The sequence below is a fragment of the Anthonomus grandis genome, chromosome 7 (genome assembly GCF_022605725.1).
Source record: "Anthonomus grandis grandis chromosome 7, icAntGran1.3, whole genome shotgun sequence".
NCBI classification, from domain to species: Eukaryota; Metazoa; Arthropoda; class Insecta; order Coleoptera; family Curculionidae; genus Anthonomus; species Anthonomus grandis.
This window is the reverse complement of record NC_065552.1, coordinates 23,396,609-23,457,556: the sequence shown is the minus strand read 5'-3', so window position 1 is coordinate 23,457,556 and position 60,948 is coordinate 23,396,609. Positions and strand designations below refer to the sequence as shown.

General features: G+C 33.1%; 1 protein-coding gene across 1 annotated transcript; it reads right to left on the bottom strand.

Annotated features, from left to right (window-relative positions):
* Nucleotides 1-506: 506 nt before the first annotated feature.
* LOC126738383 (protein gooseberry-like) lies at nt 507-44,865 on the bottom strand. Its single transcript, XM_050443689.1, has 7 exons — nt 44,605-44,865; nt 41,129-41,301; nt 23,692-23,914; nt 10,026-10,231; nt 9,462-9,624; nt 3,739-4,179; nt 507-1,114 (listed from the first exon to the last, which is right to left on the bottom strand). Exons 1-7 carry the CDS (start codon nt 44,666-44,668, stop codon nt 852-854), a joined length of 1,533 nt encoding a protein of 510 aa, XP_050299646.1. The 5' UTR covers nt 44,669-44,865; the 3' UTR covers nt 507-851.
* Between the last annotated feature and the right edge of the window lie 16,083 nt (nt 44,866-60,948).

Here is a 60,948-nt window from a genome sequence, read left to right as displayed (position 1 = left end):
ATCCTCTGATCCTTGGTTAATTTACATTTGCACAGATGATCACTGTTTCTTATGTGTTGGTGATCACTTGTATATAGTTCACTTATAGATCTATAGTTCACTATAGATCATTTGTATAAGTTCAGTAGAGAAGTTACCTACCGTGACATCTTAGTTTTGTAAGAAAGAAAAGGGCAAGGGTGGACTTCTGTCTTATTCAACATAATGGACCTGGATTATTTTTTAATTTATTTTCAAATTCACATTCATCACTTACCTTCCCCCTGAAAACGTCGTTATTATATCTTTTATAATACACAAGATGTATCTGTGTATCCGTTGCTGTTACTATTCCGAATTCAAAGTAGATAAAAGAGTTTTATAGGCATTTGATTGCGCAAGTTCTTCTCTATGTGGTGCACCCTATATCTTAAACGGCCTACAATATCCCCATATACATCATTTTAAACTGACGGTGTTTAGTTCTCTATTTAGTATTCTTCTTGTGGCATAATTAAACTCTTAACTTCAACTCAGATAATACAGTTTATTTTGACAAAAATATTATAAATTTTACAAATTTTTTACAAAAAATATTTACTTAATACTATCAACAATCGACTGTTACACATAAATATTGGCCAGTTTTTTACAGTTTGGTCAGTCAATGTCTACAAAATATTTTTAGCAAAAAAAAACGTGAAAAAAAGTATAGGAAAATAAAGTGGTGACTCTTATACCTAACATCTACATTAATCACTGGTATACTTCCCTTAACAGAAAAAATGTACACTATACACCTTATAAAGTACCATTTTATACACTATAAACAATCATAATTATATACTTAAAATACAAAGAAAAATTCCCTATTAATACCAACCGTAAAACGACTGGTATGCTTTAGGAGCAGAATTCGAATAACCGGGATGCATATTCTGGGCAAACCCTAACGACGGTTGTCCAAATGTCTGCGCGAGACCGGCCGTCAGCGTCGATTGGTGATTGTTCACAGGACTCAGATTTCTCAGTTGGTGATTGGGTGACATTTGCCATGTGGACAACTGATGCTGTATACTGTTCACTGAATGGTCTTGGTGCTGGTTTGGTGTTTCTGTGCTGTTTGAACTATTACCTAAAAAAAATGTCATTAAGTTTAAGACTCAAAATGTAGTGAGAAAGAGAGAAAGTTTTAAATTATATATAGGGACTTCTTCAAGTACCATAGAGAAACGCCCCAATCAAAAAAAATGCACCAGAATGTGTCAACTGTTCTGCTTGTGATTCTATTACTGTTGTCTGATCTGGTATCCATAATTGACAAAATGTTCTCAAACTTAGAAGACTGTTGAAGTACAAGGAGCGTTTTTAAATGAAGCTATTGGGAAATTGCGGTAGAAATTGGTAAATAATGAAAAATGACCTGTAAGGGTTCTTGACGAGCCTAGAATGCGAAACTCTGATACGATAGTAAAGACATAGAACAAGTAAAAGTTTAAATATCTGGGGAATTTCGTATGTGAGACTGGTCTTCAAACGTAGAAATCAAATGCGCTAGGAGTTCATTCATAACATTCAAAAATGTCTTCACGACTTTGAATTCCAGCTCAGGATAAGATTTACATAATGTTACGTACATTGAAGGTTAGCACAATTAATAGGCTGGAAGCATTCGAAATGTGGACCTATCGAAGAATCTTGAAGTCCCATGCGCAGCGAGAAGAACCAACGAGGAAATTTTAAGGACGATAGGAAGAAAATGCGAATTTGTATCATGCTGGGCATGATAAAACATAGGAGAACAGGGTACCTAGAAGCAAAAATTGACGGGTTTAGGCAGAAAGAACGAAAGAGGATGTTCTGAAATATCAAACATTGCATAGAAATAGGAACAACAGGAGAATTAATTCACACCTCCAGAAATAGAAAATAGAAAAATAGATAGAAGTGACTTAATCGTAATACCATATATTAGTTCAGAACATACAAACGTTGGTATAATATTCCGTGAATAAATCTACGTGTGCAGTGCCTGATGTTTCCAGCTATAAGTTTCTTCAGTAACCTACTTAATCTTTTTATCCTTCTCTTATTGAACTCAATAAAAAAAATAAAATAGCGAGAAGAAGGAAGAAAGAAGTAAAATCTAATTTTTGAACTTTGTTGTCTTTATTTTAAATTGAGCTCAAGGTTTTGGTTGGGAAGTATCTCCAACCATTATCATGTGGAAATTATTCGAAAGAAAACACACCAACAGTAAAGAAAACAACTTATAGGCCTCTTAAAAAGAATACCGCAATGAATCTTTTTGATATTGCTGAAATTCCAATAGTTTCATACCGATCGAAAAACTACGTTGCAGTTTAGGAGCCAAATTTCGATCACAACTCTATTACGGATGCCAGGAGCATATCATCTAGATCAGGCCCTTAACCGTTATTTATATTTGTATATTTGCCTATAATAGATTAGTTTTAAACCCTTTTTTACTATCCCATTTTAAAATACCCTACAAATTAAAGACGATGCATTTACACCTCTGGACAAAACAGATCTGGAATGCGGTGTATTAACTTCCAATAATAAACCTCACAGGTTGAAAAGAAAACTAAAACATGTCTCCTACTCTCTTCCTTCTACTAATTAGAGTTTAAATCTGATGGAACGTAGAGAAGACTGAGATGTGCAGCGTATTATATTTTTACACTCTCTGGCAAGCGCAAGCGCAAGGTGAATCGGGGAATCGCGGCATGTTCCTTGTGAAGTCCTCCAAGTGAAGAAATGTTAAAAGGAGAACTTTGTATTTTAAAGGCCAAAATTAAAAACAATGCATTTAATACCTACACGTCTGTCTCAACCACTATTAGTTTGCAAATAAATCTACCTAATAAGTTAAAAACAGAACAATATCATTTCCTTTGCTTCTTCTTATCTGCTCACTCGAAATCGACTCTAATTAAACATAAAGAATGCCTAGATGTGCAGCGTATCACATTTTTCCTCTCAGCGGCAAGCACAAGTAGGGAATCCATAGGAAATTGCCCACACATTTAATTTGTTGCGTACGAATGTTATTGCATAAAGGATCGATCTACAGGATTGCTAACGATAAACTTTGATGAAAATCAGAAAAATTACTATGAAATGGCTGCTTTTACTTTCGAAGACAACCATACTAGGGTTTACTTTCGGAGACAAAGCCTAAATGCCTTCTGGACGTCTGAACTACGTATACCGAATTTCCTATAAATGTGGAGAGTCATAGGTACATACTCGAGACAAAGTTGGAAACCAGGACAAAAGAACATCAAAAGTAGATCCGATCAGGAGAGGTTTCCAAATTAGAAATACCAGAATACGCTGGGTCGAATGACCACAACGCACATTGGGCAGAAACCAAAATTTGTGCCCTTGCTCCTTAGCAACATTGGAAGAAAAGAAGATTCCTTGATACAACTTACATCACGCAAAACCAAGAAACCATCAGTTAGCCCAGTGTTGACATTCATAACATCTAGAGACCTCTACTGTCACGACACTGTAACGCAATACCTACCATTTTTAAAAACAGAAAGAAACAAAGATTCACTAGACTTTTCTATTGCAGACCACAAAACCACGTTTCAGTAATAACAAATAAAATGCCTTACTAGCATCAAAAGAGCTCTGCTTAGCTATTACAGATAATCTTAGATTCATTACACTAATACACACTTATAGTATATTTATTACTTATGTTCGTTTATTACTTTGACTTACCACTGTTGGGTCCCAGCATGGTAACAATACTAGTGGGAGTGGGTGGCATATTACCGTACCCATGCCCATCGCTCGGACTAACGGAAGACACCCCATGATGAATATTATTATCATTTCCATCTTTAAAATTGACATTTGGCTCTTCCAGGTTCTGCAGCGCCGTCGTATCAGTGGCCATATTATTACCCGCCATAGAGGTCACCGCCATGTGGTTCTCTACAGGCGCCATACTTGGCGAGGATGACGTCACGTGAGCCATAGAAGTGGGAGGAGTGATGGTAGGATTGATTGGAGAAATTGGCATCAAATTAGTAGGGTTTGGAGGATACATGGGGTGAGAAGGAAATGGGTTATGGGACAATGGGTGCTCCCATTTAACGTCTGAGAGGGGCAGGTTGGGGGAGATGCTGTGGCCGTGAGCTGGAGTGTAGACGTCCGACACTGGAAAAAGAGGAAAAGAGTTTATAGAATAGTTGTTTCAATGAACGTTTTGAATGAGTGACTGTTAGATGATGCCACAGGAACTCACATTCGAAAAAAAATATTTATCTATCAACGGAATGCATTTACATTGTAATTATAGAACTGTATAAGAAATTACATTTAAGTTTAGTAAAAAGTATCACACTCCAGAGTACTCTATATAAAAAACTACATATCATATCACTCAAAATCACAATAAGTTATATATTTAACACAATTTGAGGCTATATTACTAACAAGATCATTATTGAAGAAAGAAAAATTTGCAAAATTTGTCTTAGTTTTTGCTTAAATGTACTAAATTTAGTATCAGATTTATCTGTCCTAATAGGTCATTAGCACATGCGAACCAGTCATGTAGTCGATTCATTCATGCCGCAATTAGTGTAGTGAAATGGTATTAGAAAAGTTGTAGCCTGTCTCATATTTTAAGTTTAAGAAATGTCGACAACTGAGGGCAGTCTATAAAAACATTTAGTACTTTATGTAGAAAACACAAATTTATAGTACAATTCGTCTTGATTGTAGTGTGGGCAAATTTAGACTATCGCTCACTTATTGATAGTTTCAGTGGTATAGTTTCAGTTCATAATCGTCCTTATGGTATCCACTCAGAGAAAGTAAAATAAGAGAAACGTAAAATCATAGCACTTTCGGTCACCTTATTTTTAACACTTGACAGCTATAGTTCCAACGGCTAGAAAGGGTGGCGCCTAGAACTAGATATTAACAGCTGATATTGACGTTATTGTAACTGACAGGTATACTTGTAAATGCTGTCACTTCTCACTCTTTTATTTGAACTTTTTTCGAGACTCAGTATTTTAAATTTTTCTATATTTCCTAGTTTTGGGTTTTTAAAAAAGTTGAACTGTAATATAATCAGTCTAATATTACGTTTTACGTGTTGGTAGCTTAATTAGTCAACATGTAGAAATTTGTTTTCCATGAAAAACCTTAAGAACAATCTATAGGTAAGTATGGAAAAAGAAGGTAAGTTGGAAAACTTAAGGCTAACATCCAGATTACGGTTCTTTTTCCAAACTAAAAATATTTATTTATTGATATTTTAAAATCTATTTGTCACAATTATCGACCTAGAAAACATCATAGCTCTAGTTAAACACATTTTGGTCATATAATTTTTTTTTTAAGATGCAATGTTCATCATCTTACCCACAAGGGTTGATAAGCTGCCGAACTGTATCGGATAAGTTGCAGGAAAGGGTGGCAGGAAAAAAGGACAAGGCCTATAGTTTTTATCCAATTATTTATTTTTGTGGCAACGTTTCGACTCTATGTTGGTGTCTTTTTCAAGCCTCAAACTCTTATTGGAGCGGCGATGGTATTAATTTAATATGATATCTAGTGATGAGGGTGGTGATACTGTTATTTTATTTGCCAAATATTTGTCAAACGTATATTCTGATACAGCATTTTAAATACCTGAATATTACATGACAGAACTTGTAGATCAATTCGATGTCAAATTTGTGAGTTATCTTTAGCAGAGGTTTTTGACGAGATTCTTGGCTTACAGCGCAAGACTTCTGCGGGACCGGATGGCATACCCCGATTGCTACTTCGTGAATGTGTGTAGAGTACACACTCGAAGCCTATTTGCACTTTATTCAATCTATCTTTAAAGTCGGGAATATTTCCTTCTTTTTGGAAGAATTCGTATATTACGCCGATATTTAAGTCTAGTAATACTAGTGATGTCAGTAATTATCGAGGAGTTTGTATACAGTCAACCTTGCCTAAACTTTTGGATGCACTTGTAACCAAACAATTGTCATGGCAATGTAAAAGCCTTATTATTAATAATCAACATGGTTTTCAAAAAGGTCGTTCCACTGTTACTAACTTAATATGTTATGAAGATTATCTGTTTAATGTAATGATAATCTTTTTAGTAAGGGTTCACATCATACGCTTCTACTGGCAAAGCTCCAAGCATTGGGTTTTGGATCAAATGTTATTTGTTGGCTAAGGGACTATCTACTGGGTAGATCGCAAGGTATACGGCTTAATAACTTCCTATCTAGCAGCTTTTCTGTGCCATCTGGCGTTGCTCAGGGGTCACATGTGGGTCCGTTGCTTTTTACAATCTTTGTTAAGGATATAGGATTATTTTTAAGAAATTGTGAATTTTTATTATTTGCTATTGATTCTAATGTTTAATGTCAATTGTTACAGGATGACTTGCATAATCTCTGTGAAACCTTAATGACTTAGATTTAAATATTCCGAAGTGTTATTCAATAACTTTTGGAAGGATTCGCAATCTTACATTGTTTGATTATACTATAGTTTCCAATATTCCGTATATTCCGTATTTTAAAAAGAGTAGCGGAAGTTAGAGATCACGGAGTAATTTTCGATTCTAAGTTGACATTTGTGTCTCATGCTGAAAAGTTAGTTCAGAAAGCGTATAGAAATCTAGGATTTATAACTAGATGCAGTCAAGACTTTTCATGCATTGTCTTTAAAGTTCTGTACTGTTCGTTGGTCCGTTCTGGTTTGGAGTATGCTGGTTCCGGATGGTCTTCATTTTATAAATCGCATATTAAAAATATTGATAAGTTCAAAATAAATTTTTAAGAAATTGTTCTTTTAAACTTAAGGTTCCATCAGCTAATGGTCCTTTAAGTTTAGATGCGTGCATTCAGAATGAGCCCATTTAGAGCACGTCTCTCATCGAAACCATAACTCGTTGTTTTTCACTGTTATGTTAAGGTATTTCTATTGAACTCTCTAAAGAAGAAGAATCAAATAACTATTGTTTTGGGTTTTGCTTTGTTTTATTTCTTTTTTAATATTTTTTTAAATCTGTATTTAGTTGTTCGTTTTTAGTATATGTGAATTTTTAAGTGACTATTGTTTTTTTTGTTCTTTGTCTCTTTTTCGCTTTCTTTTTCTTCCAGAGCATCTTTCACCGGTTTGCTGGAAAGGATCAGAGAAGGTATTTTTTTTCTGCAACATCTATTTTTTTACGATTGCATGAGGTAGAAGAGGTAATCCGCTTGTCATTTGGATTTTCTTGGTTGGGGTTTATGGTGGCTTCATTAATTGACAATTTTTTTAAAGACAATCACATTTTAAACATACATAAATAGGTTGTAATGGTAGATAGAGTGATAACACTCATCTAGCCGTCTGTAGAAGTTATTTTAGCGTTTACTAAAATAATAACGCAGGACCCGTGTTACATTCTTTGCTGTTTGGAGCCTAACTAAAGATCTACGTCCAGCGGTAAACCAATTACGTGAGGAGTACGCGCCAAAAGACATGTTTAGACAGTCAGACAATTTCATAAGTTGCATAAGAATTTTTCATAAGTTGCATACTTCTAAAAGTATATATATATATATATATATATATATTCATTAATTGTATATGTATTGTATATGTAATATACAATACATATACATATATATATATATATATATATATATATATATATATAATATATATATATATATATTACATATACAATACATATACAATTAATGAGGCTATATTTGAACCCCAAAAGAAACCGAAACCATTTGAGCAAATTTTAAATGATCATGCTTATTCTGAAATATGTAATTCACCCACATTCAAAAGATCTCCCACAATTGAATCAATAATTAAAACACAAGTCAAAAGTATCAGTCTAAGGAAAAAAAGACATATCAAAAATCAAATTACCAAAGTACGAAAGCAAAAAATCTGCACACCCAAAAACAAAATTTTAAATAGCAATAACAAGTTAAAAACTACTTATCAACTAGTTGGAGAGGGTATGTTAAAAGTCACCGAAACTTGCATGGATTCAACTGTGGCATGATTTTCCAAAATTCATTTAGAAATTTAAAACCAAAAAGACCAACATGGAAAACAAGAGATCAAGCACATGCTTTGGCCCTCTATAAAAGACTTCAGAAGCTACTAAGGCTATACCTTTTGATGCTGGTCTAGACAATGAACTGTTTAAAAAACTGGATTTACGATTATACTTATTGCTAGGAATTGCTCATTAAATTTTGATGAAATATTTTTATCTGAACAACTACTGTATAACAAATTCAATGACAAATTAGATGGGTATATTGACATGGGACCCCTAAGTAGAAAAAATGAGGAAAAGTCAATTATACTTTAGTCTTTATGTTAAATGGTCTTCATAAAACATAGTCTTCACGAACATTAGCATTTACTCTGGGCACAATTAATTTATCAGAACTTACATTGCTTATTAAGGAAGTCATTACCAAAACGTTGCTTTATTTAACTTTTTTAATGTAGGTATGGCCATTGAAAGAGAAAAGACGATTTTAAACCATACAGCCCTTCTGTTTTATTAATGTGCTCCTATAATTCAATCCCAATTACTTTTTTAAATATATTTTTTATGTATAATATATAATTTGTTTAATTGACCATATTTAAAATAAATCAGAAATATTTATCGATTTTTTTCCCACTATCATGAAATTTTAAGTTTCTTTTTTTTGGAAATTCATCATGGATCATAATTTACCCCTATAGACAACAATATAAAACATCTACATATATATTTTCAGACGGCGAAACGTCAGAGTAAAATTGTATTTCTTTTTAATATGCTCGCAAAGATTTGAATAAAGATTTTCTTCTAAATTTAATTTTTATCTTATTTCTAATAATTTGCGAGATGTATTGGTCAAACATGTGTAGTAAATGTATGCCTGAAATTTAAATCTCCCGCCTTATGCCGAATTCGAATATCCCGCGTTTTTCTTGAGGTGACTCAGTCGGTATTGTAACTACTTGCATATTAATTACTCCAATAGTTCGAATGGCTGAAGGGTGCGCTGTACTCGCGTCATAAACGTGATTCCATCTGGTATACATGTGATTAATTCCTTATGCAGCAATTCTCAAAAATTGCTGCATAATAATCTGGACCTTTTGATAATATTTGACAATTTATTACGTAATTAAGAACTATATCGGAGTGCGTGTTTTAGTATAAATAAATTCAAACCTAATAATACCTAAACAGAAAATATAGCCTTATACATAAAAACCGAAATCTTATCTGCATATAAATAGAATTCAATCAATAATTCTCCACCCCTTTATTAAAAAAAAACCATCAAATCACCTTAATTACCTTCTTTTCCTGTGTGGCAACCCTTAAAAAACCCACCGCATAGGAAACTCGTGTCAATTAACCCCTAACGCATTTCATATAATTAAAAAATACTCACTCTGATTGGCCGTAGCCGCATTGTATCCGCCTTCGGACGACGTCATCCCCTGGCCGTATGGGGTGGAAGGGCCGCTCGAATAAGCCACCCCCATTGGGCTGTAAGAGGAGCTCGTACTGGCCAACTGTTTGCGTAAACGAGCCCTTCTGTTACTAAACCAGACCTAAAATAGAATTTGAAATGACATTAAATAGTTAAGAAAAAAGAGGCGAATATACGTTATACTTACGAAGTAGTCATTAAGGGTATACTTGCTAGATAGAATATATATATATATACTTCTAGAGCTCTCTTAGAAAATTTGAAAAACAAATTGATAGTGGACTATAATAAAAACTAAACGAGAAACTAAAGAACAACAATTGCTTCATTTGAAATAATTTGGTTCAAATCCAAGTACAGAATTGTGAATCTTCCACTTGTGTTCCACCAGTGAAAATGAAAAAAATTAGGAAATGACATATTTAAGTGTAAAAAGAAAATTCAGTATCAACAAGGTTCTAATCATTCCTTTTTTTTATTTTATAACATCTTATACAATTCCTCTAAATTGCTAATTCTTACCTGTATTCTGGCCTCCGTTAACTTAGTTCTTTGCGCCAGCTCCTCCCTAGTATAAATATCCGGATACTGAGTTCTCTCGAACGCTTTTTCCAGTTCATCCAGTTGGTGAGCAGTAAATGTCGTCCTGGAACGCCGTTGTTTTCTTTTCAAAGGAATACCCGGCTCACTTTCACAATCAGACGCGCCTTCATTATCAGTGGATTTGTCTGAAAAGTAAACAGGTTATTTAGTAATAAATTATATATTATATCAGTAACCAAGGGCCAAACAAAAAAGAGGTTCCCCATGAACACCCGTCATCAATTGGAAATATCACACCGTCACCTTCATATCCTGTTCGAGCATTTTCATAGAAACGCCTTTTGATGGATGTAAAGTCTCCATGTCATATTGGTTACACCTAATTTAAAGAAGCACCCTACCGGAACAGCACGCCATTATTTTTCCCTCCTTTTTTTTAAAATACCCAATTTAGGTAATTACTGGTTATTATTTTTTCTTGTTTGTGCTTCGTCACCCAGTAACAGATCTTTTGGGGTATTAAAGTTGATATATTGTTTTTTTATTGCTTCTATAGATATATCTGAGACAATGAATTCGAGTTTTTTATCGGTGATTATTAGTTATTTTTTATGGCAATAACGTTAGGAGGTAAGCACGATATAAAATGACCTTTTTTTAATAATTGAAGACCTCGGAGGAAGAGCGTCCAATCAAAAAATAAAATTAGATATTTTGCAATAAGGTGATATGCTACACACTTTTAATTATGGCCGAGCCACGTGAAATTAGTGTTACAAGTATAGTCTAGCGAAATTTATTATATTACGATACTTCTGATATTGATAATGATTATTTCATTCATTCAGGTAATTGTGTTAAGGGCAAGGAGTACATGGAACGTAGGAGTACATAGAAGGCAGCAGTGATTCCTTGCAAGATTTATCAGATCAGGTGAGAAAAGAAGAATGTGACTTGTCCCCTTTTTGGCACTTACTGTTGTATTATGTTTTTATTATTGTTTTTGGTTACAAAAACAACATCTTTTTGCTTTATAATGGTGTCATAAAGCGGAACAACTGTGGATGTATGGAGTAGCGAAGAAGGGAATGAAAATGATGAGGATAAGTGGAAGGACGGGTTTTAATTAAAATTAGTTAAGATCTTACTAATAATAATTTATATCTTTTTTCAGCAAAAAGTGATAAGCCACATTTTTTTTCCAAATTTTTATAGATGAAAGAAGTTTTTTAACATTTCCAATTTTTATTTATAACGTTTAAAATCTTCAGGAAAATATTGCTCGGTATTACCGGTTAATAATAAGGATCTTTTCTGGATGTCTTAGAATACTAAGGGTTGATACTTAAAATTAAGCAGAATTTTACATTAACGACTTACACAAGTGGGACCTGGATAAATTTAGTGATTTCTCCGATAATTCTAAAGTGATTTAATTAAGTTTTAAGGAAGTTAACAAGCCTTAAATTTCTGCCAAAAGAGTTAATATATATTTTTTGACAGAATTACTACTTTTCATTTTGTTAGTAATTTAATCAATGAAAGACTAAACAATGAATTATTAAGCGTGATCTTCAGAAATCAAGTAATTTCTCCTTTAATTATTAAGCGATTTAATTAAGTGTTTATAAAGTTACCAAGTCCTTAATTCCTGACCAAAAAGTTAATATAAAGTTTTTGACAGAATTATTACTTTTCAGTTTGTTAGTAATTTAATTTAGTTAGGACACACTTAGTAAGTGTCACAGGTCACTAAGTAAATGAACGGAATTCATACCGATTTAGCAAACGCCTTTGACAGAGTAAATTTAAAGGTTTTTCTAACTAAATAAATGATCAGAAATATAATTGACGCATTGGGCTTCTTTTTTTCAAGTTAATTTGGATTCACTTTGGATATGGACCGAAAACACTGTTGTTTCACCAGTTTTTAACGCAGTAAAGCCAGGGTAAGGGTATATCAATACACCTTAAGCAAAACCCATCCAATTTAATTTTCCATAGTGACAGACACCTTGCTGTCTATTTTGATGACGGATTATGTTTCCGACAGTAAGACAAGAACTGGCAGCGATTTTTCTTCTCATATAAAAGTTTCTGGTCAAGTTTGGGTTGGAATATGCTTCTGTTACTCTATTACGATTTAGACAAGCAGATGGATTTAGACAAGCTTTGTGGTGGGATCCCACATACCAGTAGGGCATACTCACTGGGGGAGCACGCCACTGTCTTCCAGGCCGAAGTATTCGCATTTCGCTGTATTAAAATGCGGACAGAAAATCCTAAGCTGCGGACACCGCAATACAGTCGTATCAATATGCTCGGACAGCAGAGCTGCCATTAAGGCTATCACGGCCGCAAAGGTAAGCTCCAAGCTTGTACTAGAGTGCATAAAAGTCCTGAAAAAACTGGTATAGGTTGGATGCAGGGTCCAGCTCGTCTGGATACCTGGCCACGCAGGCCATGCAGGTAATGAGGAAGCGGACTCTCTTGCCAGACTGGGATCCGCGAATGTGCCGATGGGGCCGGAACCCATAGTTGGTATCGCCAAATGCGTCGCGTCAATAAAGGGTCTGCTGGACAAGTGGACCCACCGAAGATGGACTGAGTCCCCTGGTATGAGACAGGCCAAAGCGCACAATGAAATCGCTATATGCATAACTGCCTAGGCAGCTCACTGTTTCGACAATTCATTCAATTCAAGCAGATGGTAAAGCGTGTATAGCACATATTTTTAAGGTTGATACTCAATTTAATTTCCTCTTAATACGACATGTTAGAACTGAGTTGTTTGCTCTTACTCATCAGCCTATATCAGCTTTAGCTAGAAAGGCCATCGTGATAATTTAATGAAAAGCTTCTTATAAAGAGAATAGGTTTGACTTCCAGGAAAATTTTTACATAAAATTTGTTAAAAAACCCTGGGGCCTAATGATTCGATTGCGTTTTACAAGACGTCTTACGATGGAAACTAGAAACCAATTTCTTCAGATTTTTTAAGCAGGATTACTAAATAAGAGCAGACTACGCACCAAATCATTAGGAAACTTAATACTCAAAAATCCCTAAAACACTGGTTCGTCAGTTATGTCTGATACTTAATAAAAATTTTCATGTTGCAAAATATATTTTAAAACTTGTTTCTAACTCAGTAGTTTTTGAGGTGTATGAAAACTAATTTCGACTAAAGTTCAAAATCAATTCAATTTGAACTTGGACTAAAATTAATGCAAAAATATATTATTAATTATTTTTATATATATTATATAATTGTTTTTTAAAATATTTTTAGAAATATAGAAAATTCACGAAAAAAGTTAGCAACAAAATTCCTCAACCAAAACTGCCCAAACTTTATACCCAGACATCATTTTACATAACGCTTTAACTTCAAAAATTCGAGTATATTAAAAAAATTTAAATTGCTGCTAAGTTGCTATCCCAGTACGGCAGAAGTCTAAGACTTTTTAAGACAAACTAAGACAAGTAGAGTTATGCACAAAATATCTCACAGGTAGCAGTGCTGAGCGGCGGATCAGCCGAAACGACTCCCTTCTCAATCTACATAAAGTTGCTATCCTTGAACTCTATTTGACAAAATGTGTTCTAATATAACAACAAAATATCCAAACTATCTATGGTCACCCAAAAGAATCACCAAATCACCAAAAATCAATTGTTATATAGGTACCCCTTAGCATCCGCGATTAAATTAGTAACCGAAAACAGGTAGCACTGGTAGACTGGATGCGAGATTAAAGTCAGTACCCCTCGCTGGTACCCAATCTGTTACGTCATTGTCTAACCATTAACTTGGGTCTTTGAATCGGCCCGACCCGGTCCACTTTGCTCGCCTCGATTTCTTTTGAAATCTGACACTCGGGGGCTTGGGGCTTTTGTGAGTTTGCCGTCCTCGCGTAATGATTTTTCTTAGGAATTTTTATTGAACTTATACAGTTTCTTAAAGTTGTATTTAGACTCGTTTTTTACCCAAACAATAGTCATTTCTTTTCAGATACATTTTTCTTGGAGCACTTCTGTATGATCTTTTCAACTATTTAATCATGGTAAGACCTCACCCATAAGGTTGTAAACTAGCGGATAAGGGCAAAACAGCAGAGCAACAGTTGTAATGGATGTAGAAAACTATAATAACAAGGTTGAAGAAGTCTTGAATATCGATGAATACATACTAATACCTCACCAACAGGAGAGGGAAGAATTTACAGGGCTCTTAAAAAGTATTCTGCTTATGTCTCTGATGCATTGCGGACCAAACTCACTCCACAGTATGTGGTAGCAAGCCGCTACCACATACTGTGGAGTATACTTTCTACGGGCTTCCTAAAATACCCAAAAAAGGGATGCCTTTGCGACCATTCATCGGGATTTGCTAATATCGGAACTTGCCAAATTCATGTTGAGCATAATCCAGCCACTACAAGGAAACACGGACTTTTTTGTACGAAACTCAACTCATTCTGTTAAACTCCTTCAGGCCACTGCCCAGACAGCACAAACCTATCCAATGGACATCTGTTTAATTTCTGAAAAAAAACAATAAATGGCCATAGGATTATACAAATATCACAAACTTTGCCGGCAATAAGATCATTAAAAAAAAAATTCCTCTGCACAGGTATAATTTATTGGTGCAAAGGTATATGTAAACAAGAAAATCCAATGGATAGTAGCTTTTCCTCATGCATAATATATACAAATATAAATTTCGGTTCAAAAAGTTCATTGTCCATATCCCGTCTATAAGGTTGAGAAACAGGTCCATTAAATAGTACTGCCTTAGTTATCATTTTAAGCACATTCATTGGAAGTATCTAATGTACAATGGCTTTTTATTATAATGTTTGACCAATTACTTCTTATTTTCTTGAAACCATGAGATTAATAATCTCCTAAACCCATAGTACGTTATGCATATTTATCAAAACGAAGAAACATTTTTCGACCAGTAATGGATCAATATGATATGATAATGATAATGAATAAGCTTGTCAAAAAAATCTATCCATTGCACTCAGGTAAACTAAATATACTTTTCGAAGGCCAATGAAACTCCATTAGATAAAGATAATTTAAAATTAATTGAGGATGTGTGCTGTTTGGGTGACGGTAGACAGTTAGTAACATTTGATGTTGAGATTTTTAATACAAATGTGTCCATCAAAAAATTTCTTGACATTATCAGGGGAAGACTCAAAGGGTGTGATGGATCTTTTGGAGGTTTGTCTTCGAAACTCCTACTTTTAGTTTAAAGATTTCAGAACCAGGGCAAAAGACTTCCAATAGGCTCGTCCAATAAACTTCAAACGGATTCCAAATCCAAGGTTAAAAATGTTACTGTGGGTATGCCTCAAAGATCTGTATTGAGACCACTTCTCTTTATAATTTATGTAAATGCACCTGCCAAATTTAGATCCTGGATCCAAGTACACTGTTTGCAGGTGACACTACCATTGCATGTGTTGATCGGAATATTGAAGTTCCTTGGAGGGCTCAGGGCTAGCATAGGCCAGGGCTGAGCAGTAGTTTGTTGCCAACAGATTGTTTCTGAACCAAGAGAAAATACAAAGGATGGTATTTTCAAGCAGAGATATTTCAGAGGCATATAGGAAGATCCAGTTAAGTTTTTGGGTGTGTTTTTTAAAAAAGAATTGCGCTGGGATACTCATATTGGTCACCTGTTGAGCAAATAAGTAAAAATATCTTTTTGCTTAGAAATATGGGAGAATATCCATCTAAGGTTGTCTTAAAATCCACTTATCCACTCACGTAACATTTATGCTATTGTAGCTTGAGGACATTGTAGTGCAATTTTCCTTCCCTAAAGAAGGGCTATCCGGGTACTTTTTAAAATACAAAGAGGACTGTCGTGATTGCCGTTATTCTTTATTCATCTTAGAAATCCTGCTTCCTGTCAGACCACATATTGGTAAATGTCACGTACAGTGCTCAGCATGACCTTGAAACTCCTCATAACTCAAACTTTATGCTATCATTATCACCAAAGAACACTACCTCCAAATCAATTTAGGAAGAAATTCAGGGGATTTTTCATCACCAGGAATATTTTTACTGTTGATCAATTTTTAAATATATCACAAATATTAGTATTTTTTTATTAATTTTAACTCTTATATCTTTTATTGTCTTTTTTTATCTTCCTTGCCTCATCGCACACAAATTTTCTTTTCAATTTGCATCTTGTCTCTCAACGTATATCTCTTTTTTGTATTTTATAACCGGTTCGTAAATGACCACTTGCATGATGCTACTCAAGTGTGAAGAATAGACAAACAGAAAAGCCGTACCATTGTGAGGCGTTTAAGGTTGTACCTGTTTTAATGTCGAAATGGACGGCGGTAGCAGAATACGTTTAGCGATTTATTACCGTAACAAGATGGAGGCGCGACGTTTTATACCTTGAGATATAGATAAATTATATATTGGTCTATAAATAGATAAATATTTTTTGGTAATAGTACAGAGAGAAGAAGAGAGAATTTTAAGTTTAGGTATAGTCTTAAGAACTAACCTTACTACTCTACCAAGAACTCAGCCTATTACTGACTTCCTTGACTGACAAATTTAGATCTGGATTTGGATGTTTTAACGTGAAGTTTAGGTTCTGTATCCTAATTAAATTAAGTATCCTAAATAAAGTTTTTTATTGGGTATATGGGGCTACAAACACAGAAATTTACGCATTGAGTCCTACGCTACTGGCCCATAACACCTGGACCTTACGAAGCACTCACAACCTGACAGAAGATTAGGTTGGGCTAGGTTGGGTTAGGTTAGGTTAGGTTACGTAGGATGATGGGATGAGTTGGACTAGGGGTTAGGTTTTTAATTTAGGAAGGCCTCACAAATTTCTGAAAAAACATCTATCCACCAGCAAGGCGGCTCAACGGCCGATGGCCCTGAGAACATGTACCGCATTGTTTCGACAGACGCTATTATGGGACTCACCACTACCACTGCATCTCATCATTTAGGAAAAAAAGTCAAATTTTGGCAAGTATGAGTCGACATGTATCTAAGATGTAAAAAATGTAAAAGGATGATTGTGAAGAAAATAGGTAGATTTGAAACTATATTTAGCAAGGAGCAAGAAGAGGAATTGGCTAATTACGTAAAAAACGAATCATCACGCTTTTTGGGTTTAACAACTAAATACTTACGGTCATTAGCTTATGTTCTTGTTAAATCAAATAAGATTTACTCACAATTTTGACGATGTAATTAAAATGGCTGGAAGATATTGGTTAGAAAATTTTTTGGTTTTAATTTCTGATTTGCGTCTATGGAAACCAGAGGCCACTTCTGCAGCCAGGGCAAGTGACTTCAATCAAATCAAAACGACAGTAAGGGAGCTCTTTACTTTTACCAGCTCACGCCCGAAAATTTTTTAATGTAGATGATACGGGTGCAATGACTATTTCTAAAAAATTGCCGAAAATTTTAGGCAAGAAAGGAAAGTAACAAGTCAGCCTATTAACATGCCTCCCATGTTTGTTTCCACGAAAATGAATTAAGCCAGAATTAATTAATAAAACACCAAGAGGATCTTTTGCTGATGTGTTATGAAAGTGGCCAGATTCAAACAGACCGTTGTACCAAATGGTTTAAGAACTTTGTAAAATTTTCAAGAGCTACCAAAGATAATCTGGTCTTACTGCTTTTAAATGGGCTTATAGATTGCAGCCACTTAATGTAGTTTTTATGAAGCGATTTTCTGCATATTACTCAGATGCTGCAACACAATGGTTATGATCTAATTCTCGCCGAACCATAACTCAGTTTCAAATTGCACAGAGTTGGTTGGTCGAGCATTTGAAAAAGCCCTTGTGGGCATACAATGCATTTAGAGCAACTGGGATATGGCCACCACAGATCAAAATTTTTTCATAATAAGCCTCTTTGGCTACTGTCATATTTAAATTACTCCCAACTGTTCTGATTGCACACTCGCCTAATGCCAACCTAGAGCATAGCTGCTCAATGTGTTTATCAAACCTTAATTTATTGTTAATAACCAAGCCTAAAAATTAATTAAAATCAGTCACTATGCAGACATAATTTATATCACATTTGAAATTTAAGATATGCGCACGCCTTTGAAACGCCTTTAACTGATAGAGAGGTTCCGTCACCCCATGTTTTAACTCTGACCAAATCATTTCGAATTATTCTTCCAAGATAATGGGGATCAGTAACACTCCACAGAAAAATAGTGTCATCAGCAAAAGATGTACACTAGGCATGCCTCAACACTGAAGGCAAGTTATTTAAATATATAAGAAATAAAAGCCTGGTACCGAGCCCTGAGGCACATCTGCTGCAACACTCAACACTTCTGACTCAGAATGAGCGAAACGAATCCTCTGACATCTACCTGACAAAAAGGAGCAATCAAAGGCTTTTGCCAGATCACAAAACGCTACTGCAGCCCACTCACCATTATTAAGGCTCAAGTAGAGTATCTTCAGCATATGAAAAAGAGCATCATCAGTATTTATTTCTTTTTTTTCAAACTGGCATCTATTTATTACATTATTAGACTGCAAAAAATCAGCCAACATTTTCTTAATTAGTTTTTCAGTAACTTCTGTAACTTAGCAGCAGATAAAACGAACATCGATTAATTAATTATCTGATGGTGCAATAGGTTTGTAACCCCATAATTTCGCAGGTCGCTCCAACCCAATCCAACCCAACCCAACAATCACTCTCATATATACTTCGAAATGAAAACGATAATTCTGATGAAAATGTTCCACTGGCATAAGCCATATTGTTTTAGTTTTCTACCTGGTCTATAATCAAAAAATCGTTTAATAATAAATTTACTTCGAAATAATGACAGCAATGATTCTGATGAAGATGTCTCACTGGCCAACATTATTACCCGTAAATCAACAGGGTTCTTCAATAAAAGTAGCTTCTTTGTGTCACCTGAATTAATTTTGTTTATACCAAAAGCAAAACAAATTAAGAAAGCTACACAAAAAATAAGTTAGGTTATAACTATTATTACTTCCAGGAAAAGAAAATTTTGGTGATTCGGTTTATATATCATCTAATGAGAGAGAAAATGCTCTGTGTTTATACCGCCACTATTCTTATTCTGAGTCCACAGAAGGTTCGATTAAGTGATCAGTTTGTCATTTATGAACACACGGTTCGTGCTCTGGTGTAAACGATAGTGACAGTGAGGTTGTTTTTTGTGTGCGAAAACTGCGGTTAATGTATGTGATAATCACGATTATAATGTTAAATGTGGCCCTAGGTCTTGATTTTGTTAATATTTATTATATATTGACTTTTGGTCTATTTTTCCTGCTACATTGTACCAGTTTGCCTTCTGTTGCAGGTAAAATGGCCCATTAAAGTTTTTTTCTTTTGGAATATTTGTCAGTCCTTAATTGAGTTTTTAGCAGTTTTTAGATATGGTAATAATGGCTGTTTTCTTCGAATAAAATTTATTTTTGCAAAAAAAAATCTTTCAAAGTTGCCATTCTACCTATCTTAGAAACTATAGCACATACCACGAAATTTGATCGTTATCAATGGACACTTAACAAAAATAAATTTCTGTGTTAATATAAAATTTGACTCATTAGTCACTCGTAGTAATGGTATCTTAATCTACCTTGAAGCACCAGACCGATCCCTCTACACTATTCTTATAGCCCACAACATAATCCAATTATATTTAAAAAAAACTAATAAATTCTAGGTAAAACAAATCACTCATTCATTCATATTAATTTAGCTCCCGCTTTACTACAAAATCAAAAAACACAATCTGCTCCCGATGATAAATGACGGTTCCGTTGACACGATGCCGACACCACAGGTGGCGGTACCGCAAACTCCATTAATAACAAATGATTTTTTTTGTAAAGTTTCGCTAATTTCGAGGCGCGTAATTATATCAAAATCTTTTGTCGGTAAGCCGGATAGACGCAGCGAGGATAATTTTTCTTTTCAGCGTTTTGTTTTTATTTTATTATTATTTTTTTGGGGGGTTCGACTTGCACCGGGTACGAGATCTGAACAACAGAGTCGATAGTCGTCATTTGAAATGTTTCCAAAGACTTAAACTTAATAAATATTCTGTGAATGTTCTGTGAGGTACTATGGGAAGATTCCAGGAATGATCTTTGTTAATAATTTTGAATAATCTGGAACAGAGAGGGATAAAGGCTACAGAAAACTTCCAATTTAGAAGAAAACACATATGAGGTATATATGAGGTATGCCAGAACGCAAATGGTTAATGATTGGAAATACTGTCGAATAAGGAATGCTATGCAAAGTCCGCACTAAAATGGCTCTAATATAATTTTTTTGTGATCATTTGCGAATAATAAGCAAAAATTATTGGCAAATGATATATGATGCATTTTTAAAATTCATTTCCAGTTATACATACCAACTAATAATAAATTTATAGTGCATTTAGGATGAAAGGAACAAATGCATTTAAAATTCAGGATTTTTTTTGTTTTCAAATATGACGTAATAATCTAACGACCCATATGAAATTAAAACATAAAAACTTATTCTAGATTTATTGCAATTATTTTTTAATTTGTTGTCCATTTGATTCAATGCGTGCTTTGCAATAAAAATGTTGGTTACAAAATTTTTATTGCATTTACTTAAGACATCAAGTAGAAACTATGACGCCAACATTAAGTTTTTAGACAAGACATTTCTTACAAAGTTTATTATTTTCGAATAGTTTCCAATTTTAGAACCTACTTGATAACGGTTTGTCATGCATTTGTGAATATAATTGTCGCATATTACTTGTCATTTCATGTATAATTTTTTAATAAAATGCATTTATCTGAGAAAGAACTAATTTAACTTAAGTTGTTTTATTCCCTCATCCACAAGAGGCTGACATTCCTAGTAACGAGATATGGTTTCAACAAGATAAAGCACCTCTTTACTTTGCCATCGCCGTTCGACAATTTCTTGATGCAAATTTTTCTAACAAATGGATTGGACCAAGAGAACCGATTGAGTGGCCATCAAGGTCACTGGATATAACCCAATTAGATTTTTTCTTCTTGCTTTTTTCCCCATTAAATTCTTTCTATTGAAGGTCCAAAGTTTATGTGAATAGTCTAAATAATGTTGATAATTTAAAACAAAGAATTCGACAAGAAATTAGACTAATCGATCCGCAACGTCAAATTTGACAAACCGCTGACTTTAGGCATTTGGTATGCTTTACAAAAATTATTCAGAATATATCGTAGAATCGAAATGTTTACGCCATAGTTTCTACTTGAGGTACCTTATATAGAAAATTTTTGTTGCAAAAACCGCGTATGTGATAATGCTAATCGACGTCTCCGAAAAATAAAAGAAGAAAATATACACCTGAATTTTAAATGAATTTGTTCCTCTCATCATGAATGCACTGTATATACAACTATAAATATTCATCAATCCTTGACATAAGCAATTCGAGTCCTGGATAGGATATACTAATAACTATTCTATGCTTTAGAGACCCTTATACCATATTTTCAACTTTTCCATCCGATCTGTGGCATTTATAAACTACTAGAAAGGAAAAGTTTTCTAAAACTCATTCTCAAATTGTTTCGTCATCCAGTGTTCACTGACTTCTTCACTGGCAAGGCATTTAACAAAAGGGCATTCGGCTTATGAGTGATGACTCATTGCTCTCATCATGGTTTCTTATGTTCATCTTATAGAAGCTGAACCTAATGAGCCTAATGATCTAAATTAGGCTAAGTCTCTAAAATGATGAAAGAGGTAAATTGAACTCTTTTACACCAATCTTCTCCAGTTGACTGAGTTTCGCACTAATCTTAACTTAACTGCTCCTTTGTAAATCTCTAGTTCATTTGTCTTTAGATTTTTCAACTTTGTCATTATTTTTTAAATCCTGTTCTTTGCAGTGGTAAATTCCATTTATTTAACAACTTCCGTTAGTAGATCTGCAAAATATTCTAATTCCCATATTTTTTTTTGAGAATAAAATGAGTACTTGCGCGAAGCTAATATTCGGCTTCTCCTTAAGGCTCCTTGATTGACCATTTTCGTAAGTTTTGATGATCCAAAGTCAATTAAAGGGCAAGGTTTTTCCGATAGATACAGTGTCCACTAACCTCTTCAAGGTCTTAGATGGAGTTCCTAAGGGAAGTCTACTTATATTTTACAGTCCTTAATTTTGCTCCATTTCTTGTCAAACATTAAACATTAGATGAAATTTACTCTCTTTGCCTGCAATTTACTCAGTTCAGCTGGCACATAGGTAAATTTGACAGTAATTCCAGTAAGATAATTTCTGCTTTAATCATGTTGATTTGGAAATGCTGTAGAATGCGCATAATCTAAAGAGTCCAGTTAGTAAGCTAAATTAATTGTTAAGTTCTAAATGAAGAAAACTGCTTATGGATGTTTTATTTGCTGCTGTTACCTCAGCGTCTTTAGAAGACATTGAAAATGTGGCAATAGCCAGTGGAGGAGGTGCCCAATATAAGATCTAAAAGAACAAGAAATGGCCCTAGATGTGAGCCCTGTGTTAGTCCTGGTGGAATATGATTAGATAAGTAACTGAGGTCAAAAGCCTTGGAGAAGTCAGTGTACACTGTTTATACCTGAAGACCTTCCTTTCAGGCATTGAAATTTCTTTTATTTCATTTTCTTCTGATATTTGCTTTTGATAGAAAAAACACAAAAAAACATTAATTATTACTTAGTAAAAACCTTATTAAATCAGTTCTTAGTGATTCAGTTCATAACGCTTTTCCTATTCTTTTACATCTAATAAATCACTTGATATGTGAAATTTTAAAATTGATACTTGGTGATGTCAATCATACAATTGTCAATAGTAGACATAAAAGGAAAACTTGCCCGAACTTCCGTACTCCTAATGCAACCTGAATGATGATGAAGAGAGAACTCTGAGCCTAGTAAATAGTCTACAACTAGATGAGTAACTATGCGATGAATGACCCCTGTCAAAGGCCTTGGAGAAGTCAGTGTATACTGTTTCTAACTGAAGATCTATCTTTCAGACATTGAAATGTATTTCATTTTCTTCTGCTATTTGCTTCTGATAGAAACCTTAGTGAATCAATTCTTCTTAATTGAGTTCCTGACGCTTTTCCTGGCTATATTAATAAACCAGTTAATATACGATATTTTTAAACTGAATATTAAAACTTGACCTATTGCCTGCCTTGGCCTTAGCAGGATTTCCTTAGAGAAAAAATAATTAAGTATCGTAATAAAATGATCTATTGGACAGGTACAGTTTATTTAAATATGGACCTACAACTAACTGCTTGATTGATATTTATATCGCGGGATCTCGTTGCCTCGCGACTATTAACCGAGGTTTTTAATTACCTAGAAAAAAATCCGGTAGCTGTTGAATAATGATAGGAAATGACTCGGTACTTTTTTCAAGAGAGAAACGCTATTATGCAAGCCTCGAAAATGATTTAGCTAAAACGACTGACATAGTTGTGTGGCTTGTGTCTTGTGCCTCGGTTTCGACATTCAATTTTATTTAATACGATATTCGAAAATTGATTAATTGCAATTTATTTATTTATTCACTTACCATCGCAATCTCCACCTTTGCCTCGTAGGAGTCTTGAAATAGCCGATACGCTCGGTGCAGAGCTTCTGTCACAAATACCCTCCTTTACTAGTCTATCTCTAATCTCCCAGCTGAAGATTGAGGGGTTTTCCCTTTTGTACTGTTCGATTCTGTTCTCTACTTCCGGTGTTGCTACTCTGGGTTTGCTTCCGCCGATAACACCTGGCCGAATAGATCCGGTTTCCTGCAACAAATTAAATGAGAGACATTTAGTATTTAAGATCTATAAAGAGTTTCATAAAATGAGGAGCGAAGCATTACAAGTAGATCATCATTCAATTGTGAGTAAAAGGTGATTTTTTGAAAGCGTCTGATTTCACGATTGATGCCTTAGAAGACAATATTCAAAACGTTATAATTGATAGCCTTGGAAAAGCCAGTATAGCGGAAAAGCCAGAAATTTGATGAGAAAGGATCGTGTTGCGGCGTCCACAGCCCTGTCCGCATTTTCACTAAAAAATGAGGTTGGGTTATGCTAGATCGAACGTCCTTTACCTTGCTTTTCAGAAAATTTATTCTCCTGTTTCTGTCTAATGCTTGATATTTGGGAGCCACGACATCCTGCTTAAACCCCTTTTTTCCTCTATATTTTCTATAATTACTAGTAAAAGCACATGATATTTTTCGTTACGTTGTAGCGTTTTATTTTTCTATTCCTTATGTTCACTAACGCTCCATTGAGATTTCAATAATTACATTAATAATTTCAACAGTCAGTCAACTTCTTTTATTCATATTTCTTTAAATTCACACTGTCAATGACACATTACTACTGTAACGCATCACTCTGCTGGTTTAATTATCCATGCTTTATGTTGATGGTCCGTCACTTCTCTGATTCGTCATAATTAATATTTTCTCTGATTGGCTGATATTGACAGCTCAGGCGACAGGTGGGGTCGTTATCGATTTAGTCGGTACTGCGTCCATTTTTCGAAGACTTGTTCCCGTGTTGCAGGTAGGAGCGCACGTAAAAGGCCAGTTTTATATTTCTGAAGTTTGTGAAGCAGGAAGTGGCCAATATGGTTTATTTCATAATTCTGGTGCAGGATGCCCAAGATTTTGATGGATAGATAATGAAACTTAGCAAGGGTTTTACTTTTACTTTTCCCTTTTCCTCTTTATTCTTCTTCAATTGTTGATGGCTGCAGGCTTTTGATTTCCCTGGGAAATTGCTGGAAGCGGTGGAGCTGGAGCCAGAGTTAGAGCTAATAATAGAGATTCCCAGTTCGGATAGCTAAGAGACAAATGGCATACATTCACAGCCTCGGTTTTGAAGGCTAGCCGTTCATTTCTTGGAGGAATATACAGGCCAGTTTATTCCATTTATTTAAATATTACTAACCATAGATTTGTCTCACTTATTTAAATTTTTATTAATATACCTTTTATTTCAATTTAACGTTACAAATATTTAATCAATGTCATAATTTAATACGTCAATTTCTTATCTATAATATTAGTTATTTTTTGTTCAGTATTTTTAGTACCCTTTTTGGTAGTTAAGTAGATATAACACGGTTAAGGCTGATATGCTTTAGGTAAAAATTATATCAACATTATTCATATTTTAATCCATAGCAAATTATTAACATTTATCAGATTAGAATATGAGGTGTGTACATATCTTTGATGTAAATATAATTTGGTTGTATTGTTGAGATTTTTTTTGCCTCTTTAAATTTACCTTATCCAGGGTCATTTAATTGTTAATGGAAACCTATATACCAAGTCTATACCAAGTCCAAAACTAAGTGGCGCCCTCTTATTTAAAAGTTATAATCAAGTTTAGATTCTTTAATAGTCAGTCATAAGTGAACCTTCGAACAAACTCAAGCCTCCAATAATTCTGAGCTACCGTCTGCAAACTCGTGGCAAAATAGTAAAGTTAACGCCACAACGTTACAAATGTGCCACGGTGTTTTTCTGTTCCTTATCGTACCAAGAAATTCGGGGTCTTGTCCTATTGGCCTCAAGATTTCCTTGTTAGTTTTTCTTGCTATCCATGAGACTTTCAAGATTCTACGATAGATAATATCCAGTCTTCCATCCCATACAACAGTAAGGAATATAGGTAACATTTTGTGAAGCTTATTCTGGTATTAACGTCAACGTCTACGTACGAGTTCGTAAGAACCTTCTTCAATCTCACGAATGAGCTCATACATAAACAAGTCTCCAGAAAGTTAAACTCTTTTACTACTTCAGTCTTCACAATCGTATGAGAGTTTCGCATTCTGCAACTCATTTAATTTGCGGGTGATTACTAGAAATGTTGTTTTTTTATGTTGATGTCAATTCTAATTTTTCCCATTCCAAGTTGGCCGTGCATTTCAACTATCTCCAGGAGACTTTGAAGATTATTCACATTATCTGCTATAAGAATTGTGTCATCTGTATATTGGTGATCCATATGCCATTGACTTTGCTGCCTAATTACTGTCCTTCGAGAGGTTCTTGGATGAATGTTTTCAGATCAAATGTTAAACAAAACTAGATAGAAAATACATCCCTATCTTACACCTCTAAGGATTTTTTATGCCTTTGTTGTCAAAACTAACTGCAGCTACAAGTTTTCAGTACAATTCCAGTACAAGTTTTTAATACAGTGTATGTCTTTTTGATCGTTACAACATTTGAACGAGTTTATGATATTATACTAAGGTACCTGCGGCAAATAAAGCCCGGCGGTCAATAAGGCCCACTGACCATATCTTTAATATCTAAAACTATAATCCAAATCTGACAACGTCAAATTACTCCCCTTATTAGATATACCACATATTACTATAACGAACTCAAAGGAAGCAGCACGCGGGAACAGTGTTAAATTGTCTACGGAGTTGATGTGTCGCAATTATCCGTTTTATAATTCTCGTGTGCCATATTTTCGTAAATTTTTTTGACTTTTGGTTCTACTGTTTGGGTTTCTCACATTCTCTGTTTCACAGAGCATCTTTTGATGTAAAAATCTAGTTAAAGAAGTAAATAAGTTTTTAATTATTAAGATTTTAAATAAAAATTGCCAATTCGGATATTAAGTCCCACCGAATAAATGGTGGGCATTATTAAACGACAAGGTTTCTATCTTTAATTTCTCTCCAGAAGGATACCTAAAATGCCAGGAGAAAGAACAAAACGTGCAATATGGACGCCAGAGTAACTTCAGCCTGCCATAAATGCCATACAAACTCAAACCATGTCACAAAGACAAGCCGCAGAACATTACAAAATTCCGAGAAGAACCCTACGGAACCACATTCAATCTGGAAACGCTATAAAAAAGATGGATAGATCTAGCATTTTAACAACAAATCAGGAAAATCAATTTTCGGAAAGAATCATTCGTTTGTGTGAAATTGGCATGCCTTTAACTCCCCTGTTAGTGAGACGATCGGCTTTTAAATTCTATGTCGACAATAACATTAAACACCCGTTTCGCACGTCTAAAGGTGTAGCTGGAAGAGATTGGCTTTACGGGTTCTTGAAGCGCAACCCACATCTTGCTAGACGGAAAGCTCAACTTATGAATCCTGGGAGAGCTCAAAAGCTCAATAAATTCATAGTAAATGATTATTTTGCCAAGCTCTCTGATATTTACAGAGAAATGAATATTCAACAGAATCCCCAAAATCTCTTTAATATGGATGAAAAGGGTTGCAGGTTGACCATCCACCACCAGCAACAAATTATTGGGAAAACAGGTGCCAAGCGCATCCATCTCGTGGCACCTGAACATGCCGAGAACGTGACCATTGCAGGATGTTGCAATGCTTTGGGGAATTCCATACCTCCTATGATCATATTTAAGGGCAAAAGATTGAAGCCTGAATGACAAGATGGTCTGCCACCGGGTTCCCTTGTGAAAATGGCGGAGAAGGATAGTATGGCGACAGAACTTTTTATTGCATTTCTACAACATCTATCTCGCTACAAGAACAACGGACCGGCTGTACTTATCTTTGACGGAGCTTCTAGCCACCTAGATATTTCAATCGTTGATGCTGCAGATCAAGTGTGGACTGTTTTGTTTGCCGTCGAATACCACTCACGAGCTCTAACCGTTGGACAAGGCTGTTTATCGCTCGTTCGAGTATCATTGGGATCAGGAGCTTCTTTGATATTGGGATACGCATCCAGACCGACGTCTTGATAAAAGCCGCTTTCAAAAGGTGTTGGAAGAAGGACTTTAGAAGTAAATCCTTCAATTACGGACTCTTGGTTTTGTTTTGTTTGCCAGACACAAGATAAAATCGACATGAGACAGTGCATAGCGTGTAGGACTTGGTATCACGAGGCGCGTGTTGACTTCTCACAAGATGATGATGACTTTATCTGCCCAAACTGCTCTTAGATTTTAGTGGTCAAATTTGTTTCTTGGTTAGAAATGTATTGTTTACGTTTATATTTGTATTATTTGATGGGCCTTTTTAACCGACATCACTAATTTAATGGGGCCTTATTTACCCAACAGTCGGATAATAAAGCCCACTTTCATATTTTTTTACAAAGCTTGTCAAAAGCCTAATCAAAAAAATAAACTTTTTAATTAATGTATTATTTTGTTAAAAAGGCTTCATATTTTCAATATTTGGAGTGTCCTGTTTTTGTTTAAATTTTTGAAAACACAATAAAGCATTTTTTCCTTAGCTGGGCCTTATTTGCCGCAGGTACCTTATATCAAATGCTTTTTCGTAACGTATGAAGCACATCGCTTCATCTTTTCTCCGATAGTAACAGTTTTGAACCAACACTTGCGATATGACCAGTACCTCTCTCTCTCTCATTCTAAGTCCAAATTGCGAGGATCTAACAGTGCTTTCGCATTTTGTAAGAATTCTATAGTGACCTTCAGAAACACTTTCAGTGTGATTCATCAAGCTGATTAATCTGTATCTTCACATCTTATGGCGTTGTTCGTTTTTGGAGTTGGCAATTTTCCTGCCTTGTATTATTTGGTTGAACAGCCTTTGTAGCCGATTAAAACTACCATTGTCTAGTAATTTCAGCAATCCAATCTGGTTGATCCACGTTTTTGCGGTTTTCATTGCTCTTCTGAAAAAGACTGAATTACTAATAATTAGTAGGCCAATGTTGGCAATGCTAAAACAGGTTCAAAAATATTTGATTGCCATCCCAGAAGTATGAGGAATTTTCTTAAAAAAATGTTCAGATCTGGTTCTTAGTGACTCTTTACTGATCGTAAGAATAGAAATTAGGCTTTAATGAAAAAGTGATGTTCTATAAACGGGATTTTTTTAAAGGAAACTTAAGGAAAGCATTGGTGACTATGTGATCCAAATCTCAATATTTGCTGTTTTTCTCAATTTATAAATAATGCATTGGATTAAAATATCTTTTAGGCTTTAATACATAATTTTGAATAAATAGATGAATCTTATAATATGTGGCATTGTCAGCAAAGTAGATATAAGTCCCACCATTTAAGATAAAACGAAAATCATTTAGAGCATTTACTGAATAAAATGGACCCCAATATGTTGTCCAGGTCCGGCTTGAGGGGCACGGACTTAAATTTTTTAAAAAACTATTTAACAAGTAGATAAGAATTTTTAAAAATAGAAAATATTTTGAGTGATCCCCTGAAAGTGAAGATTGGGGCTCCTCAAGGAACCGTACTGGGCCCATTACTCTTCATTTTGTATATTAATTCACTAACAGATCTAAAAACTGTGAACGGATTTGTAATATCTTATGCCAACGACACAGCAGTCATTTTTTCAGGTAACACTTGGGTAAAGTAAGGAGAAGCACAATTATGGGCATTAGTAAAATAAAAATATGGTTAGACACATTTAAATTCTCACTCAACATATCTAAAACACATTATATTGCATTTTCTTTAACTGAAGCAAACCTCCCAACATTCCATTCTTTAGATGTAGGTTCCGATACTCAACATGAAGACGTAATTAAAGAGGTCTCTTTTACTAAATATTTGGGTGTTATACAGTGGATAAGCATTTCAAATGGAGCGAACATATTTTAAATCTAACTAAGAATATTCGTTATAGTGTCCGTATATAAATCTTTGGTGGAGTCACTTATCAGATAATATGGTATTGTTGTATGGGGAGGTCTATATCAAAACTCTTTAAATTCCTTAAACGTAGTGCAGAAACATATTTTAAAAAGTGTGTTTGTAAAAAATAAGCTCTACTTAACAACTCTGTTATACCCCAGCGATATTTTTGATGTTCGATTAATCTATGTATTAGAGGTATGCTGCTTTATTAAAAAAAATACGAAAAAAACAACTATGTAATGCATTCTTATAATACCAGAAATTGCGTAAACAAACACTTAGTTACTCAAAAAATTAACACAAATTTGAACAAGAGATCTTTAATCTATCTTGCACCAAAAATTTAATTCCAAACAACATCAAGAGTATTTATAGCTTCAAAACATTTAAAAAATTATGTAAAAACTTTATTTTCGAAAATAGAACAAAACTTAAAGAACTCTTCATCTAGGTTAAATTTTTGTGAAAGCGAATTAGGGTTGGGGGTAGGATGATGTGTATTCATTTGTATGTTTTGTTATTGTGGCTCTTTATTTTTGTAATGCTTAGGTAATACTTTATTAATTTTTTTTTCGTAAAAACAATTAGGAGCACATGCAGATATTCGGTTATCTAGGTGCATAATTCGTAATTTTGTATGTCTATGTTATGCATTATATTTATGTATATGAAGTAAATAAATAAAATAAAATAAAAAAATAAATATTGACTGCTGAGGTAACCCAGATATGCTTTTTATGCCAACAAATAATTAACATTTAAAAACAATTTTAATTGTCTACCTTTAAACCCGACACTTATAGTAGGTAGTATAACTATAAGGAATGTAGTAAAACTATACGACCTTAGGCAGTAAATCAAAGCCCCAAGTGTTCGTGTGGTACATATCAGTTGTCGTTTTTACGACGTTATGAGTAACACCTTCGCGAGAAATGTTAATAAATCTCGTAAGTGATTTCCGATACCGTATTCAGGCATTTTCTTTGTTGCATTAGTGAAACTTTATAGAACATTCTGATGTCAGTCGCGTACAATTTGGATAGGCACCAAATAGGAAAATTAAGGTTTGTAGTAGTATTTTTTACAATAGCGTAAGAAAATTATGCCATTTTAATGTAATCTAGTTGATTTTTAAATTGCTCAAGCAACTAGAAGATATACAACAAGTCAAAAAATTATAGTTTATCCCAAAATATGGAAGCTATAATCCTGTCACAGACTGCTTTTCATCGTTTCAATCAAATGTACAGGTACAACACGCTCCAAACAACGAATATCCATTACGATTTTGAGGGATTTACATCATATCTTTGGGAGATACAGCCTCATTTTGAACGACCGGAGCGTTCAGCATCATAGTAAGAAATTGTTGTTTTTGATAGACTTCAGATAAGGTTTTTAAAGAAATTTTGAACTTTAAGAGTCAACTTAAGGTTTATTGTATATGCAAAGGGTGTTGCAATAAAAACGCACAATTTCAGTGTTCAATAAAACATAATTTTCTAGTAAAGTAGTAAAATATTTATTGATTTAGAAAATATAGTATATTTGAAAATTATGTATTAAACAAAATATCTTATAAATGACCGCCACAGCTTTGCTGGTGTATGTATAGCCTTTTGACGAAATTTTCAATAACGTTATTGTATGTAACGTTACATGTGGTGCACGAACTTATAAATATACCTGGACTGCCAATTCAATGAAAAATAAATGACCACTACTAGGGGGCCGCCATTTTGCGCGTGATTGTGTCCTTTCGATGTTGGTAACTCTGACAAATTTTAGTTGTGCCAACTGTAGGGAAACAAAACAATTTTTTCAGAGGATATGTTTACAAAAATACAAAATAGAAAGTTACATATAGGTAAGAATTTAAGATAGTTGCGTTAGATCTGTGATTTTTCTGGTACTTCTTTAAGAATTTCGTTAAAATTTATGAAAGAAAATAATCCTCACCTAAAATGAGACAAAGTTTCAATCAACTTGGAATAGATGCATGCATTTTAAAATGTTTGCTTTATTATTTATTATTATGTTTTATTGTTTATTTATTACCAAGAAAATGATGATATTATATAAATTTTTGCTTGTATTAACAAATTCAGTTAAAAACACTTTTATTTTCATTCTATTTTTACTATTACGAGTTTTACTTTCCTTCCATGTACAGTGTTTCCACATTAACAGGTACAACCATCTATAAATTGATTGGTTTGTAATTAGCAAGGGTTTATATAGTAAAATTATATTATTCTGTCATCTACTCTATATTATTCTATCATAAACAACACCGACAAACAATTCACAATAATTCGGTTTTGAGAAACTGAAACTGAAACCAAATACCTTTAAATACAGATGGTGATACATTATTCACGTATTAAATAAGGAGAAAGATACATTGCCTGTTCCAGACGCTATAAGACGATATACCCAAGCGTCGTTAACAAATCGCCAAAAACTAGGCAATCCGCTATACTCACACGTCAAACGTCAGCGTCGTCAACTTCATTACCGTTATTTAATATATTTTTTGTTGGCAACACTAAAAATGTTCAGAATGACCAACATCAAAAGGACACAACCACTATAAAAATGGCGGCCACCAGGCAGTGGTCATTTTTGGGTATCGTGGACATATGCATTAGCAGTCCAGGTATATTTATTAAGTTCGTGATGTGGTGGTATTTCATTAATACAGCGCTAAAGTTCGGCTTTCGATGGATCGAAAAGGCTTATTGGCATAAACGTGTGACTTCAGATAACTCTAATTATTCGTAGCTTTTCTAAGCCCCAAATGCGAAACTTTTACCTATTAACAAAGCCATCAACGTGGAAATGGACCTCATCACTGAAAGGGCCTTTGTAGAATCAGAAGGATTCAATTGGTGAATTCTTTTTGCTGTTCATGGTTTGCTGGCAGAAGTTACTGAGTCAGTCCGATTTTGTAGGAATTCAGCTGTAAATCTTTAGTGAAAATTTGCTGAAGAGTGCCTGTTGAACTGTCCCATTCTTATGCCCGATGATGAATTGACGTCTCTGGTCTTTCTGTCACACTCTCTAGAACTGCCCTGATATTTTGGTCTGAACGACTTCTATGAGCTCGTATCGTGTGTTTCTCATCACTAACTGAACCAGTACTTTTTCACAATAAATGAATAAGGGACATTATTTCGATCATTATTCACCATTTTGATAATAATTTTGGCAATTACGACGCGTTGTTTTACCATGTAATGCTCCATGTGTACTAACTCCCATTTGTAAACTTTCAATCTGTCACGTCATTATCATGTGACATTATGACTGTCAAACATGGCGCGTAATTCAAAACTTGCGTTCTTATTAAAACCCTTTATAATAAAATCTATTGAGATTGAATGTATTATGTAAAACTGGCTCAGAATTTATTTAATATAAAAACGAGAAATAAAAGTCAGTGAGCATAAAAATTCTAAATGAAAAACAGTTAAAAATCGCAATAAAATAACACACATCTGGCATAAACTGAACAATTATTATTATTATAGGTACTTACTTCAGATTTTTCCCCGAAATGCGTGCATTTTGTAATTAAAAAGGTTTATGTGACCCGCTATGAACTCCGAATGTCCGTGAAAATAGTAATGGGTTTTAATAAATCGTAAAGGAAGTCACGATTTGCTTTAGGTCGTTAAAATCGATCGTAAATGGGACCCCCAATATCCTGCGTCAAGAGCATGATATGGGGTAAATGTTGGGTATTTCCTTAATTTTGTTATACATTTAAACAAATGTCATATCAAATTTATTCAAGGAATATTTATTATTATTGTATTCATAAAAAAATCACGAATTCATGAAATGCCTCTGAAAATTCTTCAGTGTTATCAAAATAAAATATAGGTGAAACGGAAAATCACTAAAAAAATATTATATAATTAATTAAAATGCATGGTAATTTCCAATGGTAAAATTTTAAAAGTTGTTATGACCTTGTTTCCCGCTTGGATTGTTAAACCAAAAACAAGCAGGACCATTGCCAAGAAGTACGATGTTGGATGAACCATTTCAACTAAAAAGATAATTCTTTTTTGTAGTATAAATATATTCTATGATAATCTGGATGATTCTTAAAAAAAGACTAAAGACTACCTATTTTATTTGTGACTTCACATATGTGAAATAATAACACTTTAAGACCCCTAATGCCACAATCTCGCAACAAGCTTGAAATGAAGCTGTAAGATGTGTGGCTCCCAAGCTAAGGTAGAGTTATTGTGCATTTCTAGAAATTTGATACTATTAACATTTGAAATCGATTTATTTTCATACTGAACATAAAGAGACTCAGTAGAATTTTTACTTTTATGGAATAAGATTAAATCTGCCTTATTCATGGACATTTTATTGTCAGAGCACTACTTGAGTATGTTCTCTCAGATCATAGTCAGGACATACAGGAATAACAGTGGATTCAAAATAGAACCTTGTGAGACACCTCTTTTTATATGATGTAGTGTCTGATGAATAATTTGTTCTATTCTTGTATATTTTCAAGATTTGAGTGAAACTGGCCTCTCACTCCATAACTTTCCAGCCGAAGTGCACGATCAATGGTGTTAAAGGCCTTCGAGAGGTCCAAGTACAGACCCGCCACAGCCTCATTTCTATCAAGATTTTCAATAATTTTTGATAGTTTATGAAAAATAGCCATTTATGTATATTTTCCAGGTAAAAATTCGAACTGTAGTAAGATTATTAGATTAAAAAATGTTTCCGAATTATAATTAAAAATAATTAGTTTTAATTTCTTGCGACAAACAAACGTTAGTTTTCCTTTTTTAAATAGTTAGTTTTAACCATCGAAGTTAATTTTTTTAATTATTACCTATTATTTGATTTATTAATTACAATAAAAATCGTTTATTGAATTTATTTAGAGCATATACATATTATTTATTAATTAAAGGCAGTGCCAACTTACCATGCAATATTACAAAAATAAAACTACTTAAAAATCAATTCAGGAGAACTAAATATAACGTCCTTTGCCTTCCGTGTCGAGGTTCTTCGAGAAATTCTTATATAATAGACCTAAATAAAAAAATAAAAACGCCCTTAATTTAAACTTCAGCGAAGGTCAGCGAAGCTGTTAATTTAACCAAGCATTTAAAAAGATACGATAAGCTATGAAGAAAAGTAATATAAGGAATAAAAAGAAAAAAGTTTGACATTGCAGAACTTACATAAAAAACAGAATAAATACATATATGTACCTACATAAAGAAAACAAGTTATAAATGAACAAACTTATCCTTCACAGAAGCAGTTATGTTATTTTACGTTTGAACATATCAGGAGTACATCCGTGACATATCTTTAAGTTGACCTTTATTACATTGATTTAAAAGTTTAACTAAAGTATAGGAAAATGGGCACACTCTGAGACTCACATTTGGTTATTTTAGCCATTTCATAGAGTTGAATATGTTTTTTTCCACGAAAGTGAACCAGATTTCTCCGAGAATTTTTAAATCAGGTATAGCGGGCTTTCAGTTTTTTTAATAATTTATGAAAAAAGCAAGCAAAATTTATCTTTTTTTCATTGCAAGTATTCGCACGTTTCAGTTCGGAAAGTTTATGACTGACATGATTAAGCTGGCAAATTAAACATATGCAAGAATACTGTAGAATTTTTCTTCTTTTTATTGTGTCTAAAATTGTTGAAGTTTATTCTTGGTAGTTTGATCTAACTATCTTGAATCTAGTTTGAAGTTCATTTCGAGGACCATACACAAAGTTATGGTTACAATAGTTAAGGTGATACAAAACCAGTACTTGGTAGAGCACGTTTTGTAGCTTAAGAAAATCTTTACTCTTGTAAATATTGCCAAGATTATAATAGGTTTTTTGAAGAAGCTTAGACACATGACTTAGAATTAAAGATCACACCCAAATTTTTATATTCCTCAACAACCGGTGTTGCCATTATCATAACCATCACCAAATTTTGAAAGGACCAATCTTTAGCTGGTCCAATGTATGTTATAGATGTTTAATTGGGATCAAGTTTCAACTTATGATTAAAAAAGTATTTAAAGATTCCAAACATTCATTAAGTCTCCTAGCCACCTTAAATGCCTCGGACCTGGCAAAATAATGCTAAATTTGCGGATCATCAGCCTATCTTTGACTGTTCATATGACGAAAGCACTCTAACATATAAGCGGTAAAAATTGCTAAAAAACAAAGGACCCAAAAGTGATCCTTGAGTGATCTCTCTATCCACATGCAATGACTTAGATTTAAGCCCCTCAAGTGTGACCGGCTGCGATCTTTCTGCCAAATAATTGCGAACAAGTTGAATAGTTTTAAGTTTAAAACCATAGTATAGTAAAAATTTGCAGACAGCAGTGGCATGGTATAGAACATCGAAGGCCTTGCTAAGAGTTTCAGCTCTGTCTGCAGCTAAAAGTATATCACCTACTACCTTTAACAGTGTTGTGACAGTGCTAAACGCTTTATGATCAGTGAAATAATTAATGATTTGTCTTAAAAAATAAGCTTTTCAAATACTTTCTAAATACTGATACTGATAAGTCTGATACTGCCAGTCAGTCTGGCCCCAGATCAAAGATATTTTTAGGGCTAGTAATATTTAGTAGCGGCAAGACCTCAGCCATCTTCCACTGCGCAGGAAAAATGCTGTTATGTATGAAGGACTTCAAATGGTTAACAAGTACGGGAAAAAATTGTTGAACAGCACAGCCTCATCAGTTCAAAGCTAATTCCGTCTACACCAGAGGTGTTAGACCCAATCTCCGACATTCCCTGTTTATTAATACACTGGGAATAGAAACAGGAGTTGTTGATATAGCTTTAAAAAAATTAACTCTTCAAAATACAAGTATCCATAAGAGAGGTAAACGTCTTAGAAAGGTAACACCCTGGGTTGTTATTTAAACTATAAAATAATGTATTGGAATCATATTAGTGTAGATCTGGCACAAAGAGACAGATCTACTTAATCTCTTTTTTTAAATATAACGCTTCTTTATTCGTTGACTTTAAATGGTGTAATGAAAGACACTTTTACAAGGCGTCTGAAACTATATATACAGCAAATATTTTAATGGGAATTATAATTTGCTATTTCATCTTCCAGAAAAGGATCAATGCATGTCTTTCTAAAGCTTCTACCGATCGTCAACTAATTTTGAGTTTTGCTTGCGACAACAGTTGTTTGTCGGATAGGTACAACGCACTGTTTTATAAAAGAAGACTTGCAGCTTATAATTTAACTGTTTATATGTTGTTGAACAAGAAGCAGTTGAAAAGCAATTTTTAGTTGTTGGGTATAGTGAAATAGAGTGCGACTTTATGCGTGCTGCTACTAATAAAGAGTTTAAAAGAATTATAAGGGCCTACGGGCCAGAAGACTGGAAAAATATAGCACGAAGTTCAAGACGAAAAAGCGATAAGACTTATATTGTACTCGGCTTACATTATAAAGATATTTTTATTAAAAAATGTTAGAATTGTAAGGATTACCCTTACAATTCTAAACATTTTTTGTGCACCTGTAGCATATAGTTTCCATGGGTTTTGTTGTTATTCTCAATTAAAATTTGAAAATTGAAAAAAGCTCATGAAGAAAAGGAAAAAAAAAAAATTTAAACGTTTTATTCTATTGAAAACAGAGCTTCGCAAGCTAGTGGTATTAGATCGGGTGATCTTGGTGGACACTCAATAACCTCGCTCCTTCCAATCCACCAGATGTTATAATATGACAAAGCCGGACGTTCTATCTCGGGAAAAGGGTAAAATAAAAGAGCTGGAATAAGTTCCTCTTCTAGAAAACTTAGGTATCTCTTACCTGTTCAGCAGTTTTTAACGTCATTGCACACGTTTATTTTTCAATTTAATTGTGTATATCCTTTTCTCATCCAGTGTGGATTTACATCGGACCAGTACCGATAGTTCTGGGTATTTATGCCACCATTAAAGCAGAAAGTGACTTCATCGAAAAAAAGTATATTTTTCACTAAATTTGGATTCTCCAAACACATATTTTGCAAAAGCTCACAACTATGAGGGCGCCTCAAAGTCTCCTTCCAAGAGTTCTATGTAGAACCGCCAGTAAAACCTCTAACTGCTTATTTTCATCAACTTAAGGTCGACCGCACATCTAGGAACATCTCTTACATGACCGAATTGACTAAACTTCTGCTCAATCTTGCTAACTATCAATTGCGATATTGGCGGACGAGTGGGATATTTTTAATTAAATAACTCACAAACTTCCTGATGTGTTCTAACTCTATTACCGTCGCCAATCATCATCAAGATTTCTATGCGCGGTGTCTCAGTAAGCCACATATTAAAGTAATTTAGTGTTAAAAAAAGAAAAGACTTGAGCATAACTCCAAAACGCTTAGACTTAGGTACAGCACATGCTACATAAAAGATGTTTAGAATTGTAAGAGCAATCCAAAAATGCAATAAAAAGTTGGGATGCAATTTGAAAAAAAAATTGAGACACTATTTTTTTGCAAAATATGCCCCGAAAATAAAATTGACGGGTTCGAGCAATTAAAAAAAAAACGAGATATTGAATTTATTTCTTACTTTACGACCACCCTGTATAAGTTCTCATATTTATTTCATTATGCAATATGGTCCACTGCCTTGTGAGTCCTTTGTTTCTGGTCTCATAAATTTAATAAGTATATCATAAAAATATGTAGGTACCAATAAGAGCAGCATATTATTTAAGTACTGTACTATTTTATTAGTACTAAAAGCCTCTATAAAGGGTGCTATAACTAACTCAACTTTAATTCTTTATAGTGAGTGTATCAGTTGTTCGCTGTGTTTGATTAATAGTTATTACTAAAGACTTTTTTTTTTCTCAAATTTGGATATTAGTCGCCTAGATGCAAATCCCGACAAGTCACATTTTTTTGGAAACCTTTATTATTACATCAGAATTATTACGATACATAAGCCTACACGTCCATAAATATTTTATAGAGAAAATTCCGATAAATCCGATTAGAATAGGCCCTTAAAAATGTATCTTATGTTCAAAAACCGATACGTCCAGCACCATTTTAGATCTAAAAGTCGACATTTCCAGCTCGCCAATGAAAGTATAACATGATATCACCTGATTTCGCTATATTAACGTCCTAGTACTTGTTCGCACCACGCGTTTCAGTTTGTATCAAATGAAGTAAACAGCCTTTTTTATTGCTAAAATAGATTCTATGAATCGTTTAAACAGTGTTAAAAAATTTATTAATATTCAACAATGTGACGTGAAAAAGGCTCGAAAAAGAGCTAAGTATGAGACAAAAAGAGAAAAGGCAAAACGAGCAAGGTATGCTACTTATTTTTCTTAGAATAATGACAATTTTTCTGATCAAATTATACTCATTTATAGGTATGTTGCTAAAACATTGCCTGTATACCCCACTTGCGGCCATAATGGAAAACCATATCAGCCATTTCAGTATACATCTCAACTCTCTATGAAATATGTAAAAGAATTTTATGCAGCGTTTTATCAAGATAAAGATAAGAGAACATGTTTATATTACGCCACTGTGACTCAAAAATTCCAGCTAGGCAAAGAAAGCGAACAAAAACTAAAAATAAACCAAAATCTTGTATTTCATCGTATAAAGTAAAGAGAAGTGACGGCCTAATAGTACCAGTATATCCAACAGCCTTCCAAGGTATCATAGGAATTCAAAAAGATAGAATTAATTCTCAATATCTTGATAAGATACAAGCAAAACTCGCTTATTCCTGTCGAAAGAAGAGGAGGTCGAGTCGGGCAAAAAAATGAAGGCAAAAAAGCATCTATAAAGAATTTTATTGAGTCTTTAAAATGCGTGGAATCTCATTACTGCCGCTCAAAAACATTCAACAGAATTTATTTACCTGCTGAATTATGTCTTACAAAACTTTGGAAAAGGTACAACAATTAAATGACTCAGAACGAAGATCTCAAAGTCAAAGAATGTTTTTTTAGAGATTATTTTAACAAACGTTTCAATGTTGCTTTTGGAACGCCGAAGATAGATCTCTGTTCAACTTGCTTAACATAAAAGTTTAACAAGTTTAATAGTTTAAGTTTAATAAGTTTGACATAAAAAAGGAGCCTGATGAAACAAAAAGGGCTAATTTAACAGCACAACAACGTCTTCACAAATTAAGAGCTGAGAGTTTGTATAAATTTCTTCAAGAGGAAAAAGATGATTTAGTCACATCTTCCTTTGACTGTCAAAAGTATTTGGCACTACCGAAACTTCCAGATTAGTCAGCCTACTTCAGTATGTAGATTAACTTTTATCACCCTGCTATAGTATGTTGATCATCAAAAAATATAAAAATTATTCGTCTTGTTTGTGATGGATGTGGGACTCAAAATAAAAATTTCACACTTATCGGCACGTTGAGCTATTGACTTCAATATAAAGCTCCAAGACAAATACGGCAAATTCAAGTACTTTTTCCAGTTGTAGGGCATTCCTACATTCCCCCTGATCGTGTGTCTTGGTTAATTAAAAGGGTATATAAAAAACACAGTAGCTATCCACCCTGATAAGTATGTGAACTTAATCAAAAACTTTGCCACTCTTTACAGAGTTGGAACTGATGTTGAGGCTAATGATTGGAAAACTGAAACTCAGAAAGTGTTAAAGCAACCAGGCTATTGGCATTTTAAGTTCCAACCTTCAAAGAGAATAATAATTCTTAAATGAAAAACTGGAGTACCACTTGTAAAGAAGGAAGCGTTTTTACAAAAATGACTTATGCACACCAAAAAGTCTATGTAAAAGAGGGAAAAAGGTTTCCCAAATGTGCCCAAGAGTACTAAATACTGCGATAGCTCTTAACCAGGATAAAAAGAAAAGTATTGCAATCAAGATGAACTTATTTTTTTCAAAGCAGTATTTCTCGAAGCTCTCGACGAAGCTGTACAAGATAGTCAACACACTGAAGAAAATGATGAAAATAACTGCGAAGCAGAAACCGATAGCTTTGGAATTTAAAGTAGTGTATGCTTGGTTATACTATTAACAAATTAAACTTTCTTTTCTATTAATAATGCTTTTTCTTTTCATTAGAAACTAAATTTTATCTGCAAAAGCAATTGTGCAATTTTGGAATCCCTTTCATTTTTGCAAAGTACACTTTCAAGATGTTTAGTTAAAAACAATATTCTTCTGAAAAAACTGCATCTTTATTAATAATAGAATAAACATAACAAGTTTTTCTACAATATCTCGAATTGTGTTTACCTGGACTTGTCGGATTTTGCATCTAGACGACTGATATAAGTGATATACAACTCACCTGGTATCTATTTAAAATTTTACTGACACAGCCATGAGACACCCTGAGTTGCCTGGAAATGACACATGGTCGAACCCCGGCGGCTGCCATTTCCACGATTTTTAGCCTAATGTGGTTCGGGAGAGGTCTACCGTTGATAAACACGCCGCCCAATTGATTGACACGACCTTGGCCTAAAACAAAATTTATTTATATTTTACTAACTCAAATGAATAAGTGAACTTTTCGTTATAATATCAACGTTGTTAACCCAAATAAAGTTTCTTGTTCACTGAGCATATCGTAGAATTTCGGCATAATCCAAAAATATGTAAAAACGAATTGCGCACTCGGTAACCTTTGCGCGAAACCACATTTGGGTTCTTGTCTAATTGATCGAGTTGCTTAACTGAATATCTTTTGAGTAATATATTTTTTTTTATAATTAAAATTTGATTTTTGGACTTATTGAGGGCTATAAAAAGCCCTTTTAGAGCAAAAAAAAATAACAATATGAAAAAACTTTCTAATAGTCAATTTACAAGACTATAAACAAACTGAAGTCAACCCAAAGTGGTTTATGACTATTGATTTATAGCACTCTGTTATGTACGACAAATTGCTGGCAGTTTTTCAAATAGTTATACTTTTATTGAGGTTCAGGCATGCCCCTTAGATGAAATCAAAGTATTTTATATAGGGGTATATTTCTTCTTTTATATGTTTCAAGAATTTTGTTAACATTTTATGTCTTATGGGGCATTTTCTTATATATCAAATCCTATTAAGTTAAGCATAAAAAGCATATTTTGACTGTATAATAATACAAACTATTTATCTCACCCTATGTAATACCCCATCCATTATACTTGCTACTGTTTACTATTTAATAGAGAAACATAAATTAATACATGCACTGCTTTTTTTAATCTACAGCCGCCTTATAATTACGTCCTATCAACCATAATAAATGACTTTTTAATTACTTTTGTAGCCTCCAAACTAATTAAAACGTTAATTTATCTATCTGGCTTAAGAATCGGCGGCAAAAAGGTAAATTAAAATTTGTTGTCTTATAATTGAACTGCTTGTATAACCGGATACGATAAACTTTACTTTATTTTATAAAGAGGTCGGGTTATTGCGGAAGTTCCTTTATGGGTGATAAGGTTATGTTCCATTTTTTTCTTGTTATCTCTAGAACGAAGTAAGAAATTCTATATACAGGGAGTAGTTGGATCACAATCTTACCTACAGTTATACACTCTATAGATTTTTTTGTAAAATCAATAAGGATAAAGATATTTGATTTGATGAATTTGGTTTACTATTTTTTAAAAATATTTAGAAAACTACAAAAAAATTATAATTTATCATTTGTAGATTCAAATCATGACCATGACTACAATTTTTCTGTAAATAGCTTTCTGTAGATTTTTTCATGAAAGCAATAGGGATCAAGATATTTGATGAAATGTGTTTTCGTCGCCAAAGTCAGTAAGTGTTTTTCAAAAATATTTCGAAAATTGTTGGATCTACAAACAAATTATAAAATATCATTTCTTAGATCAAAATCTTGTCAATTATGCTTTTTATAGATTTTTCGAAAAAATCAAGATATTTGCCAAAATGCATTTTCCTGTTCAAAGGCAGGAGGTGGCAAGATCATTTTTCAAAAATATTTCGAAAACCGCTGGTTCTACAAAACATTTATAAAAAACCATTTTTGTAGATCAAAATTTTATCACTTTTATAGACCAAAATATTTTGTCTACAATTTCTCTTTCTATAGATTTTTCCATAAAATCAATAGGGTCAAGATATTATAGACAAAATGTCATTCAGTTGCCAAAGTCAGGAAAGATTCGAGACCATTTAAAAAAAATAATTGAAAACTGTGGGTCTACGAAGAATTTATAAAAAAATCTTTATTGTAGATCAAAATGTTGTCTACAATTTTACAGATTTTTCGTGAAATCAATGGCGATCAAGATATTTGACAAAATGTGTTTCCCTGGCCAAAGTCAGAATTTGAAAAAAAATTCGAGACCGAAAAATCTTATATTCTTATAGTCAATATTTCGAAAATTATTGACTCTACAAAAAACTTATAAAATATCATTTTCTAGATTAAATTCATATCTACGATTTTGGTCTTTACAGACTTTTTTATGAAATAAATAAGCATTAAGATATTTGACAAAATGTGGTTCTCTTGTCAAAATTAGTGTGGAAAACATTTTTCAAAAATATTTCAAAAACCGTTTGAAATTTTCTATAAAAATTATAAAATAGTATTTTTGTAGAGTAACATCTGATATCTGTACACTCTACAGATTTTTTGCAGATTCGGGCTGTAACGTTACTGACAAAATGGTAAATATTCAAACAGATTAATATTTTCTCTGGTAGTGCAACTTGGCATTATATTTTTAATGCTTTAGCCACAAAATGTTACATATTATTTATATTTTGTTGTTTTTTTGACCCAAAAATCTTTTATGCTTCTTGATAAGTGAATTGAATGCAGTCAAACAAAACTAATTAAATTTTAATATCTCCTAATATAGGTAGGCCGAAATGTGGGAAATATTAAAATTTTAAGAGTGTTATTTGATCCCATATCCAATTATCTTAGCAAGAAGCATGAATTATTTTTATTCAAATTTCTTAATAAATTAAATTATTTAAACGAAAAAATATTAATTTAATACAAAAAAGATCGCTCAGTATCTACAGTAAGCAATACGCAGTTGAAATCATAAATAAAATGCCAAAGGAACCTAATATTAAAGGACAATTTGTAAGTATATACCATTTTAAAGCATATACTTGCAATAATTAAATAAATATAAAGCAAAATAATTTTTTAAAATACAATGTTACAAATCTGTTTAAAGAGAAATTAAGAAACAGAAAAAGAATGAAAAAAGACTTAAATTAAATACGTAACTAATTATCATCATAAGCTACTAGGGTAGCTATAGATTTATCTTGAAATTTTAGCATTCAAGGATTCAGTAATATTAACATTTTAATGCATATATGAGTACTGTCCTATTTTTACTCTAGGGAGGATATATGAAGAAAAGAGAATATAGGGAATATTTGTATACCTATTCCTAAAATACAAATTTAAATAAGCATTTTCTTTATTAGTCCTTTGCTTAAAGCAGATTTTCGATATGATGTATAACTTAAATTACTGTGATGATCATGTATTTAAATTATTTTTTATTTAATGTCAGTCGGAAAATAGATTTTTGGTGCTAAATGAAATTAACGATTTATTGTACTTTCTTAACTAAATTCCTATAAAAGTCTCTAAATGTCTAAAAGATAAGAAAAAATCAATTAATTTATATTAAATCTGTTAAATCATATAACTTCAGGATGCATAACTTAAATGGCTATTATCATCCTATATTTAAAAAATATATTACGATAAGGATTTATCAAAAGAGAGATCTTTAGTGCTTTGATCTTGGAATACAAACCTTGAAATGGATATCCAGAAAAACAGGGCCGGTGCATTATCCCAAAGTTTCCAGTTACTGTCATATCTGCCTCCACTTTCGTACCGGAAACACCAACAGTCACAAGCACAAAATTTCCAATATTAAGAGTTCCTCAAAAACAAAATCTCTAATAGTGCATTCTTTAATTCGATACTTAACTAACTCGTTTCAAAGATCGCGAATTAAACTAACCCAAAGCCACGACCGAAGGTAGTCTCTGAAACTTATAAGTGGTGCTACCAGTACCACCATTCAAATTAGACTGACACCAGTTTTCTCACCAGACTGCCAGGATTCTGTCATGGGGCTCCACCCATCGGTTCAAAAAGGGCGGTGCTTTCGTTGAAAGTGGTTATTAAGTTGAACATTTATATGGTGGGTGGGAGTGAGAACGTATGGGTGTGATAAGGAGAGATTATATGTATGTGTGTGTACTTAAGTAGGTATTGGTTGGTATAGGGGGGTGTTAGATTAATGCTAGAAAAGCCAATATTAGAAGAGTTTTTTCGAATTGATGAATGAGATGTTAGCGAGAAAGAGAGTTGGAGGGGGGAAATATATTATTATACTGGCTTTTCTTGTTAAGCAGATATAAGTAATATTGAAGAATGGAATGTCGTTGTTAGGGATTTTTCGGTTTGTTGAAACCTTAGATGAAATTAAAAAGAGAGATATTTGGAGCCTCTATTAATTTTTTTCTTTTTATTGTTTCTAGGCTTATGTAGGAGTTTTCAATTTTTTTAGGTACTTAAAAGTCATTTTCTCTTGTCCGAAAGAGTCATTTCAAATTTCCCCTAATTAATTTTGTATTGTTATTAAACAGTTGGGGTTGGTTCTATTATTTTCGGACATTGCATTATTTAAGTCTTTTTCAAATATCCCTTGGGATATTTTGGTTAAACACCTAGTTATTGGTTGATTACTTAAACGTGGCCTGGCTGGTATTTTTTTGAAACTTCACCGTTTAAGAACTAACTTATTTATTAACTTTTTATGAAATATCATTTATGTAATAGTATATTATATATAACAAGTATATTATATTATAAATAGCATGTCTTTTACTTTTTGCAATCATGTATTATTTGTATTTATTTACATAACTAAATATAACACATTTAGTTTTTTGTTAAATTTTTGTTTTCTTAATGCATGAAAATTTGTAATTCTTTCTGGAAAAGAAAAGTTAAATCCACATAATTTTCATGAAAAGGATTGCACTCCTTTCAAACTTATATAAAATTAGAAGAAAAAGAAGAATGAAAGGGTTAACCAAAATTGCCTATAGTTGGGAATCCATAATGTAATTAAATAATTATTATGACCAGTTGATTTAATTTTAAGGTGTGAGATGAATTTATTTGATCTACCATAACTTTAGTTATCAAATTGCTTAGAAAACTTATTTATTTTTGTATGCTCTGTGTCCTTTTTACTCTTATTAGTTGTGTCAATACTTCAATAGAACATAATAAAGAACTAAGCAGAAGTAAGTCGACATTTTTAATATAAAGATAAGGTAAGTCCTACTTACACCTTCAACATAACTGAACTTATTTTATATTAACTGCATTTAATTTTTATAGTCCTATAAAAACCTGCAAGATAGAAATGGAGCATCAGCTCTCATAATTATATATTATTCAAGAGTCAACACTTTAGATCATGAGATGCTATTTGCTATTTTAAAATATATTGAGTTTTCTGATCTGCCGTTGGATCTAATAAGTTAGTATTTTACTAATCGGTTACAAAGGGTTATTATTGCGACAAACTATCAGCTAGTGTTTCACAAAGAAGCATCCTGGATCCTCTTTTATATTTCATCTATACTTTTAAGGTATACAAGTGTCTTTAGTATTTTCATTATTATATGTATGCGAACGATACCCAATTAATTTTAATTTTGATAAGGTAAAATAAAAATCTTGCAGTCTCCCTTCACTTATTTCCTGTTAATTGACATGTTTCGGACACAGTGGGGTCCATCATCAGGGGATAAAAGGTTTAAAATTGGTACTAGATATACTCCCCAGGGTTTGATTCCATATCAAAAACCCTAAAAAAAAATAAAAAACCCTCTATTTATTTATTTTTTATTTAATTAATATTTTTATCGAGGGAGACTACAGGATTTTCACTTTATCTTAACCAACGACTCAACTGCAAGTATGGACTATTTCTTCACTTTTAATTTTGATGTTTTGAGGCTGTCAGGAGTGTCAACCAGGGACGGATGGGCTCTCTAAAACCGGCCCGAGAAATTTTCGGGCGAAGCGGCCCACTTAGCCCTGATGAATTATATTAGAAAAATTCGCTAGTGCCTACAAACACATATTTTTTTATATAATTTTAAAAAATCAACGTAAATTCAGTAAACAACGGAATAAAAAATTATAACACAAATATGTATGTCTTAATATTATCCTAAATTATAACTTTTCTTTCTTTAAATTCAGTCTTCAGTCAACTATTAAAAAGAAAGAACAAATAAGCTTAACAACCGAAAAGTTTTAAAAATAAGAAAATGAAAAAGGAACAACGAACTCTCAAACAAAACATAGAAAATGCAAAAAAACTCAGTACATTAAACTTTTTTTATACAAGGCACTGGACTTTGCCACCTCATTCATAATATCTTCATTATCTATTTGATTAAGTAGAGATCTTTCTATATTGATAAGCATGAAAGATTCTATTTCTTAGTCTATTCTTAATGTATTTGAGAATGGAAAATGATCTCTCACATGACACTTGGGTTATTGGCAAACTCAAAATGTATTGATACACCGTTGCTAAGACTGAATACGCCTCCTGATACAAGTTATATTTTAAAATAGCAACGTAACAGGAATACACGCAATCCCTGCAAGAGCAAACTGTAATTGTATCTTTCCAATCTCCTTGCACATCGTCTCTATCATCCTCCCCTTCACTGTCATCGCTATCACTACGATTGGAAATATTGATTTTAGCATACCTTTCTTGAAGAGATAACTTGTAAAGGTCCCAGTTAGCAGTAAAACTTATTAACTCTTCCTTAATTCTGTCAGACGTCGCCTTGTTATTAAATTTTGCAACTAAATTAGCTATCAAATGCATACTTTTGTCAGGTAGCGAGCTGTTTGCCTTTATTTCTTTAAAATATGCTGGATTAAAAATAGCTAGTTCAGCACAGAGATCTATATTCTGGGCATACCTGTTCGGCATTGACTCACATACCATATTCATAATCACATCGTATGTTTTAACCTGAAAACTTTTATGTTCGTCTTGAGGAGCTTCGTCAGACGTATTTTCGTCAAAAAAATTTTTAACTCGTCTTTTTCTTGTCTTCGGAAAATCGTTTTCTAATTCAATGTCCAATTGACGGTCATCTAGTTCGTCATTAACTGAAGACATGAAATCACTAATAGATTTTGTGATCCATTCCATATCCCTCTCAATGGCTTTTAAATGTTGTATTGATGTCTTAATCATCGCGTTGGCTTTACTTAGGTCTAAACCTTTCGTTTGAAGGTATCGGGACAGTGGTCCTGTAATCGAGAGTATTTTTAAGAATATATGGGCCATCATAATCGTTTCAAACTTTGTCAAATTAATTTTAAAGTTTTCTACCGTAGATCGGATATCTGGATTAAAATCTGTATCTTTTGAAATGATCTGATGATGATGATGATGTCTAGTGATTCTAGTAGATCTACATATAGCGGGTAAGATTTTTTTTAGCGTTTTTACTAGAACATTCAAGCTGAAATATTTTAGTTAATGCTTGTTCTTTCGACCACCATCGGGTTTCTCCTATAGTTTGTAGTACTCTAAATTTTGGATCTTGTGACGTTTTTTTCCAAATATCCATTCTCTTGTATGACTCTTTAAAGAAAACTGCAACTGAGTTCAGAAATGCAAAAAAAGTTGCCGCCTTAATATATCCTTTTAAAATATCTCCCAGGACTAAATTCAGTATATAACTATAACACCACAAATGGACATGCTCAGAATTTTGTTGCTTCATCTTACTAGTAAATCCGCTATATTTCCCTTGCATGTTAGCAGCACCATCTGTTGAATCAGCAATACATTTGTTTATGCTTAGTCCGTTTTTTTGTGCAACTTCTCTTATTAAATCTTGAAACCCTTGCCCAGATGTATCATGACAATTTATTACTGCCAGAAGCCTCTCGTGAACCATTCCTTTGTAGACATACCTAAAAGATTAAGTTTTTTGAAATTTAGATTATACTTAATATGATTTTAAAAGAAATTAGGGTAAAAAATTGTGGAAGCATAGACTAATTAACAATGTATTATAAATTTTAAAAACATTTTTTTTTTAATAAATAATGAATAAATGAATACTACTCACCTGATCACAACAGAACACCTTAACCCAGATATCTTGTGTGGTATCTATTTCTAGAGAAAACATTCCAGACTATTTTATTTCTTCACAAATAATTTTTAAAATTTTATTTGTTATTAAAGTTATAACTAAATTTATGGATGTTTTTGAAATAAATGTTAAAAAATTTCCTGATCTTTGTTTAACACCAGCATTTTTAAGTTTCTTACTTTTTTCAATAATTTTTTAAGTCTAGATGTTGTTTTAGTATTATATCGTATTGGGCAAGAAGTAGGATAATTTCTAAAAAATTGCCATGATCCTTATCAGCATCATCTAGCGTATATGCAGCTTCATCAGTGTTTCCTCTGTAAAAAATACGGAATTATAGTTTTTGATTTTTTTTCCATTCGACATTTCCATTTGACATTTTTTGGGCTAGACGCGACAAAAATTAAGTTTATTACCGGCGCTATGAAATGTTTATACATATATTATAAGAAATAAAAAACTATATTAATAATAAAATCGAGAATAAAATGAAATAAAATCTAAAAAGCAGAAATAGATAAGTGTGTACTTACCTATAGGATAAACCCCTCTTTTCAATTAATTTAATAACATCTAACACTCTGTAAAACATTTGTCTATTACGGGAAATTTCAGAATTTCTCTTTTCTATTATTTCGGGCCTTAATATATACTTGTCTATTGTTTTATTGGCTGCAAATCTTATATACGATTATATATTCCTTGTATGGAGGTTTGACGATTCATGTTCGTTTAACCTCTGGTGTACATGTTTCCAGTCTCTAATACCTTCAATAAAACTGTTTGACTCATTGGTGCCACAAAATGCCAGGCAAATAGAGCAAAATAGCGCAGATTTGCCTGTGCTGTATGTTAGCCACTGCCTTTGGGTGTCATTATCTCTATCAAATACTTTTTGAATATTAAAAGGTATCTCTTTCTGGCTTTTAGGCCTCTGCGAATAATTAAAAAAAAATCTCCCCTATAACCATTGATTCGTCATTTGAATTAAAATTCTCAGTGGAATCACTTTTTGGTGTACTTTCCTGACTAGTACTGGGAGAATCAGCATTAATTATAGTATCACGTTCACGTGACGCGACAGGATTTCTATTAAGCGGGCGGGAGTGATATGGTCAGTGCGGTACTTAGTTTATTTTTTTTTATTTCTTATTTTTTTACAAAAAATAATTTTAAAATTTTTTTGTTTTTGCCGACCGGCCCACCGGGAAATTTCCCGGTCTCCCGCCTGTCCCATCCGTCCCTGGTGTCAACTAATCAACCATTAAGACTTAACTCTAAAAAATCCATTATACAGTACTCTTTGCCAGTGATACTCATTGGGCAAACATATTGAATAATTTAATTTAAAATATATTTAATATTATTATTATTAATATTTAATATTTAAAGATCAACCAGGGAATCTGGGTTTAATAATAGATCATAAATTACGCTTCAAAGAAGATGTCACCATAAAACTTAGAATAGCTTAATCAACTTACAGGTATTATTTAAATCAAGATACAAAAAAAGAATTAAGCGAATCTTTAATTTTCTCCCTTTTTTATTATCGTGATATATGTATATTGATATATGGATCATATATTCATTTAATTTTCATCAAACATACTACATTTTCATCAATAACGTTCATAATAGTTAAAACGAGATCAATTAAAATAGGACACAGTGTACAAGCATTACTTCTGTGAAACTTTTCGACATCGTGTGAACTTTCGTGTGAAGCAAATACTACGGACCCCGCGTTATTAGGCACAAATATTTATAAAAAACACCCATTTTCATTCAGTGAAAAGATATACTAGTAGTGTTCTTCTAAAAGTAATCATTTTATTGTAAAAATTTTCTAACAATCTAATATTACACCAATAATTAACCCAATTTTTTGAATACTGTTATTTAATTGGCTTACCCATTATTACCTGAAAAACAATCTGGTTTTAGAAAAATTATAGGTGTGTAATGGCGTTGGCTTGTATAATCGATGATATCCTCAAGGGTCTGAATGAAAGTTTAATGAAAGTTCTGGTGTTGTTGGATACCACGTGGGCGTTTGATAGGCGTTTGATATGATAAACCACAAAGTCTTAATATCTATTTTTTTATCTTTTTATTTTAGTAAAGAGTCCAATGAATTAATTTTTACATTTATTGCTAATAGACAATATCAGATTACTCTGGATAGTAAGATGGCTGTCCTGTTATTTAAATCATTAAAATGTAATCATCACATGTTCACACAGAAGATACTCCAGCTCTTAATCCAGCAAAATTGGTTGCATTAGTAATCTGTAGTGAAAGCATAAGAAATAATGTTCTAAAAAATATAACGTAGCACTAGCTCTAATTTAATATCAATAAAAAACTCTGCAAAAAAAGGCTTAAAGAGCAAATTACGTCAAAACTGAAAGAAATGAATTTCTGGTGAAATGGAATTGGCACATGCAACAATTTTCTCTCACAACTCCTCTAAATTTGTTGGCCTACTAAATTCACGCTTGCAAATAGCCTTCAAATCATTTGGAGACAAATCTGGAGTCCAGGAGGCCATTTAATATCGCCAGTCTCACTAATAGACCGGCTAGGAAAAGTATTTGTCAAAAATTCTTTTACCATAACCGCGTTATAAGCAGAATAAATTGATGAAAATAAAACGATCTCAGATCTCAGGAAACTCAGGAAATCAGGGAGAATCTGAATGGTAGAAAGAACTTGATTTTGCAGCAGTTCATGGTTTTTTTTGGGTACTTATAGTAGTATCAATAAAAGACCGACCAAAATGCCAGCTCAAACATTAATTTTTGAAGACACCGAATTAAAAACTTCTGTAATATCGAACCACGAAAAGATTGTGTTTCATTACTAGATTCATCTGAAAATAAAATATTTCACAAAATTCCATTCTTCGCCACTGATCTTCTGGAAATATCTGAGTTTCGGAATATTTGAAATATTTGTATCCATGTTTTTTCCAAATCCTAGTAACAGTTTTATGGTTCATACACAATTCCTCTCCAATACCTCAACTTGATCGAGTTAAATTCACTAGAGCTCATCGTTGTTGTTCCTGAACTCTTTCCATAGAAGGTTCTCGCACTTTAGTGTGGCACTTATGACAGGCTTTAAGACAAAAGGATGTTGAAAAGTTAGTAGGGGAAGCCTTTTCTCAATGTTAAACCTCTAATTTCAGAAGTGATGCATTTCGGCAAGTGTTCTTGCCATCATCAGACTAAAGTTACTAACACACAAGGGTTTAAAGTTGGATCTTTTGGAAATCCTTGGAAAAAAAGAACACTTGCCGAAATGCATCACTGAATGAATTAGAGGATTAGCATTTTATTTGTGAAGAAAAGACTTCCCCTACTCAATATTATATTGACTCCACTTCAGAATAGACTTTTTCCTTAAAACAAATCGATGTTTCAAGATTCGAATGAACATTTAAAAATGGGAATCTGTATATTTTCAAATGTAATTGAAAACAAATCCCTAATAAAAACAGATAATAGCTATCAAACGACCGATGTTACCATTATTTTGGATAATGCATAATCTTTAACCCCAACCTGCATATTAAGATTTATCAAATTTCCGATTTCTCTGTTTAACACAAAATATTTAAGAAACGAATTAAAACTTACTACTTTGCGGTCAGTTTTTTAGAGTCGTGTTGCGGCCTGCTTATTGCGTCTCTATCTGCATATATTCGATTAAATTATGTGTAATTAATTATTTAATTTCAATATTCCTTCATCGTCCTCTTTTTTATATTCTTAAAACTTTATATATCAACGTAAATATTTTTTGTATGAGTTAATGCACAATTTTTTCCATACCGCATCGGAAATAAACCGATTTTAATTTTTACAAGCGAAAACCAAACGTCGGACAAAGAAAAGCCGGGACATTAAATTTGATCAAAAATTATTGAGAATTTGGAAAATCATATTTATTTTAAGAGACAGTAGTGGCGTAGTATTTTTTTCTTAAAGCAAAACCCTTACGGCTCTACTGATAGAGAAAATAACAAATTTTGTAGATGCATCTTGATGCTTGGAAAATATTGGTACATGTACATGGTTTTATAAAGATATCTGCAATATTTTCTCAGTTATTAAGAACTTTAACTGATTTTCTACTAGATTCACCCTCTTATTATGTGACAACACTTATTACCATTTATATGATAGGACAACCACGCTTGGCAGAAGTCAAGGCAGAAAGTTTCGCCAACCATAAACCTCATTATATCATAAGCAGTAAACGACCCCAATAAACATAAAAATCAAAAACTGACTGCACAAAGTCAAAAATTTTCGAAAATTGATCTGTGACAGTTTTATAACAGAACGAAGGTCGCTTTTATTGCCCCATTATTGGTTTATATTATGGCCAAAATCTCGCCAGCAGGTCGAAAATTTATGGCCGCGCTTAGTACCGGGAAATTGGAACAAAAAATGTCGTAAAATGATAAAAATCCAGAAAAATTTTTTGTTGGGTTAACATTTTGGGTATTCGAAATACTGGACCTTGTATTTGTTTGAAATCTATATGGTTCGCTTCAAGGTAAGCTAAATTACAAGATATCGCATATGAAAGACAACATCATTTTATTATTATTATTATTAATAATACCTTAGACTGAGATTGGCATATAAATATAATACTAAGATATCCACCTTATTTCTATATCGTCATTCCATTTCTTAATTACTGTGTCTCGATCATCTGGAATTTGTTTTTATGGCATAGGTAAGGCCATATCAAAACAAATCCGCAAACTGTATCAAACAAAGACATGAATAAACTGCAACTCTTGACGATAAATCGTTTTTATAAGTCTTAACAACCCAAACAGCAAACAAAAGCAATCGGGAACAAGATGATGTTCTATACTTCAAGAGTAACGTAACCGCGTCCTCTCACGCACCATCCATGAACAATTGAACAGAAAACTCGCTCGAAACGTAAAGTCATCTATATTATATTCAACATGGTGGACAAAAAACCGTTCAATTTTATATCTGAAACGTGAGAATGCCCTTGCCTTTAAGTACGACGATTTGTATTGATATAGTGTAAAAATGATCATTAATCTTATTGCCATCCTTGTTCATCGTATTTTTGCGATATCGTAGATTTTATTATAGAGATCTACAGTTTGAAAATAAGACACTTATTTATCCATAGAATATTTGGTCATCATTTTCTTGGATCATCTTTTTTTTTGCTGGTTTCAATGGTCACAAAAAATGTGTTCGAGAGATTAACTTTCAGACATGGGATTCTCATTTGGCTGTATACTCTGTCCCATTTTAGTTGTCATTGCCCTTATTATTAAAAGTAGGAACTTTTGCTCATGCATCTGGGCCGATTTTTCTTCAGACTTTTTTAATTATAAATTTTCTTCTGGTCGGTTTATCAAAAGAAATTAGACTTTACTGCATATAAAAAAAATAAAAGAAGCGGCTAGGGTATACATTATTCCAGCGTATATTTGCTTTATTCACCTAAAAATGGCATTTGACAGGGTTCGTTTGCGAGACATTGTACATATATTAATAAAAATTATGCATCTGCGAACATAACAAAAAAATCCCATAACCTTAAAAAGAACAACGTAACAAAGGCTAACGCGCAGGAGAACAATTAACTGAAAACATTCTAACATCGGAAGGAATTAGACAGGGTGACACCCTAAGTCCTTTTTTGTTTAAACTTGTCTTTAATCTTAACTTTAATCTTAACCTCGGATACAGACTGATCAAAAAAAGAATTGGTATGGTGTGTTATGCCGATGATGCAGCGAATCAGAAAACAACTTACAGAGACAACTCTTTCAGTTCTTCCAAATAAGCAGCCAATTCAATATGAACATCTGTATTAACAAAATCAAATGTATGACAATCGCGAAAGATCTGCTCAGATGTAAGCTAGTGGTAGAGGACAATCCCATAGAACACGTGTTGCAATTCAGATTAAAAATATATAATAATAATTATAAAATATGTGAATATATAGCGCATTCACAATGAAAGGAACAATTTCATTTAAAATTCAGGTGTTTTTTTCTTCTTTTATTTTTTGGACACATCGATTAGTATTGTCACTTGCGCGTCTTCTGAAATACAAAATTTCTATACAGGGTGCCTCACGTATAGAAACTATGGCGTCAATATTAATTTTTTTAAATAGAACACCCTGTATATTATGACGTTTTACAATTCTGAATACTTTTTGTATAGCAAGCTATAGGTATGCCTAAAGTCAATGGTTTGTCAAATATGACGTAACAGACTAACAAAACGTATGAACTTAAAACCTAAAAATTTATTCTAGGATTATTGCAAGTAATGTTTAATGGACAACAAATTAATTATTATTATTATTTGATTCAATGCGTCCTTTGCTATGAAAATTTTGGTTACAGTGTGTCTCAAGTAGAAACTATGACGCCAACATTAATTTTTTATGAAATTTCTTAGAAAGTAAGTAGACCTTATTATTTTCCAATAGTTCTTGATGCAACTTTTCCTAATAGATGGATTGGATAAAGAGATCCAAGATCCAAGATCATCGGTTTATGTGAATATACCAAATAATGTTGATAAATTAAAGCAAAGAATTCGAAAAGAAATTAAACGAATCGATCCGAAAATGATTGGAAATGTGCAAGTTATTTACTGATTTCCAAAATGCATTGAAGTAAACGTATAAAATAAAAATGTAAAGAATAAATATTGTATATTTCCTCGGGCAAAGGCTTTAGATTAATTCGTATAAACCGAGTCCACTTGAAAGCCCGTTTGATTAGAGTAAAAAATTAAATGTTTGAGTCAGTCGACCTAAATGAGAGTTAATGAAACCAAACTGCTCAGAGTTGATGTTTCTAAAGGTGCATGAAGGCTTTTTGGTCAAAAGGTTGATTGATGATGATTCATTTGGGTATTTCTGTTTGATTACAAACTGTACGTTAATTAGTCTGATTGCTAAATTCACATTTGTAAATCAGTTTTAAATTTTTTTTTACAATATTTAGGAAAGTAACCGGCGATTAGGGATTTATTAAAAATATTAGTGGTAAATACACAAAAGTATTTATTTAGGAAAAGAGTAGGTATCTCGTTGGATCCTCCATTCACCGCAGACTACCTCCGCAATGCTTTATGAATTTATAAACTTGAACTTGACTGACACTCACTGAGTTCATACTGACTGTTGTTGAAAAAAGTCTAACGGCGTTATATCAGGAGATCTAGCAGGCCATTCTATAGAACCCCTTCGCCCTATTCATTTATCTAGAAACTCGTCGTCTAGCCATTGCCGAACGGGAAGAACATAGTGAGGAGGAGCGCCGTCTTGCTGGAAATATATTTCAGACGACGAGTTTCCAGATAAATGGATAGGGCGAAGGGGGCCTATAGAATGGCCTGCTAGATCTCCTGATATAACACCGTTTTTCTATGGGGTCATTTGAAATCTATTGTGTTTACTCCCCAACCTGAAAGTTTGGATGAACTTCGTCAACGCATCATCGACAACTGCCATGATATCCCACAACATGTTTTTGAAAATGTCCGTCAGGAATTTGAACATCGCCTATATCATTGTTTGTCCAAAAACGGGCATCATTTTGAACACTTATTGAAATAAAAACTCATATTTTCATGTTTTTGTTTTCTATCTGAACAAATTAAGATAAACAAAGATTTTTCTAATTTTCTCAAAAACGAATCGGCCGATTTAAAAAAAATCAAACGTCAAAATAAAGGACTTCGGAAGACCTTTTAAACAAGCTATTACTCGATACCCCTTGCCATTTAAAATTTTTAAGGGGATGACCCTGGGGGACAGAGGGTGAAAGGGGGTGAAGTAATTTTAGGTTAGAAAGTTGACCCTCTTGACAAACCTTTTGACGTATTTCGGCGTTTTTTTATAAACAGTGGTTTTCGATAAATCCGTGGTGGGAAGTTTTCAAATGAACACCCTGTATAATAATTTATTTTAATTCTGCGACTTGACGATTTCTCCAAAACCTAAGAGTTACACAACTTAGACTATACCAATCGCCAGTCGATCAAATATATCTGCAAGACGACTTCATCGTACTTAAAATTTATAATTTTATATACATTTTTGTCATCGTTATAAAGTAAACAAGAATTAACGAATTGATCAATATCTTCCATAGATTTAAAAGTAATAGTGGACAACAGTCACCTTAAGGAACACCAAATATAATATGAATGATGCTAGATGACTGATAGCAACCCTATATAAATGGGACCAATCAGCATATTGCTTAACTATTTCAAAGCAGTAGCCTTGAATCTGGGCATTATTCGATGATTTACTATATCAAATGCTTTAGGAGAAGTCCGAATAAATTGTATCAACCTTACAGTTATTTTCCAATACTCCCAATATCTGGCTATATAAAACTTTCTCAAAAATATTGAAAAAAAATAAGATGTTTTTTATTCTCAAATTTTTAAAGCTAGTGGGGTTTGTAAATTTTAGAATAGGTTGACCCAGAGCTACCTACTGATCCCGAAAGTAGTGTATCTTGATACAAGAACTTAATGTAAACCACATTTTTCGCATTTCGAAACTAAAATAGGCTCCAGAAGGGTACAATTATTTTCCGAGATACACGTAGGTTTATTTATCATCTGCAAAAAGTTACATTTCTCAAGAGACAAAGTGATAAGGTTATTGAGGTTAAAAAAGTTTACATTAAAATCTTCGGTGACTAAAAGTTCAACTGCTGTCGTGATAATGCCTGGCCTCTTGATTGCGAATAACATATAGACTTGTCATTATTTATTACTTGTGCGATAGTTGCTGAATAAAACCTTTATTAGTAAAGGGATTAAAAAGAGAAGTACTATCCAAGCCAAGTGATCACGATGAGAAATTAATGGTGGTTAGCCTGGCAGATACAAAATGTAAAACTCAAATGAATTCATTGGTATTTCCAGCCATTAGTAAGAAATACGAATTAAACCATTAGAAAAGTAACAAAATATGAAGATCATTTTGATAAAATTGAAACTTTCTATATCCAGCCCATTTCCAAATCTCAAAGTGAGGCAAAATTCGTGAATACAGTAATAGAGAACATTCTTGTATTACAATCTATACTGACCAAGCAAATCGTAAATATTCCATGGTACCCATATTACATTTTTTTTTTCAAATTTAATATTTCTTATATTCAACAGTTTGGTTAAGTCAAATAAATTACTTCCTATTACCTAAAATGTTTGTTTCACGCGACCAATCTAATGACTTTTAACATATTAAGACTAATGATGCTCTCTGTCGGCCTTAGCGCCTTCGACCCTAAAAGCCCTAAAAATAATAGAAAATGTACACCGACAAAAAAACACCCTCACTCTTAAAAATAGAGCCGCAATGTGTCAGCAAAAAACTTCCATCTAAAATACTCACCCTGCGGTAATGAGGTTAAAATTGAAATTTCGTGGTGTCTGTGTTATAGGTGTTAACTGTATTTTAAATTGGTACATATATTAAGAGGTTTAAATAATATAACAAAATTATCTTATAAGGAAATATTATCGGTTTATTGTAATAAAGCGCAGCCTCCATACGATTATTTTTCGTAAGCTTCTGGTTGCCCGAAGCCAATACGAAAACCTGATTGTCTATCTGGAAAATCCTGATCTCTAAGCAATAACATTTTCCTCATATTTTTCAAAAGAACTCATATTTAATTGATTTTTCCTACCACCTAGTGCCAACTAACGCTCGCAAATGGGCAGTATTAAATGAACCTATTTTATGATACATGCACACAAAATTACAAAACTAAGATTATTATAGTTTCTGAGGTATAACGCTTGTTTGATCGAGTTTGGATCTGACTAAGGCTTTTTATTGTGTTTCGTATAATATACATTTTTTCAAACTGCCCCCATCATGGTTTTGAGGCAGAATGTATCCAACTATTAAGTTCATACTTATCAAATCGCACAGAGTCAATTTATTTCAATTCCTAGTTCACTGCAAGTTCCTCAAGAACCGGTTCTAGGGTCTTATTTTTATAAAAGACCTTGCTTATCTACCGGGAGTAGTGGGGCTGATCCTTTTCGCAGATGACACCACCACATTCATAACAGTAAGTGTCCATACTTTTACCTCCTAACATAGGACAAAGAACGCGTAGCAGCGCAGGAGTCTTATCTTGGTATGCAATGTTATCTGATGGCTTGTAAATAGCCGCCTCATCTTGCCGACTGTAGTTCTTGCCTTTTAAATTCTGCTTCGTAGTACCTGCGAATGATCCCATTATTCGTTCATCAGATTTCCGGGATAAGTATTACTGCTCACCCGTTCTATCAGTTTTTGCTGATTATAAACTGACAGTTATTAATGTTGCCTTTGCTTATAATCATTAGTTTTGTCTTTTTAATATTAATATCTAGGCCATATAGTGGACTGCACTCTGCTATTCTATTCATTCAAGATTTTGTAATCTTCCCTCTTTGCTGTCGAAAAAAACGACCACATCGTCTGCGTAACAAATATTATTCACTCATTCTCTATTCAAGGATATTCTTGAATCTATGTGTTCTAAGGCTTCTCTAAATATGAATTCTAAATAAATATTAACCTTATAACCTTCAGTGTCTTCATTTGGTCTGTTTTCTCATTTCCGATTCTGACAAAAGCTGATTAATTCCAATACAGGTTGACTATTATGTTGATGTCCCTTCCATCCAAGCCTACGTTTTTCAGAATACCTTCTACGATTTTTCGATATTTTTTTCTATTAAATGCACCAGAAGGCATTTAATAGATAAGCTAACAAAACATGCAAACACACAGCTTTAATGTTTGTCCTCTCGTGTTTCTATTGCACTCTAAAATAAAATTGTGTGAGTACTATTTGCTCTTCACAAATCTTGTAGATTCTTCTGTGTATAATTTTTAGAATTAGCTCATCACATTTACTGTTCTAAAGTTTTAGGTCCTAATTTTTTAGGCAAAATGATGAACTCTGATGTGAGTCACTCGTGCGATCTTATTAATCACATTTATTAACCACCTCCTACTGTCTTCTTCAAAAAGTTTTAAGAACTCTATATTTATATTATCGGGTTTCGGGGATTTTCGTTCCTTCTTGGATTTGGTTGCTGCTCTAACTCTTCTGCTCTGAGTCTTCTCATTTACTTTGGAAGGTTCGGGAGTCCTGTGTCATAAAAGAATGTATGTTTTCCATGGGTCTTTTAAGTCAGCACCATTAGTTATAGGAATTCCTTTATTGTTGGTTAGAGTGGTCACATGTTTAATTTTAGACGTCCCAGTTATTTTTTAACCATTCGATATACGTTCAAAGTATCGTGCATAACCTGCATTGTTTCTATTTTAGTACACTATTCTTTAATGTCTTTCCTTGCCTTGACGGACCTTTATTTTAATGATTTTGTTTATGATATGCTATCATCGTCATTCTCTATTCTTTATAGTTCCATTAACTGCAAAATCTCGTAGGTCATTCAGGGTTTCTTTGTCATTTTATCAGATAACAAGGAACCTTTCTTATTCTTAATTGTCGTGCTGATTTTAGTCAATTGATCTTCATGGCTCGGGCCTGATAGGGTTCTCTGGTTTAGATATTAAGGTAGGTTTCTACTTGTTGGCTTTTTGATGGTTCTTTTTGTTTTCGTAAATCATTACTTACGTACTAAGCTTACGCTCTCTTTAAACTCTCTTCATCCTTATCTTGAATACACTGACAAAAGATTATCATTTGAATGTATGTCAGCTCCTGGATAGGCTTTTACTGACTTACAGCTATTTCGATATATTTTATTCACAAGTATAAAATCGATCTGATTTTTAATTACATAATCGGTCCTGTCGCGAGATGATTTAATGTCTGAGCTAGGAATTGAATGCGC

Coding starts and splice junctions, on each gene's coding strand:
- LOC126738383 (XM_050443689.1), bottom strand. CDS start 44,668: ATGACAGTAACTGGAAACTTTGGGATAATGCACCGGCCCTGTTTTTCT. Junction 41,302..44,604: donor TTCTGGATATCCATTTCAAG/GTTTGTATTCCA, acceptor ATTTTGTTTTAG/GCCAAGGTCGTGTCAATCAA. Junction 4,180..9,461: donor TGCGGCTACGGCCAATCAGA/GTGAGTATTTTT, acceptor CTCTTTTTCCAG/TGTCGGACGTCTACACTCCA.